Here is a 72089-nt window from a genome sequence, read left to right as displayed (position 1 = left end):
GGCTATTTTGCATTTAGGGCGTTTTATCTTAAAATAATGTGTTTGATATAACAATTTATACTGTGTTCTAACTTGGGTTTTGTTTTGATTTTATTTTTCCTTCCCGAATGGTTGATTTGTAGACCATGGTTTATTACACGCGATCCACTGAGAATCGTAAAGTAAAAGGGGAAGTGACTGATGACAAAGTTATGTGCAAGACTATTGAAAAGAAGTCTTTCAGACGAGTTGGTATCAAGCCTTGAGCAGAAAATAAGAAGTTAGAAGAAGAGGTGTTAAATATGCGCGGGTGGGCCAAGATTCTACTCTCCGCCAATCCAACTTTGGAGATAAACATGGATATGTCACCTTTCGCAGGTCAAGCCACTATCCAAAATAATCCTCCTCCAAATTACTCCACTTCTCAAAGTCAACCAAGCTCCATTCAAATGCCTCCAAAGAACATCCACTTTCCAAATCACACATATCCTCCACAACATCATGCATATGCTCCTAAACCTTAACATCTTACTCCACACCTGCAGAATCCTAATATGCAAACGTCTCGATATGAAATGTCATTGCACCAAGTTTGTTGGCATCATGCACCTCTTATACCATTTTCAATCCTGCATATCAAATGTCTCCATACCAAAGGCATCATCTGCCATATAAATAACCAACATATTCCGTCATAATGCAAAAGTCGTCACTCAACCGCATATTCACAAAAATCTCTTCAAGGTTGAGAGGAAGCCCGATAAAATTTATACTCCTTTGACTGAGCCTATAGGACAACTCTACGAAAAGTTGAGGATTTCTGGTCACATTGCTCATATCAATCAAATAAGGATGATTACGCGTGCATCGTGGATTGAACCCTCTAAGATTTGTGCTTATCATTCAGGAAAAGAAGGACATACCACAGAAGAATGTCGTGATCTGAAAGACGAGATTCAACAACTGATTGATGCTAAAGTCATATGCTTGGAGGACTTCGCAACAAAAAGAGTTCAAATGCGAACGTACCAAAGTTTACTTGAACCAATCTCCGAATATGGCTTGCATCATTTAAGTTCTTATTTTCCACATGCAAACACCCATAATAATATGTGGACAATAAAGTTGGGCGAATTATATCATCTAGTTATTGCTCAAGAAGGTTCTTTTAATGTTTCTCTTATGCCATTTGTAATTTGGAACTACGTCAGACTTGATTCCCATTTAAGAGGGGATACGCAGGCGATCCTATGAGGGTTCAATCTTATCATGATAAAATTCCTTATATTGTGTAATTGAAGCAGAATTTTTGAGAGGGTCTCAACAATCCATCAAAAAAAATTCTCCATGCAAATCTCGATATTGGGGCAGAGTTTTTGAGACCCGCAGAATTTTTGAGAGGGTCTCAAAAATTCTTTCAAAAGCGCATCTTCTCGCAAATCAAGACTAGGCAGAGTTTTTGAGAGGACCTCAATAATTCACAATAGTCAAGCTACAATCCACAAAAGATCAGAATAGCAGAAGTGCTACACTGGGCAGAAAATTTGAGGGGACCTCAAAATTTTCAACAACACTTTTAGGGACCTCTTAATAGACGTCAAAGGAACACACTGTGTCAAATCATGGATACATATCAACCTCCCCCTTAAACTAACTATTTTTCTTTGAATGTAAAAAATACAGGTACATATAAAAAGGCAACTTCAACATCACTTAAAGGATCAACATACCACTTTTTAGCCGAAAAAATAACACTCGACCGTTCTAACAAGGCGAATGTCAAAGTTACTTTATGCCTTAATAAAAAAATCATGCATTGTTCCCGAAGATTGCATGTGCCCGATATTGCATTGTGCCCAAATTGAATGTGCCCGAACTGCATTGTGCCCAAAGATCGCATGTGCCCAATATTGCATTATGCCCGAATTGCATGTGCCCGAAGATTGCATTATCGCATGTGCATGAGAATTGCATTGTGCTTGAGGTTGCATTGTTCCCAAGACTACATTGTCCCTAAAAATTGCATGTGCCCAAAGATTGCATTAGCGTCTATGCCTGAGATTGCATTGTGCTTAAGAATTGCATGCTCCCGAAGATTGCATTATCGCCTGCGCCCGAGATTGCATTGTGCTTGAGAATTGCATATTCCTGAATACATCTGTATAGAGTTACTACTGATTCAAGTCGCAAGATGCTACAATAACATCAAAACAGATATGTTTTCTTTACTCATTACTTATATTCTGAAGGCGTCATCCTCCAACGGCACATCTTTCATGGTCTGCGGACATTATGTCATGGCCTAAGGATTTACTTTATGTTTATCATGTTCCTGAGGAGTCATGAGTCATGGTCTAAAGGCATCATCCTCATGGCCTGCAGACATCATATATGGCCTAAGGATTTAATTTTTGTCTATGATGATCCGAAGGTGTCATAGTCTAAAGGAATCATTTTCATGGCCTGCGGACAACATTTGTATGACCTGAGGATATATTTTTGCGTATCATGGCCCTAGACATCATAGCATATGACATCATTCTCATAGTCTTATGGCAAACATCATGGTCGATATGTGAAATTGCATCATGTTTACCTTTATTGTTTATTTGATATATATGCCCTAATCATATTACAAGTTATAGATTTGCAGATACTATATTGCACAGGCGTAACCATCTCTCTCGGCTACGATTATCATGCTTACATATATATTAAACAGGGACCTTTTAATTCTTTTACTGATATCGCTCCTATTTATCTGAACCTTGCTAAAAGTTGGAATCTCTCTATCATGCTCTTCTCGCTTCTCTATCTCTCTCTTCTCGCTACTCTAATCTTATCCATTCAATTCGATATCCTGCCCTTTCGAATATCTTACCACTCTTTCAATTTTTAAGAGTTTCGTTTGATCTTAAATCTAGAACTACACACGACCTAAATCTCATATAATCAGAGTTATGTAGGCGGCTTAATACAAGATTCTCGATCGTACCCTTTTTCAACTCTACATCGCTTAAATTTGTCACACTGATATCTCTCGTCGATCAGACAAAATATGCTACTAAGTCAACGCTGGTTGCCTGACAATTTATTCTTAATTCCCGGGCAACTAAGGGGCAGTTGTTGATACCCAATTTCGACCGACCTTTAACCATTTTTAGGAATGCTATTAGATTAAATGCATATTTTAAAATTATTTTAAGTTTCTTTATTTTAGTCGATTTTGCATAAAAATTATATATTTAATTATGTTACTTTATAAAATTATTGTAAATATTATTAGAATATTTTGAAATTGTAAATAAATTTTGAAATAATTATTTTATTAAAATGATTTAAAATTTATGTGGTTTTAGTAATATAAAAATGATATAATGTTTGTACCATTTTAATGGGATAGCAAATTCCTTAATTCCCTAAAAATTATTTAAATTCTATCATATTCTATTCTAATTTCTTTCAATTCTAGCCTATCCAATTTCAATTTTATTTCAATTTTTGTAACCATTTCCCTTTCAATTCTAGACAATTTTATTGCAATTTTGCCATTCCATCCCCAATCCAATTCGATTTTAAGACTTCATCATTTAATGTCATCCGTCAATTTAAAAAATCAAATTTTAGATCGAATCCTAACTCTTCATCTTTTACAAAATCAACGATTTTGATTTAAATTTCTAAGCCTTCCTTTAAACCTAGAAAGACCAAAACATCTCTTGTTCATTCTTCTTCCTCCCCTCTCCATGCCAGCCGCCATTCTTTCCCCTCATCCTCTCCTCTCTCCAACCGCCCCCTTTTCTTCTCTCCTTTCCCCTTTTCCTGCGTCCTCTCCATTTTTCCGGCGAGAAGCAGCAACTCCAGCGCCACCTTCTTCTCTCTCCTCTTCTCCGTCATCTTTCCTCTATTCCTTTCTTCTCCGCCTTCTTTTCTCCATCGCTGGCAGCACTCAGGAGAGATGCCAGGCAACAGAGAAGCAGCAACAAGAGAAGCGCATGGCGATGGACACCACCAGCAGGCCAGTCAGGCGAACTCCGGCCAGCAGGCTCCACCGACGACCAGGCAGTGTCACCTTTTCCCTCTCCTCATTTCATATTCCCATCTCTCTTCTCCTTATTCTTCTGTTTTTTCCTCTTCTTCTTTTTGCAAGGACAACAACACCGACGACTCCATTGGCGAGCAGACGAAACTCCAGCAGCCACCAAGCGAGGTTTCCAGGCGACCACAAGCTCATTATCAAGGCCAGCGCCAACAACGCCTACGACGAGCAATCATCAACAACATCGATATCGGGTGAAGATATAATAAGGACGGATCTATTTAGATCCTTCGAGGTACATTTCTTTTAAATTATCATATCGTCATTTAGCTAATCTATTCCTCTCTTCTTAGTTGTAATAAGATTTTGATTTACTGATGTATGTTTACTTTGTATGAAATTTAATAATCATTTTGAATCTCATTTCAAAATTAATATGAAAATCCTATGTTTGCCATGATTCTGTTTGTTATCGCTAGGTTATTTGTTAATATTGATAGAATTCACTAAATAGTTTGTTTCTCTCCCTTAATAGATTCTATTTCTCAGTCTATTTCAAATTAGAAATAAAATTGTGTAAATCAATTAGAGCATAAATGGATTTACTAATTGATATGTTGATTGTTGGAATTGGTACTATGACTTACTTTTAGGCTATTTCAACTAATTAAAATCATTAACTCTAGAATTTGTTGTGATTGATTTGCTGATGAGTATTTTAGGCTGTGAATATTTTGTTTTGGGTGCTTAAATGTATCAACCTATGATTGTGTTAAATTATTTTGTTCCTTGTTTTCTCTATATGGTGTATCTTGAATAATTGATTTTCTTTATCTTAATTAAAAATGGGCATATTTGGCTTGTATATTTGGTAAAATAAAAAATTTAATTTTATCTCTTCTTTATTTAAGGAAAATAATATCACTCTTCCTAGTTATTCTTATTTTGTTTATATTTGGTAATAAAATATTTTAAAATTTTTCAATTTGGTTCTATTTTAAATTAGAAAAATAGTATATTAATTGATTCCTTAAAATATTTCTTTACCTTATTGTCTTCCCCCTCTTTGTTGTATAAATAAGGTCCCCTTCCTTCATTATTTGAACATTCACTCACTCACTTTTTATCACAAGTATTGCTCATTCACTCTCACATTTTCATATTGACTCACAACTCAATACTCACATTCACTCTTACATGCTAATAATTGCTCATATACTCTCTGCTCTCTGAAAGAAAAATTAAGAATTTTCTACAAAATATTCAACTGCTTTCTTTGTTCTGTTGTTGTGGTTTGAAAATTTGTTAATACTTTACTGCTGATAAACTTTTTGCATAATTGGTTAGCCCTCTTTATTATTTAAATTTTGGTTTTGCATAATTATCATTGTTGTGTGTTTGAAACAAATAGGAAGCATCCAAGTTAGTTTCTCTATCCTTTCTCCCAATGTGTGGTAATATGTCTATGCCTATGCTTTGTCCTTTTCATTTCTCATGTGTGTTGAATGTTTATATAAAACTTATTTGTTACTATGAGTATTTTATATCACAATTATTTTTCCATTGTATATATGTTACATTATCCCTTCTAACAGGTTTTGAATTTAGAGTTCAAGATGTTTAAGAGTCGGCTAGAAGAAATTTCGAACGACGCTTCATTCATTTTAATGTTATATATATTTTTATTTGTTCTTTATTTTTGCTTACAATTTTTGTACAACTCTCTAACTCCATATATATATGAAATAAATTTAAGGGGATCATCTAAGGGGAGGGGAATTATGTGCAAACTTATTTGTGCTAGAAAACATGCATATAGGTTTGTAATTTATTTGACAATTCTTATTTGATAAAAGGACTTTAGATCCAACCATAAAATAAAATAAAATAATATAAAACAAATCATCTTTGCTTGATCATCTGGTTAATCTTGTTCAATTAAGGTTTAAACTATTTTTATTCAAATTGACGTGTTAAGTAATGGGTTATGACTAATTTGCTAAAATGTTAAATAAATAATTTGTGTGCATTTTACACAACGTTATTCATTGAATAAATTATGCCTATATAATTTATACGTTTATATGTCATTTGGAGTTAGAAATCATGCCTATAGACGTTATTTAAATGTGTTGACTTCTAAATCACTTCGAAATCCTGTTTATAGGAATCATCAACTAACTTTTAGCATCTTAATAACTGAATTGTTTCTTTTTACGTTGTCACTGCTTTTTTCCAGCATGTCATAATTAAACAAAAAATGAACTAATTTAACTGTTATATGCATAACTAAGAAAAAATCAGCATAGTAATACTTAAGTTGGAACTGTTTTAATGTATGCCCGTTTAAAACGTGCTTCATAATATATGACTTCCTGCATCAATAAATCAGCTACATCTTAATAAACTTCTACATCTAAATAAAGGACTGCCTAAGAAATATTTCTGCATAATCTGCTTTCTAGTTTTTTGCATTGTAATATTTTCTGCCAATTTTTTTTCCCAGCATTAATAACTAATTTGTAAGTATGTCACTGTTCCAATACAATTTTCTGTATTAATAACAAATTTGTTGCTGTTCTTAAAAAGTAATTTTCTACCTTAAATAAGTAAAATTCGTTGTTCTAAATAATTAATTGTCAGAATCCAAAATCACCGAGTCGTGATGAAATCTATGGTCCCAACCAATAGGTAAACCAATCAACATATTTCAACAAACTTAACTAACTAATGAGTTAAAAGACAACAATTAGCAAACTCTCCAACACTGAGTTCCTTATAAGTACGAAAGCGGAAAACTGAAAAAAAATACTACTCAAGAATCGGTGTCATAAGTACAAAAGTTTCTAAAATACGATAAAAGCCTGAAACTAAAATGACAAATCTAACATAAGGGATATCCTGTCTGAATACTGAATAACAGAATAAGTAAAAGATAGAGGAACGTGTGGGCCACGGAACATCCAAGCAGCTCACCACAACTCCAAGACACTCCAAATTCAGACTCAAACTTCTTCTCGAGATGTGCTCCTACTCGAAATCGAATCCGCACCACGAAGAGTGCAACAAGTGTAGTATGAGTACGAAACCGCATGTATCCAGTATTTCTCATTGACCGACAACGAAGAAGTAGTGACGGGAGTTTATATAAGAAAAATAAATTCTTAAATTATACAAGTATATATATTACACTTACTATTCAAGTTTCACCAATAAAGGTAATAAAATATCAAGTACTTTTCAACCACCAAATAAAAACATAATTGTCAAGAATTAATGATGTGATGAAATACGATGCAATATGATACCATGAAATGATATGTCACAGAATACCCAGTACTCACTCAAATCATATACGAAATCGCATGTACCCAGTATTTCTCATTGACCGACAACGAAGAAGTACTGACGGGAGTTTATATAAGAAAAATAAATTCTTAAATTATACAAGTATATATATTACACTTACTATTCAAGTTTCACCAATAAAGGTAGTAAAACATCAAGTACTTTTCAACCACCAAATAAAAACATAATCGTCAAGAATTAATGATGTGATGAAATGCGATGCAATATGATACCATGAAATGATATGTCTCAGAATACCAGTACTCACTCGAATCATATAATATATACCTAATAATTAATTACCTATCTCAATATATCAAAACTAGTATCTTAATTATATATATATATGAATAAAATAAGAATCAACCCCCCCCCCCCCTAAAAAAAAAAACCCAGATGAAACGCTGCTCCAACGTGACCATTTTTTTTTTTAAAAAAATCTTCCTAAAATCAACTTTTGTAGGAAACATGCCAAATTTTCCAAAAGTATCTCTTAAATGCTAATCATTGGCATGAATGTCCAATCATTGGCATGATTGCCCAATGGTTGGCCTAAGATTCAATTCCCCCACCACTTTAATACCAAAATAAATAAATAAAAGAAAATTATAGACTTAACACATTTTTTTTCCAGATCCTGCAACTACGTCTTTCACTACATATAAATATCAACTTTAAAATATTCCTACATATGGCAATCATTAGAAATCATTAGGAAATCATTACTAACTAAACACCCATTCAATTCACCCTGATAATTTTATTAAAATTATATCTCTTTTAATAACAAGTTACGATAAACAATACGATATCAATAGATTCTTCACGACAACAATTTATACCACTAATGCATGATTATTTAGAAAATAGATCGGTTAAGAAAAAATTTTACCTGCAATATTTTATTTCGTTCCTCTTTGTTTTGTAATCTACGCCGCACAAAAAATCAATTTCTACCTCTTTTGTTTTCTACCTTCTAATGTTAATTAAGTATGCATCACCTCTTTGCCACTTGGAAATCAAATAAAATAAAGATCGGTTATGTCAATGATTTCTGGCCACTTTAAAATCAGTTGAACACTAAAATCTGTATCCATGTAATAATTTTTGCCCTCTCATAATTAAATCTCTGTTGTTATAACTTTGTATATTTGTATTTCACACACTTAGCACGAAGACCTTTCACGACTATCTGTTGTTCGCAAGCATGCCTATAATTTAGAGGCCAAACTGAAGCTTATCATAATAAAACAATCGTCTTTTTTGTCTTATTTGTTTGACTTGGTGTTTATGAGAGCCTTATAGTTTATTTTGTCTATAACAACACTATAAAGCCCAATTTTGCCTCTTGGACATTAAATTGAGACTATTAGACACCTTTTAGGTAGGAAATGCGCGGTGACAGGGTAGGGGTAGTTGGCCCTATGAAGATGATGACATCGACTCGGTCTGAGTGATAAACATTGATTTATCCGTCCCTATACAGAAGTTGACCGAAATAAAATTAAAAGTCGAGTGTTTATCTAAAAAGTCACTCATAGAGTCTCTCCTCCCTTTTATCCCTTTATTTCTTTATTTTAATTATGTTTATTTTGGGGTGACTTAAAACAAAAAATATAAAAGTTTTTGCATATTTGATTGTATGATTTGTATCCTCTTGCTTATCTCTTTATTAATTGCTTAGTTTACATTTTATTTTAGGAAAATGCACAAGTACCCCCTCAACCTATGCCCGAAATTCCAGAGACACACTTATACTATACTAATGTCCTATTACCCCCATGAACTTATTTTATAAGTAATTTTCTATCCCTTTTTAGCCTACGTGGCACTAGTTTGAAAAAAAAAAGTCAACCATCGTTGGGCCCATCAGATAGTGCCACGTAGGCTAAAAATGGGCAAAAAATTATTAATAAAATAAGTTCAGGGGGGTAATAGGACCTTAGTATAGTATCAGCGTGTCTCTGAGATTTTGGGCATAGGTTGAGGAGGTACTTGGGCATTATCCCTTTTATTTTTAACAATTATCACTTAGATTCACATGATTAATCTTAATTAAAATAATAAACTGATCTTTATTGTTTAATGTTATCACCTAGTAAGCATATTTAATTAAATAAACTAAACAAATAATTAAGTGACCTTATTTGCTACTTGTAACTCCTCACATAAATTGTATGAGATACGGTCGTGACCCACATTTGTGGACTTCGAGGGATGCCTAACACCTTCCCCTCGAGGTAATGAACCCTTACCCTAATCTCTGGATCGTTGACGTTAGCTAGACTAAGTTAGGTTAGATAGGTTCCCCCACACGCCTTAATCCGTTAGGTGGTAACTCTTCAAACCCGAATTCCAAAAGAGTTGTTAAGTTGTGCACAAAACCCGTTCTTGGCAAAACAAGGAGCGCGATTCTTAACTTCTTGCTCATGATATTGCTACTCTTAAAATAAATTTAAGATTCTGGTAAACATTCAAGTGATTTGTTGGTCGCCTAAGGGGAGGGAGAAATATGCGCTAATCATTTCTCTATTTGCAAACTTACTTGTGCTAGAAAACATGCCTACAGGTTTGTTATTTGTTTGGTAGTTCTTATTTGATAAAATAAATTTAGATCTAACCATAAAATAAAGCAAATCATCTTTGATTAATCATTTGGTTAATATTGTCCAATTAATGTTTGAATCTAATTTTTTTCAAATTGGCGTATTAAGTGTTGCCAATCTGTGTTAAGAAAATCAGAAATTACTGGTTGTAATAAATCATTCAGAAACACGAAGTAACTGTGATTTTTAGAACCAGTAAATAAGATGAACATAAATTTATTTGTAAAAAAATAATTTAATCTGTAAAACTTACCACAATCTTGAATACTTTTTTTTGATAATTTAGGAAGAAAATCAAGTCCACTGAATTCACAGTGTCCCCTTAAGGAAATTATTCCCCTCTAGTATCCGAGGTTTGATTTGGAATATAACCTCTCAGGGTAAAATGATCTTAATCAGTAGAGTATAGATACCAAAAACTCTATTGTCAGCGAATTAATCCACAGCAGGAAAGTACACGAAGAAAAATGTGTTTTTTAGGAAGAAGGAAGATCAGAAAATTCGTAGTAAATATTCTGAAGATTGAATGATATTTATAGGCAAGAATAATATATTCTGAAAGGTTGCAACCCTTTCAGAATTGACACGACTTGGCGGGAATTTTTAAATATAACGGAATTTAAAACGGGTCACGCGCGCGGATTCGAGTCGCGTCGGGTTAACTAAAAAGTTGAAAACATTCGGTTAATTTCTGTTATCAACTGATTAATTGAAAATAATATTTGGCCATTTAATTAATTAAATAAATAATTAAAATAAATTTGTCCAAAAAATTATCTCTCGATCGATCATTTGCCAAAGCCAAAGCCAAAGCCGACGCCAAAGCCGAAGCCGAAGCCGTAGCCGTAGCCGAAGCCGAAGCCGAAGCGAGCGATGACGACGACGGCGCCAGGGGGGTCCCTCTTTCCAACCCTTTTAATAATTAATAGGAGTGTTTATTTATTTAAACTCTCCTATTTTCATTTCCATTACCGATGATGGAATATTGCCTTTTTTATTAAAGCATTAGAGGACTTTTCGAGTTCCCAACCTTTCAAGTTCTAAACTTTTCAAATTCCTCTCCTTCCCTCTATTTCCCATCAATTCTTGCTACATACCCAACAATCCCCCACATTGATGGGGAATAGTTATAACATAGGAATGCACGGACAATTGTGTACTTTACAAGCAAGGATTAATTGCATCTGGATAAGTAGGTTTCCCCTTGGACTTTCCGTAGTGAACATATGTCGGACATACTCGGTCAATCGGTAGATGTGATATCTTTGAACCGTCGAACTTAGGTGTATACCTAGACAACCATATGTCACACAGTTAACCCTTTACTGTTTATGATTCTTACGGTTGTGTTCGTTTCAGCCATGAACACCTCCTGGTTTCATGAGTGTATAGAGAATAGACTTTTGACATAAAATTCTCTTTGAAGCGGCTTCCACTTCACACTCACATAGGTGATTTCTAACCGTGTCATCTCGTAGATACACTATTTGGTCAAATCTACCAAACTTAGAAAATCATTAAAAACTTTAAGCTTTATTACCTCATTAACAAGCCTTAAAGTCTTAACATTTTCCTGAACATTGTCTTCATCATGAGAATGGATTGAGTTAATTGACAATGTCGAACCGTCAGCCACAACTTTGTTTTTCTCCTTGAGTCTAGTTCTTGGGATCTCCAGTCCGCTAGATAGAGTTATCGTCATGCTGACTTGTCCTAAGCCGTAAACCCATTCCCTTAGATGATCTTTCAACTGCCTCCTTCACTAGGACTTTCGTTAGTGGATCTGACACATTATCGCTTGACTTTACATAGTTGATTGTGATAATTCCACTAGAGAGCAGTTGTCTTATGGTGTTATGTCTACGTCGTATATGACGAGACTTCCCGTTGTACATAACGCTCCCTGCCCTACCTATTGCTGCTTGACTATCGCAATGTATGCAAATTGGTCCAACAGGTTTGGGCAAGAATGGAATATCCTCTAGAAAATTCTGGAGCCATTCCGCTTCTTCACCAGCCTTATCCAAAGCAATGAATTCAGATTCCATTGTGGAGCGAGCAATACTTGTCTGTTTGGAAGATTTCCAAGAGACAGCTCCTCCACCAAGTATGAATACATAAACACTCGTGGATTTAACATCATTTGACCCGGTGATCCAATTTGCATCACTATATCCTTCGATCACAGCAGAATATTTATTATAATGCAAAGCATAATGTTGTGTCCATTTTAAATAACTCAACACACATTTCATAGCCATCCAGTGAGTTTGATTCGGATTACTAGTGTACCGACTCAGTTTACTAATAGCACATGCTATATCTAGTCGTGTGCAATTCATAATATACATCAAACTTTCCAACACTCTGGCATATTCCAATTGAGAGTCACTTTGACCTTCATTCTTTTTAAATGTACAACTTAAATCAATTGGAGTTTTGACTACATTGAAATTCAAGTAATTGAACTTATCCAATACTTTTTCAATATAATGAGATTGAGATAATGCTAGTCCCTGGGGAGTTTTGATAATCCTGACCCCTAAGATCAAATCAGCAACTCCTAAGTCTTTCATATCGAACTTGCTGGACAACATGCGCTTAGTAGCATTTATATCGTCAATTTCTTTACTCATTATTAACATGTCATCAACATACAAACAAACAATGACTTCATGATTCATAACGTTTTTATGTAAACACATTTATCACATTCGTTAATCTTGAATCCATTTGCCAACATTATTTGATCAAATTTAGCATGCCATTATTTGGGTGCTTGCTTGAGTCGATAAAGTAACTTCACAAGTCTGCACACTTTCTTTTCTTTACCAGGAACTATGAACCCTTCAGGTTGTTCCATGTAAATTTCTTCCTCTAACTCTCCATTTAAGAAGACTGTCTTTACATCCATTTGGTGGATTTTAAGATCATGCACTGCTGCTAGTGCTATTAACATCCTAATTGATGTTATCTTTGTTACTGGAGAGTATGTGTCAAAGTAGTCCAGACCTTCCTTTTGTCTGTACCCTTTGACTACCAGTCTAGCCTTATATTTGTCAATAGTCCCATCAGGTTTCATTTTCCTTTTAAAGATCCATTTTGATCCTAAAGGTTTATTTCCTGGAGGAAGATCAGTCAATACCCAAGTGTGATTGCTTAAAATTGATTCAATCTCACTATTGACTGCTTCTTTCCAATAAGTTGACTCTGACGAAGACATAGCTGCTTTAAATTTTTGAGGTTCATTTTCAAGCAATAGTGCTACAAAATCTGGTCCGAAAGAAACAGATTTTCGTTGTCCAGTACTTCGCTTAGGTTCCTCACTAGTTAGAATATTTTCCATTGATTCTTCTCGTGGTCGTTTAGGTCTTTCACTTGTTGACTCACTTTCAGTTTTATACGGAGAAATGTTTTCAAAAAACTCTGCATTATCTGATTCAATTATCGTATTAACATGAATCTCAGGATTACCAGATTTGTGAACCAAAAATCGACAGGCTTTACTATTCACAACATACCCAATAAAGACACAATCTATTGTTTTGGGTCCAATTTTAACCCTCTTAGGTAAAGGAACCTCTACCTTGGCTAAACACCCCCATACTTTGAAATATTTCAAGTTGGGTTTTCTTCCTTTCCACAACTCATATGGAATTGATTGTGTTTTTCGATGGGGTACTCTATTGAGTATTTTATTAGCTGTAAGGATGACTTCCCCCCAAAGATTTCGCGGTGAACCAGAATTGATCATTAAGGCATTCATCATTTTCATTAATGTTCTGTTCTTCCATTCTGCCAAACCATTTGACTGTGGTGTATAAGGTGCAGTAGTTTGATGAATAATACCATATTCCAAACATATCTCTGCAAAAGGAGATTCATATTCTCCACCCCTATCACTCTGAATCATTTTTATCTCTAGATTCAATTGGTTTTCCACTTCATTTTTGTATTGCTTAAATGCATCAATTGCTTCATCCTTACGATTAAGCAAATATACATAACAAAATCGAGTGCAGTCATCAGTAAAAGTTATAAAATACTTTTTCCCACCACGAGATGGTGTTGACTTCATATCGCATATATCTGTGTGAATTAAGTCTAAAGTTTTAGAATTTCTTTCAACAGACTTGTAAGGATGTTTAACAAACTTACTTTCCACACAAATTTCACATTTCGACTTATCGCATTTAACCAATTTTCGCAAGGCTTTGTAATTTACATGTCCCAAACGGGCATGCCATAAATCACTTAACTCCAATAAGTAAACAGAAGCAGAATTTTTATAAATACTATCAATAACCATTACATTTAGTTTGAAAAGACCATCATTCAGGGAGCCCTTTCCTATGAACATTTCATTCTTACTTATTACAGCTTTATCACTAACTAGGACACACTTAAACCCGTTCTTAACGAGTAGTGCATCAAAAACTAAATTCTTCCTAATAGTAGGGACATGCAGAACATTGTTTAAAGTCAACACTTTGCCGGATGTCATTTTCAGCATTACTTTCCCAGTTCCTGCAATCCTTGTTGTTGCTGTGTTTCCCATGAATACATCTTCATCGTACTCAGCAAGAGTGTACGTTGCAAAGGCTTCTTTTGCAGAGCAAATATGTCTATTAGCACCTGAGTCGAGAAACCACTCCTTGGGATTTTCAACTAAGTTACACTCTGATATCATTGCACACAAGTCATCTGCATCTTCCATCTTTTCCACGATGTTTGCTTGACTTTTGTCTTTGCCTTTGTTTTTGTCCTTTCTTGGAGCATAACAATCAGAAGATCTATGACCAGCCTTGCCACAATTATAACAGTTGCCTTTGAATTTCTTCTTGGCCTGTTCTGACTTCTGCCCGTTGGACTTCTTTCTCTTTTTGTCTTTGGTAGGATCTTCTTCAACAATATTAACTCTAATGATTGTTGAACTCTTACGCGACTTCTTTTCGGCATTTCTGTTATCTTCCTCAATCTTGAGACGAATCACAAGATCTTCAAGCTTCATTTCTTTACGCTTGTGCTTTAGATAATTCTTGAAATCATTCCACGAAGGAGGCAACTTTTCGATCATTGCAGCCACTTGAAAAGCTTCATTTACTACCATATTTTCAGCAATTAGATCATGGAGAATAAATTGAAGTTCCTGCACTTGTGATCCAACAGTTTTTCTATCTATCATTTTATAGTCTAAAAACTTTGCGATCACAAATTTTTTCAAGCATGCATCTTCTGTCTTATATTTCTTCTCAAGTGCATTCCACAACTCTTTTGAAGTTGTTATTGCACTATAGACATTATATAAGTCATCCTCTAAAGCACTCAAAATGTAACCTTTACATAGGAAGTCTGACTGTTTCCATGCTTCAACAATCATAATTTTTTCCCTGTCTGGCATATCATCAGCAGGTACGGGAGTATCTTCACTTGTAAATTTCTGCAGACCAAGAGTGGTAAGCCAGAAAAATACTCGTTGCTGCCATCCTTTGAAATTCACAGCTGTGAATTTGCCCGATTTCTCTGCTTGTGATACAAGAGTTCGGGTTGGTGCAACAACAGCCACTGTAACACCAGTGTTTTCCATTTCTGATAAACAAAATTGATACAATATAAGTAAGCAATAAATTATAATTGCAGACTTAAAGGAGTATAAAATCACAAAGATTTTTGTCTCCACCAGAAACACAGATTTAAATAATTTTCTTAAGATTGTTGTCAATCTGTGTTAAGAAAATCAGAAATTACTGGTTGTAATAAATCATTCAGAAACACGAAGTAACAGAGATTTTTAGAACCAGTAAATAAGATGAACATAAATTTATTTGTAAAAAAATAATTTATTCTGTAAAACTTACCAAAATCTTGAATACTCTTTTTGATAATTTAGAAAGAAAATCAAGTCCACTGAATTCAAAGTGTCCCCTTAGGAAATTATTCCCCTCTAGTATCCGAGGTTTGATTTGGAATATAACCTCACAGGGTAAAATGATCTTAATTAGTAGAGTATAGATACAAAAAACTCTACTGTCAGCGAATCAATCCACAACAGGAAAGTACACGAAGAAAAATGTGTTTTTTAAGAAGAAGGAAGATCAAAAAATTCGTAGTAAATATTCTGAAGACTAAATGGCATTTCTGAAAGGTTGCAACCCTTTCAGAATTGACACGAACATTAATGAAAGGTTGCAAACTTTCAAATGGTATTGACTGTTGCTGAAAGTTGCAACCTTTCAGAACAGTGGCAGAAATTTTTAAATATAACGGAATTTAAAACGGGTCACGCGCGCGGATCCGAGTCGGGTTGGGTTAATTTCTGTTATCAACTGATTAATTGAAAATAATTTTTGGCCATTTAATTAATTAAATAAATAATTAAAATAAATTCGTCCAAAAAATTATCTCTCGATCGATCAAAGCCAAAGCCGTAGCCGAAGCGAGCGAGTGACGACGGCGGCGCGAGGGGGGTCCCTCTTTCCAACCCTTTTAATAATTAATAGGAGTGTTTATTTATTTAAACTCTCCTATTTTCATTTCCATTACCGATGAGGGACTATTGCCTTTTTTATTAAAGCATTAGATGACTTTTCAAGTTCCCAACCTTTCAAGTTCTAAACTTTTCAAATTCCTCTCCTTCCCTCTATTTCCCATCAATTCTTGCTACATACCCAACAGTAATGGGCTATGATTAATTTGCTAAAATGTTAAATAAATAATTTGTGTGCATTTTGTACAAAGATGTTCATTGAATAAATTATGCCTATAGAATTTATTCATTTATACGTCATTTGGAGTTAAAATTCATGCCTATATGTGTCATTTAAATGTGTTGACTTTTAAATTACTTAGAAATCATATTTATAGGATGTAACTAATAAAACTAATGTTAATTAATTAATTTAAATAAATCAGCGTTGTTCTAAAAACTTAAGCATTTAGTTAGTTAATGAAGTTTTAGTAACATTAATATGTTAGAAACTTTGAAATATTGCTAATTGATTAGAATTCATGTCTATAGGAATTAAATATTTTTCAACGTCCTAAATTGTCTAGACATTATTTTTAGTCCATGATAATCTCAGGCATGTTTAAGAAACAATAATTTGGCAAACTGAAATAGGTATAATCTTTCTTATAATTTTTTCTCCATTATTAGTTAAATATTTACAAAATAATTTATTTTCTGCCACTTAATAATCATTTTCTTGCATATTCTACTAATTAAATTTTGATCATAAATAAATTATGCATCTTATAAACAGCCTGCAACTCGAAATAAGTTTTCTACATTAACAATTTGCTATTGCTTCATTACTAAGTTATTGTCTGCATTAATGTTCTGTCAACTTTTAAATAAAATTTAATGACATGATCATTTGGTTTTGTTAAAGTCACTGTTCAATCTTTTTTCAAACTTTGGGTTGGACATGACATGCTTTTAAAGCTATACAATAAGAATTATCTCCTAACCTATAGTTAACGTGAAAGTCAAAGAAATTACGAGGTCTAATTCAAACTTTAAAATTAAGCCAACGCATCCCTGGGTGTAACACATATCTATGATTTTCAAAAGGGATTATGTGTATTTATATGTAAATGTTATATGCTTATGTGTAAACGAAACCTTTTAATCATATTCAAAATATAAACTGTTATTATTTTTCTAAAACCGACCATCAGAATTGTTTCTATGGTGGAGGAGCACGATTAACAATATTGTGGCATCATCCTTATAAAGAAACAAATATTTTTTAAATAAAATTTTTTCTACTCATAACTTGCTCATTTTTCTAAATTTTATTTTCCGTACATCTTATGCTGTTTTGGGGTGGCTTAAATAAAATCGAACTATTTTCTATGTCCATTTGTATAATTTCTATCCTCTCGCTTATCTCTTTATTAATATTTCTTAGTATATGTCACTTAGGCTCGCATGCTTAAACTATTTAATTAAAACAATAATGTGAGGTAATTGTTTAATTTTTGTTGATCTAATCACCTATTTTTACATGGTTCATTAACTAATAAAAAATAATAAAGTTACTTTAATAGTTTATCTTTTCATCTAGTCTCACATGTTCAATTAATTAAAATAATAAATTGATCTTTATTGTTTAATACTATGTTATCACCTAGGTAGTACTTAAAATTAAATAAATAATTAAGTGACCTTATTTGCTACAAGTAACCCCCACATAAATTGCATGAGATACAGTCGGGACCCTCATTTGTGGACCTCGAGGGGTGTCTAACACCTTCCCCTCGAGGTAATTTGAACCCTTACCCTAATCTCTGGCTCGTTGACCTTAGCTAGACTTAGATAGGTTAGATAGGTGCCTTAACGCGCCTTAATTCGTTAGGTGGCGACTCTTCAGGCTCCCAAATCCCAAAAGAGTTGTTAGGTCGTGCATCCAAACCCATTTTGGTACGTTCGCATTTAACTTTCATTGTTACAAAGTCCTCCAAGCGTATGACTTTAGCATTAATCAGTTGTTGAATCTTATCTTTCAGATCATAAAATTCTTCTATGGTATGTCCTTCCATTCCTGAATGATAAGCACAAACTGCAGCGGGTTCAATCACGATGTATGCGTAATCATACTTATTACATTGATATGAGCGATGTTACTAGAAATCCTCAACTTTTCATAGAGTTGTCCTATAGGCTTAGTCAAAGGAGTATAAATTTTGTCGGGCTTCCTCTCAAACATGAAGAGATTTTTGTGAATATGCGGTTGAGTGAAGAATTTGGCATTATGGACGAAATATGTTGGTTGTTGATATTTCAGATGAGGCCTTTGGTACGAAAAAGTTTGATATGGAAGGATTGAAAAATGTTATAAGAGGCTCATGATGCCAAGGAACTTGGTGAAACGGCGTTTCATATCGAGGCGCTTGAATATTAGGATTCTGCGGGTGTGGAGTAAGATGTAGTGTAGGAGCATATGCATGATGTTGCAGAGGATATGTGTGATTTGGACAGTGGATGTTCTTTGGAGGCATTTGAATGGAGCTTGGTTGACATTGAGAAATGGAATAATTTGGAGGAGGATTATTTTGGAGAGTGGATTGACATGCGAAAGGTGACATATCCATATTTGTCTCCAAAGTAGGATTGGCGGAGAGTAGAAAATTGTCCCGCTCACGCATATCCAACACCTCTTCTTCTAAGTTCTTTATTTTCTTGTCAAGGATTGATACCAACTCGTCTTAAAGAAACTTCTTTTCAATAGTCTTGCACATAACTTTATCATCAGTCACTCTCCATTTTGCTTTGTGATTTTCAGTCTAGAGAGAAGGAAGAGAACCCTTTAATCACGTGTAACAAACCATGATCTACAGGTCAACAATTGGGGAAGGGTAAATAAAATAAATAAAATTAAAACAAAACCGAAGTTAGAACATTGTATAAATTGATATCAAACACATTATTTTAAGATAAAATCCCCTAAATGAAAAGGAGTCTCGTTGAGCCAGAGGTAGGCCTAAGCGATACATAAGTGATGCACAATAATTAATTCAAACCTTATTTGCCAATTGGAGTTTAGATTAGAAGAAAAACAACTTTTATTATTATAAAATTCGAACATTACATCATAATTGAAAAGCAAAAACTGAAATGAACTAAGGGAAAAGGGATAACATAGGGGAAGTCATCCTAAATTTTGAAATCTTGGAGATATCAATTCAAGATCTTGGCGCTAATTGACTTCTTGTATAGGGAGAGACTTCTTGTCTTATGTTCAACACAATCTGTACGGATATGTTTTCTCTTTCATCGACGTGCCCATGGTATCCTTCTCCACTTAATATTGGTTTTCAGACTCTATCAGGATCCATATGCAGTACTCATGTGTGCATAAAGTCTATCTTGCACCCATAGGAATGGTCAACACACGCTCCCATCATCGAAGTATGTTGTGGACTTGTGGTTTATCTTGTCCAAACTCATGCTTAAAACTGCTCCATGTCAGACCAAAGTGGTATGACTTGAGTTTGCCCAAATTGGCGAAGTACTTGAAGAGGCACATATGGTTGAACCCCTTTCAGGCCAATAAGCTCAATGAAGTATCGGTTGTCCCCTCTTACTATGGTATTAGGTGTGGACAACCAATAGAGCTTCTATTGGATTTGGCAGCTCTCGAGCTCTGTCAAGAACATTATCCAGTCCACAAATCCACTAGGGGCGGTGCAACTTCCCATTTTTCTTGAATGGTTATCAATCTTGTCCCCTTGACCAAGAATGATGTCTACCGCATCGGATCGTATGTGGAAGTGTTCGATATCCTATAGTTGAAGTAAAAGGTTGCATCCTTCGAAAAATATTCTACCATCAACACATGCTGACAGACTCCTTATTATCTCCGCCAGGATCATGGGCACTATGGTTTTCCTAGGATCGCCCCCTCTTTGGCTATGTATCGAAACACGTACCTTAAACACATGTCGATTATTCCCCTTGTTATAGTAAAAACTACGGATCCTAATTAGGCAATGGCAAAGGCATCTAAGCGATATTTTTCCCATTCTTCAAAAAAGCACTCAAAGTCATCGCTAAAAGTTTAGTAGCTAATATCTCGACCAAATCTTGAGTATAGAAAGTCTAAATGAGTCCACCCTAGGTCTAATGAAGTCCATATTGGATTAGACTTCATCCCCATACTTTTTAGAAATTCCCTTGATGATGGCTTATATGGTACCATCATTTTCACACTCATCATATGGCAAGTCGATGAAACCACTTATTTCTTCAATTGTTGGTGTGAAGTTACAAATCTGTAAATTTGAAAACCATCCTCATAGGGTCCCAAAATTCTAGTAGGGCCCTAGTCAGATGAGGGTTTGGTGTAATGAAGATAAGAAATGTGAGAACACCAAATAATTGACAAATTTCCCTTTCTCAGTCTCTCTTTATGTCCATCCACCGGCTCTCCTAAGTCTGTGATTCACCTATGTGTCCGTTTGAGGGTTTGGGAATTCGAACTCATCCATGACTATGTAAACAAAACAACAAACAACTTCTAAACTCCATTTTGACAAAGTTGACTTGATGTAAATATTATGATCACGTTGACACATAAATATGCAATTTGTCTAAAGGGTTTTGGGACCTTTCGACGACAGTGTGGCTACTAATTATGTGAAATTACAACAAGGGTCAAACCACTTAGGGCTTATGCGTCATGTATGACCTAACTAGAACCTCTAAGAGTTGGCTTGACATGGACTTGAAATAGATTCTATGCAAGAGGCTCGTGGTAAAACTATCTGTTACATCCATGCATATTCCGACTCTCTACAATGGGTATTTAAAGACAAGAGGAGTAGTTGTGAGAGGTGCAAAGACATGACATCACGAGAACAAAATTTAGAAAAGGAAGAGGGTCCCAATTGGGAGAAGTATGAGTGGAATTTCAGTTATCAAAGCAGTAAACATTTAGCATTTAGATTGGAAAGCGAAAACACATAAGCATTTTATAAATGCGATAAATAAATAAATGAATACATGAATAAGTAAAGGAACTTAAACATATATACATATAAAAAATCATGTAAACAAGTAATGAGGATAAAACATGCAAGGAAACAAATAAGGATAAACATGGTAATAAACAAATAACAAAGGGGGTAAGGGGGAACATAGAAAGAAGATAATAAATAAGGCAACAAAATAATAACTAAACATGGTAATCACCTAACCAATAATGAAATAGCCAAATAAAGCAAACCCACATAAATAAGCACGAAACACATAATGGTAAGAATCTAATGTCCCTAACAGAGTCGTCATTCTGTCGCGCCTCAATTTTCGCAAAGAAACGGGTTTTATGCACGACCTAACAAGTCTTTTGGGATTTGGGTTTGAAGAATCGCCACTTGATGAATTAAGGCGCGTTAGGGCACAACCAAACTAAGTCTAGCTAAAGTCAATGAGACATATATTGGGGTAAGACATCAAATTACTTCGAGGGAAAGATGTTAGGCATCCCTTGAAGTCCACAAATGTGGGTCCTGACCGTATCTCATACAATTTATGTGAGGGGTTACAAATAGCAAATAAGTCACTTAACTATTTATTTATTTAATTTAATTTAATATACTTACTAGGTGATAACAATAAACAATAATGATCAATTATTTTAATTAATATTAATCTTGCGAGCCTAAGTGATAATAATAAATAAAATGTATACTTAGAAATTAATAAAGAGATAAGCAAGAGGATATAAATTGTACAATCATATAGGCAAACAATTTTATATTTTTTGTTTTAAGCTAACCCAAAACAAACATAACGAAAACAAACAAATAAAGGGATAAAAAGGAGGGGAGACTCTAGGAGAGACTTTTTGAATCATCACTCGATTTTTTTTATTTTGGTCAGCTTCTGTATAGGGACGAACAATCAATGTTTGTCATTTAGACCGAGTTGATGTCATCATCTCTATAAGGTCAACTACCCCTACCCCGCCACCGTATGCATTTCGTACCTAAAAGGTGTTTAATCTTCCCAAGTTAATGTCCAAGAGGCAATTGGACTTTATAGGGTTGTTCAGACAAAATAAACTATAAGGCCCTTCTAGGCACCAAGTCAAACAAACAAGATCAACAAGACGATTTTTTAGCATGATAAGCTTCAATTTGGCCTCTAAGTTTTAGACATGCTTGCGAACAATACATAATCGTGAAAGGTCTTCATGCTAAGTGTGTGAATATACAAATAAACAAAGTTATAATAACAAAATTTTAATTATGAGAGGAAAAAATTTATGATATGGATGCAGATTTTAGTGTTCAATTGATTTTAAAGTGGGTAGAAATTAGTGACATAACCGATCTTTATTTTATTTTATTTCCAAGTGGTAAAGAGGTGATGCATATATATATCATAAAATATTAGCAAATTTAGTTATTTAGAACAACAGATTTTACTTATTTAAGGCATAAAATTATTTTTTTAGCAACAACATATCTGTTATTAATACAGAAAATTGTTTTAGAACAGTGACAGACTTGCAAATTAGTTACTAATACTGGAAAAAAATATTTTTAGGCATAAAATATTACAATGCAAAAAAATTAGAAAGCATATTATGCAGTAATATTTCTTAGCCAGTCCTTTATTTAGATGCAAAAATTTATTAAGAGGTAGCTGATTTATTAGATGCAGAAAGTCATATATTATGAAGCAGGTTTTAAATGTGTGTACCTTAAAACAGTTCCAACTTAAGTATTACTATGTTGATTTTTTCTTAGCTATGCATAAAATACTCAAATTAGTCGATTTTATTTAATTATGACATGATGAAGAAAACAGTGACATAGTAGAAAGAAACAATTCAATTATTAACATGCTAAAAGTTAGTTGTTAATTCCTATAAATAGGATTTCTAATTCATTTAAAAGTCAACACATTTAAATAATGCCTATAGGCATGATTTCTAACTCCAAATGACATATAAATGTATAAATTCTACAGGCATAATTTTTTCAATGAATAACTTCGTATAAAATGCACAGAAATTATTTATTTAACATTTAGCGAATTAGTCATAACACATTACTTAATGCGCCTATTTGAATAAAATTAGTTTGAGACCTTAATTGGGCAAGATTAACCAGATGATCAAGCAAAGATGATTTATTTTATTTTATTTTATTGGGATAATGCTCAAGTACCCCTTCAACCTATGCCCGAAATCTCAGAGACACACTTATACTATACTAAGGTCCTATTAACCCACTGAACTTATTTTATTAATAATTTTTTACCCCTTTTTAACTTATGTGGCACTATCTTGTGGGTCCAACAATGGTTGACTTTTTTTTTCAAACTAGTGCCACGTAGGCTAAAAAGGGGTAGAAAATTACTTGTAAAATTAGTTCAGGGGGATAATAGGACCTTAGTATAGTATAAGTGTGTCTCTGGGATTTCGGGCATAGGTTGAGGGGGTACTTGTGCATTATCCCTATTTTATTTTTTTTGTTAGATATACAATCATTTTATCAAATAAGAACTATCAAAACAAATTACAAACATATATGCATGTTTCTAGCACAAATAAATTTGCACATAATTCTCCCTCCCCTTAGACGATCCCCAAAAATTTATTTCATATATATATAGAGTGTTTGAGAGTTCTACAAACATTACAAGCAAATATAAAGAAAAAATTAAAATATATATAACATTAAAATGAATGAAGCTTCATTCGAAATTTCTTCTAGGCCACTCTTCAACATCTTGAACTTTAATTTCAAAACCTGCTAGAAGGGGATAATGTAACACATATACAATGGAAAATTAATTGTAATATAAAATACTCATAATAACAAATTATTTTCATATATACATACATAACAACACATATTAGAAATAAAAAGGACAAATCATAGATATAGACATATTATCACACATAGGGAGAAAGGATAGGGAAACTAACTTGGATGCTTCCTTTTTGTTTCCAACACATAACAATGATAATTATGCAAAATCAAAATTTAAAATAATAAAAAGGGTTAATCAATTACGCAGAAAGTTTATCAGCAATGAAGCAATGACAGATCTTTCAAACCACAACATCAACACAACAAAGAAAGCAGTTGAATATTTTGTAGAAAATTCTTATTTTTTCTTTAAGAGAGAAGAGAGTATATGAGGAAGTATTAACATGTGAGAGTGAATGTGAGTATTGAGTTGTGAGGCAATACCAAGATGTGAGAGCGAATGAGCAATGAGAGAACTTGTATAAAAAGTGAGTGAGTGAGTGTTCAAATAATGAAGGGAATGAGTCTTATTTATATACAAAGAGGGGGAACACAGTAAGGTAAAAAAATATATTTTAAGGAATCAATTAATATACTATTTGTCTTATTTTTAAGAGAGACAAATCAGAAAATTTTAAAATATTTTATTACCAAATATAAACCAAATAAGAAAAAACTTTGAAGAGTAATATTATTTTCCTTAAATAAAGAAGAGCTAAAATTAGATATATTATTTTACCAAATATACAAGCCAAATTTGCCCACTTTTGATCAAGATGAAGAAAATCAATTATTCTAAATACACCATATAGAGCAAACAAGGAATGAAATAATTTAACACAATCATAAATTGATACATTTAAGCAAACAAACAATTATTTAAAATAGGAATAATATTACAACCCAAAACAAAGTATTCACAACCTAAAATACTCATCAGCTAATCAATCACCACAAATTCTAGAGTTAATGATTTCATTTAGTTAAAATAGCCTGAAATTAAGTCATAGTACCGATTCCAACAATCAACATATTAATTAGTAAATCCATTTTTGCTCTAATTGATTTACACAAGTTTATTTCTAATTTGAAATAGACTGAGAAGTAGAATCGATTAAGGGAGAAAAACAAACTATTTAGTGAATTCCATCAATATTAACAAATAACCAAGAGATAACAAACAGATTGATAGGCAAACAAAGGATTTTCATAATAATTTTGGAATGAGATTCACAATGATTATTAAGTTTCATACAAAGTAAACATATATCAGTAAATCAAAATCTTATTACAACTAAGAAGAGAGGAATAGAATAGCTAAATGATGATATCATAATTTTAAAAGAAATGTACGTAGACGAATCTGTCTGAACTTTATCTTCACCAGAGATCGATGTTGCTGTTGGTTGCTTGTCGTAGGCGTTTCTGGCGCTGGCCTCGCTGATGAGCTTCTGGTCGCTTGGAAACCTCGCTTGGTTGTTGCTGGAGTTTCGTCTGCTCGCGGATGGAGTCGCCTGGTGCTGTTGTCTCTACAAAAAGGAGAGGAAAAAATAAGAAGAAGAATGGGAAGAGAGAGGGTAAAAGAAAAGAGGAGACAGAAAAGGTGGCGTTGCATGGTCGCCGGTGGATCCTGCTGGCCACAGTTTGCCTGACTAGAGCTGGTTGTGGTGGCCATCGCCATGCGCTGCTCTTGTTGCTGCTTCTGTGCTGTCTGGCAGCTTTGTGCTGCCAGCGATGGAGAAAAGATGGTGGAAAAGAAAGGAAGAAAGGAGAGATGGACCTAGACGAGGAGAGAGAATAGGATGGCGCCGAAACTGCTGCTTCTCGCCAGAAAAATGGAGAGGACGCAGGGAAAGGGGAAGGCGATAAGAAGAGGGGGGAGGTTGGATAGAGGAGAAGATGAGGGGTGTAACACCCTAAAACTAAGGTGAACTAGAGTTTCGTGAATGTTCATGAGTTAATTTGTGTTAAAATTAGTTATAATATGTTCTTAGGCAGTGTGTAAATTTTAGTTTTGTTTGGAGCTCAAATATCAAAGAACGTCCATGACGTTCGAAAGATGTGCCGTAGATTGTACTTGTGTGTCCTTAGGTGTTTTAGCAATATTTACGTGTTCGTTTTAATTGAAATTTGTGTGGGATGTTCCTAAGACATAAAGAATATGTATAGGGGTTTAACATCCGGGTAGACTCCACCTAGGACCCACTAGGGGCCCTAGAAGAGGATCCAAGACTTAGCAACCAAGCTGCCAAAACTGGGCAGTCGATGCCCTAGTAGCCTACTGGTCGTAGTCAATACAATGCCCCGTCGTGTAGGGGTGTAGGTCAATAATTAGAGTGAATGATAAACCCCTCAATTTCTAGCAGTAGACCAAAATGACGCCCATGCAGCACAGGCCATCATTTAGTCGACGCTCCGTTGCTTCGGTCCATCGATGGGTCCCTGCAAAAGCGCTCACGTGTATTGCTTTGGCTTGGGGTGTTTTGTAAATTCACTCCAAGTCTTTTATGAACCTAGGATGATATTTTTTAGGGTTTTTAAGGTGTATTAAATTAGTTCTAAGTCCTAGACCAAGACAAGACCGCTCATTTCAAATATTCAAACTTTCTCTCTAAAGACAAACTCTCTCAAGTCACCATTGGAGCTAAGACTCAAAGAAGATATATGAGGGATGGTTGAGATCGTTTCTTCATAAAAAATAAGATGTTTTTCTTCTATTTGAGGTATGGTATTCATACTTGAACCCTCTTCAATTCAAGGAGGCATTTCTAAAAGATTTCAAAAAGGGTTTTCAAACTCTATCTTCTCCTAGTTTTGATTCTAAGCATGGGTCTTCACGTAGAAGTGATTTATTGATTAAAATATGTTTTTTCTAGTATTAATTGATGATTTTAATGTCAAAACCCTAATGAAATTGTGCTTATGAATTTCTCCAACTTTTTGCTTAAAAATGTGTTAAATGAACATGTTTGTGTAGAGTATGAACTTTGGTTTCCTCATGTTGTCATTATGGTTTAGCTATTTCCCTAAGGGCCATATTATGATAAAATATTGAAGAATGGGTTATAGGTGGTGAAATCTTGGTTAAATGTTGAGTTAGTTATATTGTATAACTCTTATTATAAAATGTTATTGAGTGGTAAAGTACACCTTCGTGGTGCGATGTTTACGTGATGTATTTGGATATATTTGGTATGTATTGTGATTATGGATTTGAAGGCCTAATGTGTGAATGAAGTGATAGTGATGATGGTTCATGTTGATATGTATTATGAAGCTTGAATTGTATGTCTTTCTTAGATTATGCCTAAATGGAGTATGTGTATATGTTGAGATGCTAGTCTGTGAGAAATGATGAATGAAGGTGTAAGAATGTCTAGAATTCAATGTTAATAAAAATTGTGATTATGTACAAGGTGTGCTCACATGTACACACACTCACACTTGAATGAATGAATAAAGTTAGCAAATGTGATTAAGGGGAGTCTTGGGGTGAACACTCTTCGTGAGTTGAGATAAAGTGTTTAGTAGCAACCTCACTATATTCTAAGAGCTTTCTAAGATAGGTTGGAGGACGGGTGCCCTTCGTGAGTTGAGATGTGGTGCCTACTAGTTGTCCTTAACCTATAGTATTTATTGTTGATATCCCATGGGGGAGTTATGCTTAGCACCGAGAGGATATGAAGAAGGGTTTGTTTCACTCCGTGATTTGAGATGTTTTATTCCACTGTACCTCTTGAGATGAGTACTCCTCGTTAGTAGAGAATGAGTTACTCAGTAGCAATTTCCTTATCCCTTAACTATGAGCCCGCATAGGTGTAACTATTGGAAAAGCCATGTAAAGCTAATAGTATGACCCTACCCTAGGCAAGTGGGGATCCCTCATCCGACAAGAGTAGTATCAAGATTCCATGTCTAGCTCTCATGGCCTATGTCGGTGAATGCTAATTCCCCAAAAGAATGAATGAACTAAGTCTCCTAAAAAGAACTTACTACTTGAGGTAGGTGGTGGGATGGGACGCTATCTATCCATTGTACTAAGTAGACCTTCCGAAAGGGGAGTCTTGGTGTGTTTTGTATGAAGTGTATGAACTAAGTCTCCTAAAAGAATGCACTACTTAGGGTAGGTGGTGGTATGGGACACTATCTATCCATTGCAATGAGTTGACCTTCCGAAAGGGAAGTCTTGGTGTGTTCTATATGAAGTGTATGAATGAGTTATCATGTGTTGTAAATGAAGTTAGATGACTTAAGGTATAATGTTAAGGAAGCAAGTTAAAGTTATGTTTTATGTAATATAGTTATGAATGACTAATGTAGAGTGCTTAATCCAAGGGAATCCTCAAGGAGAACTAAGTGGGAGTAGTAGTATGGGATGCTACTCTCACATTGCAATTTGTGTAACTTACAGGTCCATTTGGAGAAGGCTACTTACATGAAGTCCTTAATGTATGAATGTCCTTCAAATGTCTAACCAAGAGTGTGGAATTGTTTCTCGTGTGATGTATGACTTTGGTTGGTAGTCTGAAGGATCACTTTTGTGTGTCTTGAAGGGAGTGTATGGGCGGTTCCTACTTGTCTTACCTTAACTTAGGGAGTCTTAGGATAACTTGCTTAGGGAAACTTCAAAGGAAATGAGTTCACTATGCTTGGGATGGATGGTTCACTGTAAAGGCACTTGAGTTTACTGTAAAGTTGCATTTTTGCTCTAAAATTATGAGCGTTCTATTTTATGTGATAAATGATTATTCTTATAATATTTTAACTCTATAATGATAAAGGTTACACTTATTTTACATGAAAGCTTATTTTACTAAAATGTCTCTTTTTACATGTTTTTACATATGTCATACTTAGTACATTGTTTTGTACTAACCCCATAATTTTCTATATTTAATAAGTATAGGTTGGAGGCAAGTTAAAGACTAGAAGGTAAATCTTGGGAATCGACTCTCTCAAGACTAAGTTTGTTCTCATATATTCGAGGGCATAGTTCTATTTCTTAGATTCGAGCACTAAGACTTATTATATATTTTTATTTAATGTAAAGGTCCGTGTCCCAAAGATATTTATGTAGTTTCTTTAGGTTGGCTTGTAAAGACGAGATCACTCTTTAGCTTTTATGAAAGATGTTTCCTTTATTATTTTATTCGTGAAAAGTTTTAATTCCGCACTACTTTTCATGTCTTATGTAATGAATGATATCTAAGGCTTGTACAAGACCTCCGAAAGGCCAAGTACGTAATTATTTTGACCTAAGGGTGCTCCCTTCTTCTAGGGGGTAATTTCAGGTTGTTAGAAGGGGAGAGAATGGCGGCTACCAAGGAGAGGGTTGGAAGAAGAATGAACAAGAGAGTTTTGGTCTTTCTAGGTTTGAAGGAAGGTTTAGAAATTCAAATCAGGACCATTGATTTTGTAAGAGATGAAGGGCTAGGATTCGATCTAGAATTTAATTATTAAATGGACGGATGAGATTAAAAGATGAAGTCTTAAAATCGAATTGCATTAGAGATGGAATGGCCAAAATTGCAATAAAATTGGCTAGAATTGAAAGGAAAATGGTTATAATAATTGAAATAAAGTTGGAATTGGATATGCTAGAATTGAAAGAAATTAGAATAGAATAGGCTAGAATTTAAATAATTTTGAGGAAAATTAAGGAGTTTTCTGTCCAATTAAAATGCTACAAACATTTTAAAAATTTTATATTACTAAAACCACATCACTTTTAAATCATTTCAATAAAACAATTATTTTGATATTTATTTACAATATAAAAATATTTCATAATATTTACAATAATTTTATAAAGTACATACTAAAATATAAAAGTTCTTATGCAAAGTCGACTAAAATTTGAAACTTTAAATGAAACTTAAAATACGTATTTAATCGAATAGCATCCTAAAAATGGTTAAAGGTCGATCGAAATTGGCTGTGAAGAGTTGGCTACGCTCCTTAAGGTATGAGCATAAACTGCATGTCACTCCTGGCCCGCAAGAGTATAAACTCTGTACGATCCCCCCCCCCCACCCCCCCCCCCAAAAAAAAAATAAAATAAAATAAATTAAACTCATCATGTCGAACTACAATATGACTTTATCCTCTTCACCGAGGTATGTAGGCGCTTGGAGTAATCACTCTGAGTTCAGTCAAATGAGTAAAAAAAAAAGGGGTTTGATGGCCTTGTGTGATCATCACACTAGCTCTTTAAAAAAAATCATGTAGCTAGAAAATGAGTTCAAATGCGGCGCAAACTTACAAAGTAGAAGATTCTTGAAGCCCTATCCGCAACAAAAGAAGAAACTCGTAAACAAGAACTCCTACATTGAGTCATGGATCTTCAACTATGTCAGTTCAAAGTTCCATATCAAACATGCTAGAGTTGGAGTCAACTTCGGGTATTAATCTAATCATTTCAAAAGAAATTTTTATTTGAATTTTTGATATGCGGCAGGTTGATGAACTCATTGGCATTGGATGAAGTGGCTTGCGATTCTACTTGTGTTTTTGCTTACGGTGTAGATAATTTGGTGTAATTCACTAATGCTTCAATAAGTTACTCCATTAGGGACATCTTTACCTATAACATTAGATCGGAATACCATTCGGATCAAAACTCTATGTTGAAATGGTATAGCCGCAAAAAAAATCATGATCTAAACACTCCAAGTTCAAGAGATAGTCTTTTGTTATTTTCAAGAGCGCAAAACATTAAGGAAATGGCATTCTAGGAATATAGTAACCTTTAAAACTTTATTGTCATCAATTTGGAATGAATTTTGTCGTAAATTCTATAAATAGTGTTTTGCTTGATGCGTTTGTCACAATGAAATAAGAAGCTCACATTTTCACCGCTATTACAATGAATTTTCACACCAATGATGTCCTCGTCACAATGAAATAACAAGCTCATAGTTTCACCACTTTTACAACGAATTTACACACCAAAGATGTGCTCCTCACAATGAAATAATAATCACATAGTTTTAAAATTCAAGCTAAGTTTGAAAATATATCTGTGCTAATATGGAAATCTTTTGGCTGTGATTTTTACATATGTTCTACATCTGTGATATATTATTCCAACAAAACAAGAATCACATTATTTTGAGACTTCTACCCGCGTTATTGATTTTGTCCCAAGGTTGCTCAAAGTTGAAGAGTTTATCGAAGCAGAATTTGAGCTGACTTTGAAACGATATCTGCACTAATCTGGAGATCATTTGGCTGTGATTTTTACATATATTGTACATCTATGAGTTATACTTTAAAAGGAACAAGAATTTCATCATTTCTAGGCTCCTACGTCGAGTTATTGTTTTTCTCCCGAAGTTGCTCAAAGTTGAAGAGTTTAGCGAAGCAAAATTTGAGCTGACTTTGAAAAGATATCTGCGCTAATCTGGAGAACTTTTGGCTGAGATTCTTAAATACATTGCACAACTATGAGTTATGCTTCCAACGGAACAAGAATGACATCATTTTGAATCTCATACGTCGAGTTATTAATTTTCTCCCGAAGTTGCTCAAAGCTGAAGAAAGCTGAAGATTCAAGCACAGAGATTTTGAGCAAATTCGAACACAAATCTGTACTAAACCTTAAATCCAATGTATGTGATCTTACATAGATCGAAGATCTCTAATTTATCTTTCCAAGAAAAAAAGAATCTCATTATTCTGATTCTTCTACTCCACGTTTCTTCCACATATGCGTAAAGCTGAAGAAAGCTGAAAAAGTAATGATTTGTTGCAATCCTCATATGAATGCTTGCTTATGGAGTCTTTTTTCAAATAAAGAAAGAGTGCTCATGGAAAGAAACAATAAAAATTGGAAGTTCAAAACGAGGAGTTTCTTATTGAAATCTAAGTCACTATTTTATTGCTTCAAAAAAAAAAAAGAAGAACCACTACACCTAATGAGTGAATCCGAAAATTCTAAGCGAATAAAAGAAATCTAACTACGGGAAAAGTTTGAAGCTTATGATTTCTTGGCGTCTTTTATCGATCGCCTCTTATAGCTTGGATAATCTCTCAACTTCATCATTAGAAATAACATTAATTGTCTCAATGATATAAATCTCGCCCTCCTTAATGGTGACATTCTCTTGACTTTTGGACAACTTCTCTTGATATTGGTTAATAAGTGTGGTGACCTTCTTTTTCTTGGAAGTTAAGGCTTTTAAGTCTTTCTCCATATCTTCTAGTGTTTTTTTGAAGTTTCTCCATGGATCCATCCAACTTTTCATGTGCCAGCTTTGTACCACCAGGACGGCGTTGCGCATCAGAGATGACATTTTCATGTGATTATTTAATCATCTTTGATGATCTTAAAGTATCATACTTTGCTTCCAACCTGAAGAAATTCTCTACTTGATCCTCCAAAGAAGAGGCACCAAGGGTGGTTCGTCATCAAAGGTGAAAGTACAAAAAAAGAGGCACCAAGTGTGGTTCGTCATCAAAGTTTAAACTATGAAAGAAAAAATGACAAGTGTGGTTTGTGGTCGAAGTCACAACTGCAAAAAAGAAAGAGAAAAGAAGACGATACTTCATGTGCGGTTCTTCATCAAGCCACGATTCTAAAAGAAGCTGAGACACGCCGCAATTGTAGAAGAAGATGTACTAAGTATGGTTCATCGCTAAAGCTTCAATTGCAAAAGAAAGACCACCAAATATGGTTCGTCATCAAAGTAGAAGCTACGAAAGAAGAGATATCAAGTGTGGTTCATCGTCAAAGTCGCAACTGAAAAATAAAAAAAAAAGATGTTTCATGTTTGGTTCATCATCAAAGCCACAACTCTAAAAGAATATGATCCACATATGATTCATCATCAAATCCGCAATTGTAGAAAAAGATGTACGACAAGTGGTTCGTCGCTAAAGTCGTAATTGTAAAAGAAGAGGCACAAAGTGTGGTTCGTCGTCAAAGATGAAACTATAAATGAAGATGGATGAAGTGGTTGCTTACCAATTATGGATTATAGTTCACTTTTTTTGGTATGATATTGAGACTTTCTGCAGTCCATCGTAAACCTTCAAAAAAATAGGAGGGGAGATGATGTGTCTCACAGTGGCAATTGCACAATGTTTCAAATCGGCATGATGAAAATTATGGAATATGCTCTCGCGCTCGTCATGATGAATGACGTGTCTCACGGTCCCAACTGCACAAAGATTTAAATTGGCATGATGAAAATTATGGTCTTTCTGGATTCAACCCATCTTTTCTGGGCCTTGAATATTAAGCCCAATCTGTGGATATGCTCTCACGCTCGTCATGATGAATATGGTCCTATTGGCTTAAGAGTTTGTCTCTCCATGTAGGTGATTAGAAAAATCTCAATCAATATGGAAATCAATATGCGGCTCTTCGATAAAGATGCAGATAAATAAAGTCATGAAGACTTAATAGTATATTTTCTATAGAATCAAGTCTCTCTCCATTGAGCTCTCCTACGCCAAGATACAAACGCTTTAGTGAGACTCCACAAATTTGCAAAACAATAATGACTCAATTGAAGACCAACGTCGAAAACTAATTCTCGTCCATCCATGAAGAGTTTTACCTTGATTTTTGGATATGTTGGACTTTGATGACTAGTTTCTATAGAAAGAAGTCGCTTGTCGTTCGGAATCTTCTACACCAAGATAGAGACGTTTTGGTGGGACTGTATAGCGCTATAAAAAAGGAAGACAGATTTGATAGCAAACATCAAAAATTAATTTCTGCCAATTCAAAAAGGTTTTGATTTTGAATTTCGAATATGTCGTAGCCCTCTGAGTCTACTTTCTGGAACATCAAACGAATCATGATTTTAATGTTTCTACAACAAGTTATGAACTTTTTACCGCAGGCGTGCTGTGCTGAAAAGAAGTGACGAAAATTGAGTTCTATATGCCTCAAATTGACAATCAATCCTTGTAAGAGCATGTGTATTTATAGAAACAAAATATATAAATTGTGTCCCTACAAATTATGAAAAATTATAATGATAGAAAGTTTATTTCCTAAAAAAAATGAAAATTATGGTTAATTTTCATAGGAATCAAATTATGGAAATTTTTCATGGGAATCAAATTATGGAAATACCATAGAAACCAAATTATGGTAAATTTTCATAAGAATTAAATTATGGAAATTTTCCATGGGAATCCAATTATGGAAATTTCATAAAAACCAAATTATGGTATGTTTTCATTAGAATTAAACTATGAAATTTTTTCATGAAAATCAAATTATGAAAATTCCATAAAACCAAATTATGGTAAGTTTTCATATGAATTATATTATGAAAATTTTCCATGGGAATCAAATTATGAAAATTCCTTAGAAACCAAATTATGGTAAAGTTTTCTCAGGAACTACATGAAAAAGTATGCCCGAAGGATAATAGACTCGTATATGAGAATTCAAATTCTTGCGTTCTATTCAAGTGAAAGCCTAAAATTTGCGTCGAAACTACAAGGTCTCTATCACCAAGTCAAGCTTGTGGACGCAATTCCTTGCTCGCTGAATTGGTGGTCATTACGTAGTTGATGACCTAAATAAAATTACCACACTATGAAGAAATGTCATGTGATAAGTCTTCAAGAGCTTGAAATACTTCAAGTCGAAAATGAGTTGATAAACAACCGAAAGTCAAATGACCTCTTACAAATTAGAGAATATTATCATGAAGACTCTGGTAAAGGTTGACCTCTCGGCAAGTCTACACGTTGACAATTCTAAAGAAATACGGAGAATACATTCATGACTACTTCAAGTCATGTCGCCAAACTTCGGCAAGCCTTTACGTCGACAGGCCTCGAAGTAAGGGGCATTTGTAGACACGTAAACTGTATTGGATTAAATTCATACAAAATTTGAATTAAATCCATGTTTTTTTGGGCTGAATAAGTAATTTGGGCATTACAAATAAATAAGTCCCTCTTATTAAATTCAAATCCAAGGTCAATTTCACCTTGAATCCCAAATCCATGCCACGTGTCACAGTGACTAGGCATCCAAGACCAACAAGGTGACGCCACGTGTCCAAATGAGGTGGTAGTCCAGTCAAACGCAAGAACAAATCACAATGCACCAAGTGTCAAAATGACATCATTTGGCCAATCACAAGCAACCTTGTCCACTCCTTACATTTATAAATATGAGACAAACATAACATTCAAGGAATCCAGAAAACTCTTCAACAAGCATTCAACAAATTGGAGAAATCTACAACATCAACATCAATAGTTCTTAAAAGGAGTGATTAATGGAGTTCTTATCGGGGATCGACTTACAACGACGAAGCGCTTACCAACGTCCTGGAGATTGACAACATCTCAAGGAGGTCTATTTCATCCAACAATTTGGGAAATACGCTACTGAAGACCCTCGAATCGTGGAGAAACTTAGGAGAGAGAATCAAGAGAACAACGAAATTGTACTCACAACCATTCATTTATAAAATCGCATTTTTCTTTTATTTATTTTGCTTGCAGTCGATTTTCCACGCTTATGAAAATTTGTTGCGAACAATGTTACAACAAAATTCAAATCCATGCGAAGGCTTATGCAGTGGTACCTGATTGATATGTCATGATTTTCAAAAACATATTATAAGTGCTAAAATTGCAAGTAGAGATTTTAAAGACACATGTATTTATATCGATAATACCGTTATTATCATCAGCAGATGAAAAACTCCCTCTTCCTTTCAGAAGAACACAATTTCCACAACAATTATGTTTTGCTATGACGATAAATAAAGGTCAAGGTCAAACTTTGGATTTTTTCGGTATTTATTTGCGTGAACCTGTTTTTTCGCATGGTCAGCATAGACTTTTTCTCTTTATTGCACGTTGTTATTATTTTACTTGTAGGGCGGGATGACACATGATCCTCTTATTCAACGTTGAGAAAACTATTTTCGGTTGTTTGGGTCAATCTGATAGTTATTGCAGGCTACAATAACTGGTGCTCTTTAAAGGCTGTTCTTCGTATTTGTCTACCTGTTAAAAGGAGCATAAAATTATCTTTCTGCTGTGTTAATTAAATATATAAAATTAAAATGATAGTCTTCCATAAGTTCTTGCCTTCATACTCAAAATTGTGTATATGTTGCGAGTGTTCACGTGTTTTTCTGTAATATTCCGATGGATAGAATGTCCCACAGCTAATGACTTGACTACAATTGGCTTCTTTGTAAGGTATGCAATGCGTTGTCACTTCAGGTGTTGTTTTGCTGATATAGATGGAATGGGGACAACAGAATGAGGGTAATGCACATCTCCTTTTTATCCAAGCTTATATGGAGGAATTATTTCGATTGATCTTGATTTGTTTGCGCGGTTGTTTGAAGCTTTACAGACTTTCACTTCAGGTCCTACTTTTCTTAATTATATGATCAAACTTTCTGAGAAAATATATTCAATGAAGTGACTAACATCTGAATTTCTTAATTACTCTTGTTGCTCCTTGGAAGGAACTCATTTCCAAGTTTACCGTGGAGTTACGGTTCATCTAGTATTGAAGTTTGACAGACACTACCTCTCATATATCATGTTGTCTGATTTTGACAGAAGTTTTGCTTATCCTAAATTCTTAATGTTTAATTCTTGCCCTTTTCTCTTTTGAGTATCCACAATTTTGAAGCGTTATAGTTTTGTTGATAAATCTCCAATGAACAGAACTCATGCGCACAAATTACGCCTACGCCATACAATGGAGATTTGACTAAAGTAAAAAAGATCTCAGTACTACTGAATGTATGAATGAAATAGTTTCATTTTGATATTGACTCAGGCTTTAATGTTTAGTCTGGCAGTAAGTAGCTAAATAGTTTTCATTTTGATAATAAATAGGACCTGTTACCATTTACATTTCACACTTGCTCACTATTTAAATTTATATAACGACAAGTATGTCCACATTGAGTTTCAACTTTGATAGCTCAATTATATTTCCACTTTTGTAACATAACTATTTTAAAGGGGAAAAAAAAAATCCTACTGCCACCTCTAGCTTCAAAACTCAACAACATTGTGGCCATATATTATTTGCTGTCGCGCCATCATTTATTAAACACACCAAGTTATTTTCATTACTTGTTTATTTAAATTTAAAATGAGAATATTCATAATCCAATCAAATTGACGGCTTTCAACAACCAAACAATATATTGTTGTATATATTTTTTTTATGACAAGGGAAACCCGCAGTCGTTGCCCTTTGGGTGCGCACAGGGTAAAAGACCCGCTCCTATGCAATAGCTCGCAAATCACATAGGACAGGTAACCCGCACTAGACAAGCCTTGTGCGACGAGCTAACCCAGAAGGCAAACCCCTTGCTTTCGCTAGCAAGGGGTTTCAAACTTGAGACCTTCAACATAGAAGTCCCAAACTCAAACCAGTGAGTCACCCTGAAGCGTAATTAGTATATTGTTGTATATAACACCATATGTATATATAAACGTATTATTCTTCCTTTTTCCATAGAAATATGATTCTGAGTTCTAGGTAAATATGAGCACTATAGGTACTTGAATTATTCTTACCATATTAAATTACAAATCATTCCACTAGAAATTCATAATTATATTCCTTTATATATACTTCGCAATTCCTCATTAAACACTTATGTAGTTCTCCATGTTAAGATTTCTGATACTAAATCAATAAATTATATTACTGACGAATTTAACTTAATGATTAATTTCCTTTAGACACTATTTAACTATGTGTCAGATTCATACATTCACTTGCAAGATTTGACACTATGAAAACTTATAAATTTCTCAAAAAAGCATATCAATCAATCTCTATAATGAGACATGGATTCCATCAACTAACTTATAAATTCACCAATATATATCATTATCATCCAACTTAACACGCATATTGACTTATCTCATAATCTTACCTTTTAATAAATCAAAATAATAATTAATACATACAGATCATAATAGTTATATCAAGGTTAATAATATAAGTACATTTAATAGTTTAGAGAATATGTTTTTGTCCGTCAGTCTAAAATAAGTATCTCTACTCGGTCCCGTTCAATACATACAAAATGAACCAGTACAAGAAGTTGGAACTATATCGTTCTCACGATCAAGATAAATTACATATAATCTTGTGCTACAATCATACTCGATGACATGTCTAATTTCCATCCTAAATTGTGAACAAAAATCTTTATACTTATAAGAACCGATGATTTAATCCTCTGTTTATAAGCTAAAACTCTACAGACTAAATCATCTACTATACAAGTTTAGACACCATAAACGAATATATGATCTATTAAAATTAAACAAATACTTATTTTCTAATAGATATTATTTCTTAACACATAATTAATAGTATATATCCCAACAATCTCACTCTTGAAAATCAAGTTCATGTGCTTCAAGCTTTAAAAGAGCTCAAATACTCCTGTTACCAACAACCTTGTCAAGTGGGCTGATTTTCTACCCTTCGTGCTTTGGCATCTTTGGCTCAACAAAAGTTAATGTTTTTAATAATAAAACTGCAACTCTCACCCCCTCCCCCCCCAATTCTTAGAGTTGATATAAAATAGAACCATTGAATATGTCCACTCTACTTCTCAGTCGCATAATGCAAACTCCTCTATCCTAATAAGCATCAAATGGTTTCCCCCTCCTAGCGACGTTAGGGACGAAAAATATGCAGGTGTAGTATGAAATCTATCAAAACAAACCTCAAATGACCATTAGTAAGAAGATAAGAGAAAAACATACCAAAAGATAAAAATTTTAACGTGGTTCGTTCGAACGACCTATGTACACAAAATATTTATGAGAATACAAAATATAGAGAGAAATAACCTCTATCAATTCCGTCGAAATACAAGGAGGTTCACTAAACTTTTTCCCACAACCAAAACTCTCAAAACCATAGGACTACAGTTGTGAATGCTCATTAAGTTAGAAAAAAAATCTATATTTAAAGAGTCCTAAACCCTTTCCTACAAGTAAAGGACTAGTCAAAACACTAATACCTTTTTTTAAAAAGAAAAACTTATTTATAATAAGAATTCAGGGCAAATAAATCCCAACAAGAGAGAAGTTCAAATAAATTACAGATGACTCTTTTTAAGTAGAGCACTGAGGAAGGAGGAATTGGCGGGGTGATTCGGATTACAAGGGTTATTTGATTGTAGATTTTATAAGCATACATTCATATTGTGGTGGAAATAGAGGCCCTATTAGAGGGTAAAAGAGGGTCGATTTATTTTTTACCGAACACCACTCTAGGAAGTCTTACAAACGTCTCTAACACTCAACCTACTTTACACCCACGAATTTGACTAAGTATAGAAATACTTAAGCAGCAAAGTTAAACAACAAACAGACTTTACAGGAACTTGTCCCAACCTTTATTAATCTGATAATTAATACAAAGGAAGGCTTCACGAATTAGTCTAAGGCTAAAACACTCTGTCTAAACCTTAGACGAATTTCCACCCTTAATAAAATTTCTGCACATGGCAGTTACATGCGGCAGTTACAAATGACACCTGTCCGACACTTGTCATCACAGGATTCAAACTAAGTTTCCAACAACTATATTTCTAACAGATAGAATATAATTCAAATTACATTCTTATCTACACAATATACTAATATTCTAACACATTGAATATTTCAGGCTACATTCTAACACTTAGAATATTTCAGCTAGCTTCCAAAACGTAGAATATTTTAGCTGTCTTCCAACACTTAGTTTTTCAGCAATTCTCGTGAACTGCCTTTGTTCTTGCCATTGTCAAGTCTTCACAGCCTTGCCTTGCCAAGCCAACACGCTGCCTTGCCGATGTCCCTAGCCCGCACGTTAGTCTTGCATGTTCAAGCTGCCTTGCCAACGTCCAAGCCCCTTGAACCTGCGTTGCACTGTTTTTCCATCATCCATGTCAAGACCAATGCCCAAGTCCTTGACATGTCTGCACGTAATTAGATCAAGTAGTTTGCGGGTCTAATAGACCACTCGCACCACTTGAACTCGATGTCCTCATCGAGACTGTTTTAAGATAGTCCTCGATTTGAGCATCAAAATGCCATAAGTCTTTTGCCTTCTCCCAAACTGCATCAGCTGCACTCTTTCCTTTCCAATGAGCCAAGAATGCGGTCTTAGTATTCTTCTTACTTGTGCCCAAACCCCGGTGATCAAGGATTTTCTCAATTTCAGCATCATACTGTGTAGGTACTGATGGAGGAGTCCTCTTTGACCTATTTCTGTCTGGATCATATGCATCTGCAAAGTAAGGTTTCAAGAAATTCACAAGGAAAATGGGATGAATTTTCAACCTTTCTGGCAACTTTGACCTATAAGCAACTTCGCCCACTCGTTTCACCACTTCGAATGGACCATCATTCTTAGGAATCAAACACCGATGTCTGGTCTTACTTACAATCTGTTTCCAGATTGGTGGGGTAAGTTTCAGTAACACCTTGTCACCCATATTAAACTCAACTGAGCGATGATGTTGATCAACATACTTCTTCATGCGCCGTTGAGCCTTGCGCAAGCTATCTTGTGCCTCAGATAGCATTTCAAGTCTGTCCCTTGCAACCCTGTATGCTGCTGGACATTTTCCCTGATTTTTAGATTTGGCAACATCTAGTGGCGTCATAGGCTGTCTGCCTAAAATGATTTCAAAAGGGCTCCTTTCTGTTGTAGACGACTTGTGCAGATTATAACAAAACTGCGCAGTGTCTAACAATGTTACCTAATTCCGTTGACTTGCTGTCACATAGTGCCTCAAGTATTCTTCTATGAAGTGATTAATTCTTTCCGTCTGTCCATCTGTTTGTGGATGATTTGCAGTAGAAAATTTTAATTCAGTTCCCATCATATTGAACAATGTTGTCCAATGTTTACCGGTGAACCTTGTATCTCTATCACTCACAATGTCAGCCAAAACACCAAAATACTTAACCACATATTTGTCGAACAAATCAGCAGCAACTTCAGATGAACATAGTTCAGGTGTAGGAATAAAAAAAGAATATTTTGAAAACCTATCAACTACTACCATGATAGATGCTTTGCCATCTACTTTAGGGAATCCAGAAATGAAATCCATGCTTACTGATAGCCATGGCTTTTCAGGAACAGGCAAAGGTTGCTGCAAACCTGCTTCCTTCTTACGTTCAGTCTTGTCAACTTGACAAACATGACAAGTCTTGACGTATGCCTCTATATCATCTTCCACTTTTGGCCAAAAATAAACACGAGACAGTAAGACTAACATACTTTCAACACCTGGATGCCCAGCCCAAGCAGAATCATGCGCTTCTTTCATTAAGTCTTTGCGCAATCCGCCCTGATTTGGTACAACGATTCTCCCCTCTTTAAAATAGAGCAGATCGTCCTCGATCCAATACCGTCTCATTGTGCCATCTTACACTTGACTCATCCATTTAACATATAATGAATAATTTGCAGCACACAACCTTATTCTATCATAGAAATTAGTTTCGAGTTTTGAAATTGAATATACTTCAACAAACACTTCTTTTCTACTCAGCGCATCAGCAACCTGGTTGTGTTTTCCTGGTTTATGTTCCCACATGAAATCATATTCTGCTAGGAATTCTTGCCACCGTGCTTGTTTAGGACTCAACTTTTTCTGTGTCTTGAAAAATGTATTTGCTACATTATCAGTTCTTACTACAAATCGAGTACCCAGGAGATAAACTCTCCAAAACTGCAAACAGTGTACCACCGCAACTATTTCTTTTTCATGTTATGCCACCAATTGCCTTGTATGACGCATCAATGTGCACTTCAAATGGTAACTCAAAATCAGGCAATTTGAGTATAGGTTTAGATGCAATAGCATTCTTCAAATTCTGAAATGCTTCATCACATCGTTCAGACCAAACCCACTTTGTATCCTTCGTCAACAAATCTGTCAAAGCCACTGGCCTTTTTGAGTAACCAGCAATGAATTTTCTGTAATAGTTAGCCAAGCCAAGAAACGACCTCAAATCCTTCACATGACGAGTTGCCTGCCAATCAACAATGGCTTGCACTTTCTTAGGATCCATTCGAACTTGGTTTTTACTAACAAGATGCCCCAAGAATTTTATCTCTTGTTGAGCAAACTCACACTTTTCCATCTTGACATAAAGTGTGTATTTTCTCAACTGAGATAGAACCAAACTTAAGTGATTGACATGTTCCTCAAATATTCGACTATAAATGACAATATTATCGAGATAGACAACAACAAAGTCATCAAGATAGTCAAACAATACATTATTCATTTAGTTGCAAAACGTTGTCGGGGCATTAGTCAGTCCAAATGGCATTACAAGGAATTCATATGAACCATATCTAGTTACACATGTTGTTTTTGGTTCATCACCCTCTGCTATCCTAACCTGCCAATAACCCGCCCTGAGATCAAGTTTTGTGAACTAGAATGTCTTACTCAACATGTCCATCAAATCCTGTACCAACGGAACCGGATACTTGTTCTTTATAGTTGCCTTGTTCAGCGCCCTGTAGTCTACACACATTCGCATCGGTCCGTCTTGTTTCTTTTGAAATAAAATAGGAGCACCATGTGGGGCCTTAGATGGCTGAATCAATTCAGCATCCAACAACTTGTTCAATTGTTTGCGTAATTCAACCAATTCCTTAGGAGCCATACAATAAGGAGCCTATGCAGGAGCAACCGTACCAGGAAACAACTCAATTTATGATCAATATCCCTCCTTGGTGGTAATTTCTTTGGTAATTCAGGCGGCATAACATTAGCATACTGTTTTAAGCAATTCGGCAACACAATTAGGCACTTCCATCTTCACATCAGGTTTCACTTCAACAAAGGTAGCAAGTATAGTGTCATCACCTTTCTTCAGCCCTTTGTCGATTGACATAGCAGACAAGAACATTCCTTTGTCTTTCTTCTTTGCAACTTTATTAATGTTCCCAAATGGATGAAATCCTTTAAGAAATCTAGCATTTCTTCCATTCATGACCATCACTCCATCTAAGTGAGGAAATGGAACAAACTGGAATTTTCTTAGAAAATCAATCCCAAGTATGATCTCAAATTCACCAAGCGGCATCACCATCAAATTATGTTTTCCCACCCAACTTCCAATCGACATAGACACACCATAAGCCATTCCCACAATGGCCTGTGCCTTATCATTGACTGTTTTGACGTAGGAAGGGCTTTTACACAACTTCAGCCCCAATTTTGTAGCAATTCTCACGTCTACAAACGTATGAGTGGCCCTTGTATCAACCATTGCCATCACACATTGTTCTTCACTTTCGTTTCTATATGAATTAGAGAAGCATGAAGATTCGAAGTACTAGACATTTCTCCAACATTATTAATCCCTGTAATATGGTTGAAGGACAATCCCAATGGGTTTGACATTGCTGCCACGATTTCCTCACCGTCCTCATTTTTATTCATATTTCCAGAAAGCAAAGCGTTTACCTTTTTCCGGTTTGGACAAGACTTGGCCAAATGAGGACCACCACAAGTCCAACAGCCCTTAGAATTACCATCTTTGTTCTTTGGTTTGTCTTTTCCATCCCTCATTTGTGCCTTTCCTTTGTAATTTGTATCGTCCTTACGACTATCCTTTTTCCATTCCCATTTTTTATCATTCTTTTTTTTTAGTTTTTGAAGTGGAGGTAACATCTGTGAAAGGATGAGTCGTCCGGATTTCAATTAACGAATCTGCAGCAGCAATTGCACCAGGCAGACTTTGAACATTTTGTCTCCGGAGTTCATTTTGAGCCCAACCTTGCATATCCGAAATGAAGTTGTGTAATTTATCCTCATCAGACATATTCTTTATGACTAACATCATAGAGGTAAATTCTTTAATGTATTCCCTCACCGAACCCATCTGCCTTAGCCTTTTCAATTTATCCCTTGCAAGCCAAGATGTGTTTTTAGGAAGAAATTGATCAAGCATTTATATTATTAACTTATCTCATGTATCAATTCTAGGACGTCCAGCACTTACATCATCTGCATTTCGAGTCCTCCACCAAAGTTTAGCATCACTTGTCAAGTACATTGTGGTAATATTTAACTTGTCAGCGTCAGGCAACCTTGCAGCAGTAAAATACTGTTCCATGTCCCAAATAAAGTTTTTTTCAGTTCTTTAGCACTTCTTGCGCCACTAAAGGACTTGGGTTCTGGAATTTTAACCTTAGATGATTCAACACGATTTGAACTCAACGTAGCCACAGCCCGACACAATACAACGAGCTCTGCACGAAGGTTCTCATTTTCCTTCTGCAGTCCCTCAAGTTGTTGCATAGTTGTGGTACGAAAATCTAAGATTTCAGCAATATGATTATCAACATTCTGTCGATATAAAACAATCTCCCCCTGAAATTTCTCAGCGTCTTGTCTCAAATCAATGACTTGTGTAAACAAATCCACAAATGTAGAGTCTCCCAAAATATCATCTGTAAACACAATGAATGCTTCAATTTTTCATGCCAGTTCTTCACCATCGTTCAACCGTGCTCTGAGACCAACTGAAAGAGGGTCGACTTATTTTTACCGAACACCACTCTAGGCAGTCGTACAAACGTCTATAACACTCAGCCTACTTTACACCCACGAATTTGACTAAGTATAGAAATACCTAAGCAACAAAGTTAAACAATAAACAGACTTTACATGAACTTGTCCCAACTTTTATTAATCTGATAATTAATACAAAGGAAGGCTTCACGAATTAGTCTAAGGCTAAAACACTGTCTAAACCTTAGACGAATTTCTACCCTTAATAAAATTTCTGCACAAGGCAGTTACATGCGGCAGTTACAAATGACACCTGTCCGACACTTGTCATCACAAGGTTCAAACTAAGTTTCATACAATTATATTTCTAACAGATAGAATATAATTCAAATTACATTCTTATATACACAAAATACTAATATTGTAACACTTAGAATATTTTAGGCTACATTCCAACACAGAATATTTCAGCCAGCTTCCAACACATACAATATTTTAGCTGTCTTCCAACACTTAGTTTTATTTCAGCAATTCTCGTGAGCTGCCTTTGTTCTTGCCATTGTCAAGTCTTCACATCCTTGCCTTGTCAAGCCAACACGGTGCCTTGCCAATGACCCTAGCCCGCACGTAAGCCTTGGATGTTCAAGCTGCCTTGCCAACACACAAGCATCTTGAACCTGCATTGCACTGTTTTACCATCATCCATGTCAAGACCAATGCCCAAGTCCTTGACATGTCTGCACGTAGTTAGATCAAGTAGTTTGAGGTTCTGACAGAGGGTGTGAAATTAGTCGTACAACTCAAGTTAAATTCCATTAAAATAGAAACCAATTCGATTGAAATATCACAAGCATTAAATCATCCTCACCCTATTTAGTTACAATGATTAATGATTGCGAGTTTCTTATGAAGAGGTCCAATAATCTCCCATAATTTTTGCCAAGCCAAGAAATATAACAGACCTTTAATCTAGGATGAGTGTCAAGCTAACATCGTCCATACAAGACACTAATGTATCAACCTCCAGTCTTGGTCGTAGCTATAGTGCAAGTAGATCAAGTAGGAGCCTCTAGTAGTAAACTAATTTCTAGGACTAATTGTAATAAATTAATCTATTTTGATAACCTATCTGCAATCACTAGTACTTGTGATAATATAGCAACGTAATTATATTATATAAAATATCCCTTTTATATAATTTTTTTGAAATGGCCACCCATTCAAGGTGTTAGAAAAAATCTCGTGGACTGTCTATATATGTGGGCCCAAATCTGTCTTCGATTGTCAGCAACCATAGGAGTTCTTTTTTAAATTTTTTTATTCATTCGTCTATTTTTATTTGTCATGTTACGCTTTTCAAAAGTTAAAAAACTTCATCCATCTACTTTATAGTTTAAATATAAAAAACTAAATTATGACAATAAAAGTGGACAGAGGTATTAATATCTAATAATTCTTCCGTTCATTTTTACTTGTTAGGTATTGCTAAAATAAATTTTTATTTTTACTTGTCACTTTTTATATATTTAAAAATAATAATAATCTTGTCCATATTTATCCTCAACATTAAATACTTATTTTCAAATCATTTTTCAAGATATCATTTGATTGGAAATATTTTGAATTTTATATATATATATATACACACACACACACACACATATCATTCATTATTCATGATTGATATGTCAAGTCAAACTGTGGCGAATAAAAATGAACAGAGGAAATATCGTATACATTTATTGTGGGTTACTACTCCACTCTAATTAACGTGATGATAAAATTATTTTATAGTTTTATTTTTTTTCAAATTTAATAAATATAGAAAAAATCCTTATATTTATATTATAAATGTTATGAAACTATAGAATAAGAAGAAGAAAATAAAGAGAAGAGAAGAAGAAGAAAATAAAGAGAAGAGAAGACTTATTATTTCTCTTGAGGGATGATTTTACAATGAAGAGAAACTCTCTATTTATAGGGGAAATCTAATTTGGTCTCCAAGTAGAGCTCTTAATCATATCCTAAAAGGATTCCACATGATAAACATTCACTTAAATAAAAATACTTTATAACACTCCCCGTGAATGTCTAATTCATAAATGACGTGCCTCGTCAAAAACCTTACTAAAAAACATTAAGAAAAAAAAATATAGTAAAGAAAAGAGTACACATGTCTATTAATATGCATCTAGGCTGCCTCATTAAAAACCTTACAAGAAAAATCCAGTGGGACAAAACTTTATAAGGAAAAAAGAGTACAACGCATATTAACCCCGCCCCCTAATGAGAACATCATTCAAGAGACTTGAATCTTCGCATTCCAAGCTTGTGAACCATCTTTTTGAAAAGTTGCAGCTGGTAGAGACTTTGTGAATATGTCAGCCACATTGTCACTTGAACGAATTTATTGCACATTTATATCACCGTTCTTTGGAGTTCATGTGTATAGAAAAGTTTTAGTGAAATGTGATTTGTTCTATCTCCTTTTATGAATCCTCCCTTAAGTTGTGCTATGCATGCTGCATAATCTTCATATGATGTGGTGGGTACTTTATCACACTCCAAAACATATTTCTCTCGAATGAGATGTATCATAGACCTTGACCACACACATTCTCTACTTACTTCATTAATAGCTATTATTTAAGCATGATTATGCTTTGTAGATCTCTAAGATATGACAGTCCCCCTTATAAATAGACACATAACCTGTTTGGAGTCGAGCTTTGTTTGGATCAGATAAATATCGTGCATCAGCATAACCAACAAGATTGGGTCTACAATTGTTAGAATAAAATAAACTCATATCATATGTCCCTTTAAGATATCGCAAAATGTGCTTGATCCATTCAAATGTCTCCTAGTAGGAGTAGAACTATACCTTACTAACAAATTAACAGCAAAAGTTATATCAGGCCTTGTAGTATTAACAAGATACATTAGTGCACCAATTTCTCTAAGATATGGTAGTTCATAACCAAGAATTTCATCCTTTTCTTGAGTTTGGTGTGAATCCTTATTCACATCAAGCGAAAGAACAACCATCAGAGTACTTAAGGAATGCACTTCATCCATAAAAAATCTTTTCAACACTTTTTCTGTGTAGGCAGATTGATGAACAGAAATACCATTTGTCAAATGATAAATTTGCAAACCAAAACATAATTTTTTCCTTTCCAGATCTTTCATGTCAAATTGTTCTTTAAATAATCAATTGTCTTTTGAAGCTCTATTGGAGTTCCAATAAGATTTATGTCATCAACACAAAGAGCAAGTACAACAAATTTGAATATTGTTTTCTTTATAAAAACACATGGACAAATTGCATCATTTGTATAAAATTCCTTGATTAAATACTCACTAAGACGGTTATATCACATGCGTCCATATTTCTTCAAACCCTATAATGATCTTTGCGATTTAATTGAATTCTTGAGATTTTGAATTATATGATTTAGTCATCGCAAGTTCTTTAGGAATTTTCATGAATATCTCATTATTTACTGATCCATAAAGGTAGGTTGTGACCACATCCACCAAATGCATTTTAAGTTTCTCATGCAGTGTGAAACTAATGAGATAACACAATGTTATTGCATCCATAATGGGTGAATATGTCTCTTCATAATCGACGCCAGACCTTTGAGAAAATCCTTGTCCCACAAGGCGTGCTTCATACCTTTGTATTTTATTTTTCTCATTTATTTTTCGCACAAAAATTCATTTGCAACCAACAGATTTAATATCATTAGGTGTTTGAACTATATGTCAAGAACCTTCATGTTTGACAAGTGAATTCAACTCTGATTGAATTGCTTCTTGCATTTTGGCCAATCATTTCTTTGTCGACATTCTATAACATATTGAGGTTCAAGATCCTCATTATCTTGCATGACATTTGTTGTAACATTATATGCAAAGACATAATCAATCACTATTTCTGACAGATTCTGATTAGTTTCAACATCCGTTATCAGAATTATTCAAATTTTGAACTTTCATATGAGATTCTTTCATAGTGTCATCTTGGCATTTACTCTTTCTTTTTTGAGGATTTTGATCCTTAGAACTCAATGGTCTACCATGCTTTAGGCGTGTTTTTGACTCATTAGCTATGACACTAGTGGATGGTCCTATAGGAACAACAATTTGAATTGGGACATTCTCTGTAGGAATATGTGATTTAGTAATCCTTTTCAAGTTTGTAACTGCATCAGTCATTGATTTGCAACTCTGCAGATGAATAATCTTTTGTACTTCTTGCTCACAAGAAGAAGAATATGGATGAAGATGAGACAGTGATAAATTTTTTCACAAAATATCTCGTTTTATTTCACTGTTCTCTCCCACTAATTTTGGGGAAACTATCTCGACAAATCGACAATCTTCAAATCGAGCAGTAAATATGTCTCCAATCAATGGTTAAAGATAGCAAATAATGGAGGGTGACTCAAACCCAAGATATATTCCTAACCTTCTTTGAGTGCCCATCTTAGTGCGGTTTGGAGGTGCCAAAGACACGTGTACAACACATCCTAAAATTCTTAGATGGGATATATTAGGCTCTTGACCCATAACCAATTGCAATGGAGAAACCTTATGATAATTTATCAGTCTGAAACGAATAAGTGTTGCAGCATGCAAAATTGCATGTCCACATATAAAAGTGGATAACCTAGTTTTCATAAGCAATGATCTTTCTATTAATTGTAGATGTTTAATTAATGATAATGTGAGACCATTCTGAGTATGAACATGAGTAATTGTGTGTTCAACTTTTATCCTAATTTCTAAACAATAATCATTAAATGATTGAGATGAAAACTCTGCAGCATTATCAAGACGAATGAACTTAATCTGATTATTAGGCCAGTGTGCCCTTAACCATATTATTTGTGCCAATAATTTTTCAAATGCCAAGTTACAAGTTGACAAAATGCACACACGAGACCATCTAAAAGAAACATCTATTAGAACCATAAAGTATCTAAATTACCCACTAGGTCGGTGAATAGGTCCACAAATATCCCCATGTATACGTTCTAAGAACGCAGGGGACTTAAATTCAACTTTCGTTGGTGATGGTGTCACAATTAACTTGCCTTGACAACAAGAAGTACAAGAAAATCCACCATTCAAAAGAACTTTTAGGTCCTTCAATGGATATCCATTCGAATTTTATATAATTCGTCTCATCATTATAGACACAGTATGTCCTACACGATCATGCCAAAGTACAAATGTATTGGAATCAGTAAACTTTTTATTTACTAATAAAATATGTCTCAATTGCACTAATTTTTGTCCAATACAAGCCAGAAGATAGTGCAGAGAACTTTTCTATACATGTATGCCCGGAGACATTCTTGGTGATACCAAGATAATAAAGATTTATTTCATTCATTGATTGTATATGATAACCATTATCACGGATTTCCTTAAAACTCAACAAGTAACTCTTAGATTTTGGAGAAAACATAGCATTACTAATGTAAATTTATTTCCCTTTGGCAAAATTACAATGACTCTTCCAAAGTCCTAAATCATATTAGTACTACCGAAAATTGTAGTAACATTTATTTTGCCCATACTTAAATGAGGAAAATATTTTTAATTTTTGAATATCATATGTGTTGTACCATAATCAATCAAGTAAATGTCTTCATATTTTGATAATATGGTTTTGAAATTATCCATATCTTCACATGAAATGAGGTACACAAAATAAATATATATTTAATATTAGTGCTGTCAAAATGATACAATATATTCAATGTAATAAACTAATAATTAAATATTAGAAGTTAAGCCTTAATTTATTGCTTCCTCTAAGTCAATAACGAGTTGTTACGAAAAAATAAGTAAAAATCATTATTAAATCCTAGTTAATAACAGACTGCATGTTGTTAACATTAGATCAAGTGAAAAACCTAATATAATACAACCACATAATAAACTTTATTATTTGACTAACACTATCATATTGGAATCATATAAATAAATCAACGAAAAATATATATTATCTAATTAAGATGGAACAAACTAATGGACTACAAGAATATCACTAAACTAATTTATAATACTAATACTCACGTAAATAACTATCATTAAATGAAATTTATTAATAACTACTACCATAAGACACAAACACAAAAAAATTACTCTTCCATGTTCACAGATTCATTACAAATTAAGTCATCTATCTTTCCTTTAGGATGTGCGAAGAAATCTGCTACATACAAGTGCGTGATGTCAACTTGATTTTCAGAGACAAAATTTTCCTCGGGATTTTTCTCTTTCTTCTTTAGCAATTCTTGATAAAGCTCAGCCAAGTGTTTGGGAGTACGACAATCACGTGCACAATGACCTCTTTCATCACACAAAAACAACCTTCCCTCGTTGTTTCACATTTATCATCCATTCTTTTATCCTTTTGATTGTGTTTTTTATTTAATGGGCGTTTAACAACAGGAAAAAAAGTTACGTTCTTGACCATAATCACGATCACTTCCACGTCCACGTCCACGATTAGATTAGGGTCGTGACCTTTTCTACGCCTAACATGGTGGGCGTACGTGTTATTCACTTCAAGAAGTGGTTCAGTTCCAATAGGCTGATTCTTATAATTTTTCATTAATAAATAAATTTTTTTCTCAACCACAACAAGATGAGAAATTAGTTCAGAATACTTTTGGAAACCTTTCTCTCGATATTGTTGCTGCAAGAGCACATCCGAGGTTTGAAAAGTGGAGAATGTCTTTTCCATCATATCAATCTCACTAATTGTTTCTCCACATAATTTCAATTGAGAAGTTATTCTGAACATGGCAGAATTATACTCATGTATAGACTTAAAGTCTTGTAGCCTTAGATGCATACAATCATATCTTGTCATTGGATGTATGACCATCTTCAAGTGGTAATATCTTTCTTTTAGGTTTTCCCACAAAACAAGTGGATCCTAAACTGTTGAATATTCGATTTTCCGAATCTCGTCAAGATGATGACGTAAGAATATCATTGCCCATGCGTAGTTTTGTGTTGATGCCTTATTTTCTTCTTTGTGGTGTATCCAAGACCCATTGCATCAAGGTGGATTTCAACATTAAACACCCATGAGAGGTAGTTCCTGCCCGAACTTTGAAGGACAATGAACTCTAGTTTCATAAGATTAGCCATTAAAATTAAAAACAAAAGAATGTATAATACCTTATTAATTTTTCAAACCAAACCTTCACTTTTTGAGAAAGTACAGTCTCGTGCTGATAACGTGTTATGAAACTATAAAATAAGAAGAAGACAAATTAATTTAAAAGGGCTTAAACCGAAAATAAAAAGGAAATTTTAAGATTTCGGTTAAGACAAGAAAGGGACAACCTAGTACCTAACCTAGGATGGTCCAAAGAGTTAGTTAAGATCCTAACGACTTAACGGTACTTTAGTAATTACCCTAGGATACTTACTTAATTAATTTAGCAATTTAACTAATTAATTTAAAGGCAAAACCGAAATCATAAAATAATTTACATATTTCGGTTAAAAGAAGAAAAAGACAACCTAGTACCTAACCTAAAGTGGTTCAAAGGATTGGTTATGGTCGTAACAACGTAAGAGTACTTTAGTAATTAACTTATATCACCTTATAAATTAAATTAGAAGTTTAATTAATTGGTGTAAATGATAAAATTGAAATCCTTATGCTAACCTAATACAATTCAAGAAACATCTTAGTACTTAACCTAGGATGGTCCAAAAGGGTTGATTATAGTTCCAATGACTTAGGGGTACTTTAGTACTTATCTTAGGTCATTTAATTAATTAAATTAAGGATTTAATTAATTAATATATATTCAAAATATTGACCAAAACCATAGTCAACACCAAAATTCCAGATTTTGGGTCACGTCAACATTCTCCTATGTTTAGTCAACTTAGGAGGGACTTTTTAGTAATTAGATAATTAATTTATTTAAATAAGTTATTGAAAACTAATTTTAATGATTCAATATCATTTATTAAACCTAAAAATCACGTTTAAACTCATAGACAAAAAGGACGCAAAAACAATAAGCAACGAACGTAAGAAAAAGGTAGAAAATATATCGATTTCTCTAGGGCGATTTCAAGGTTTGTTGAAGGTTTTAGTTCAAGGTGGTATTCATAGATTAAGTTCTACATAAGGTATGGGTTTCTCTCCTGGACTTCTTTATCTAGGAGAACTTTCTTCCGAATGATTCAAAGATCTTAAAAACTAGGGTTATTTCCCGTCTTTCTTGTCGAACTCCTTTCCCTAGTATCCTTGTCACGATTTCAATGTTGAATAGGTTAGAAATCATATTGTTGGTATGTGGTGCTCTCTGATCTTAATGTGTATATTTTTTTATTAAATAATAATTGAATGAACCTATTAATTGGACTTGTTTGATGCTAAGTGTTATCATGTGAATAAAAAGAATGATACTATGTTAAAGATATGTCTGAAAATATTATGTATGAAGATGTTACAGTCTATTGTGCATACTTTCTATTAATATGACATTATGAAAATGTTAAAGTCATCAAATGTTAATATGATTCTATCCATTGAGACTTTAAAACGTTAGTCTAAAGTCAAGAACTAAAATTGGCTTAACAAGGGCTACTATGAAATCATATCTTGAATGAATTGACTATCTGGTTCCAATAAAATTGGCTAAATCTATTTGTCAAAATGAATATATAATAATGGCTATAAACTCATCTAAATTATTAAAAGCTTGGCTAAGGGTTCATACACATGGCAAATTAAATATGAACATACGTAAAATTGGCTTATGCCAATAAGAATGAATTTGCTAGTCTAACATCCCAAATCTTGAGCCAATACTAATCATACGCTAAATCTTGTGTAATTAGGATATCAAATGATAATATAAGCACTTCTAAAGTAATATCAATGAATCCATAACCAAGGGCATGACCCTCATTGGGACAAATCCAACATGCTCTAAAAGAATGACATATGAACTCATGAAAATCATTGAATGAAGTGCTCATTGTCCAGAAACGATGATATGAATCTACTACACTAATGTAAGTAAGTAACGTGAGTTATAACATAATTAGAGGGGTCTAAAGTAAGTAAGTTACCATAATAGGGTGCTAAAGGAAGTGAGACAAGTCTCACTTAAACCTAAGCTGCTATGTTAAAAGAATACTCACACATGAAGGTGTTAGAAGGTGTGAGCCACTATCATTAACACCAAAGGATGATATGTAAGGAAAATTCACATTTCATCAATGTAGAATAAGGATGACCAGTCATCAATACAGTAAGTAAATCTCAATTTAGAAGCAAACCTCTATAATGCTTGAGTCAATATTAGAAGATAAAGAATAAATGAACATTTATATAAAATGGTAAGTAATTATGAAAAGCAATTATGCTAATTTTAATGAATGTGGCCACAACATGATAAGGGGATTATGTGAAAGATGATATCAATCTCAAATTAGCCTAAGTAAATATTACTAAAACGTACTCACCTATGAAAGTGTAAAGCTAAAGATAAGAACAATCTCTATGAATATTCCAACGAAAGTATTGAGATTAATGTATACTTAATAATAATGATGAGATGAGAAATAATCTATTGAGATATGATGTCCTAATACTAGAAGCCAACTTCCATGATGTATGAGTCGAATGCAATGGAAATTTATATTGAGCACCGATAGGCTAGCTTTGAGCGGTGATGCATTCATTCGGGAAGGATAGAGGTTCACGTAACTCTCATGATATGAGACTTTCCTGTATTGCCGGGTATGGGTATCCTTATATCTCCTAGTCTTCGAACCTATACTGCCAATATAGGGATCTGGCGGGGTTCAATGCCCATGTACGCTAGCATGTTTTGGGTCACTTTGGCTGGTGATTCCTCCTCTATTCGGTGTGGAGGAGACACTGGATTTGTGATGCTCACATGATCTATGTCTTAATGTTACATCAACGATTCCAAAGTTTCATGTATACGAAATGTATAATATATAAGACATGAAAGTAATGAAATTACTTGCATGATCAATAGAGAGTTGCTTATTAAAGGTAATGAATATATAGTGTAAAGAATGACTCACTATAAGGTAGGGAAATCATTCCTTAGTCCTTGGATTACTCAATTGATTTAATGTGGGTATGGGACTACAATGTATAATTGCAGTTCTAAGTAAAACATAGGATTAAAAGACTTAATGAACTACACAAGAACAAGAAGAAAAATACTGAAAAATAGAGTAAGGCTTGTGCCAATATTGGAGTATGAATAGATACCTCACTTTGAAGTTGACTTATTCGCTCGGTCAGTCGTCGGAATGTGTACGAGATACTAGCCGAGCTGAACTGGTTAGTGATGGAAGCAATTCCCACGAACTGAGAACAAAAGGATGTACTTGCCCCCTTCCCCAGCCATTACCGCTTATATAAACAGGGTTAATAACCAATTAATGGGCATAGCCAATAAAGATTGTTTTATAAATACATTGATACCCAATATAAAAATGAAATATTATCTTGTAAGTAAGGTAGAAAATAATGGAGCATGGATTATGAATCAACTAAAGAATGGGCATAGCCAATAAATATTGGCATATATATATATATATATATATATATATATATATATATATATATATGTATATATATATATATATATATATATATATATATATATATATATATATATATATATATATATTTGTACCCAAAGGATATAATAATGAAGAATCTAAAGTAGAGTAGCCAAATCATTTCTTTCGTCTTCTGAATTGCTTACTCGATTCATTGTAGGTATGGGACTACGATGACCCATTGCACTTGTAAGTGAAACATAAGATTAAAGGAGGTCATTGAACTATATAACAAGATGAAGAAACATACTGAAAAATAATCCAAGTGTCAAAAATAGGGCTCTTGGGTTTGGACTATCCAACATCGAAATCTTCGCTCCAGTTGTTCTAAAATTATGTAGATGATACTAATTTTTTGTAGTAATATAGAAAATGAGTTGTGTGCTTTGAATGCATTAAAATAAATCATATTCATACTAGAATTTACGTCTAACGATGTAGGAATGTCTAGTCACTAGGCTTTCCAGAAATAGCATACTGTTTAGGAAGAGCTTTCTTTGATCATACATAGCCTTATGTGTATGTGTGCATACAACCATGCTTAATACAAGTGGTGTACTAACATCTACTATTTATTATTTTATAGATGCAGGTTAAGGTACAGATTGATGACTCTTGCAACGACTTGGACATCAATATTTCTCCAGACCATTTGGTAGGTCCTCTTGATTTCGAGGATGCTAAAGTTTTAGTCCAACCTTAGTTTTAGAAAAAGCTAACAGATGTTGTCCCTAGCGTTTCTTTCGTACTTTGATTTCAAAGCTTTTGTATTTCTTTCGTACTTTCATTTCAAAACTTTTGTAACAAGACCGTGTTTGGCAAACATATTTATGATATATTCTTAGTCTAATTCAAATTGATTCTTATGATAGATGGTTGTTATATTTAAGTTGAGCTTAGTATATGATAAATTCATGAAATAACTCTATGAAGTCTATGTATACTTCATACATTTCAAAGTTTTAAATTTTCTGCTAAAAATAACCATATGAATGTGATGCATGCAATATGAGGCTTGTCCGCGACCTCTGAGAGGTCAACGTTGCCGGTTGTGATCCGAATTCTAGAATACGGGTCGTGAGACTTGAAGGCAACAAGGATGTGATGCCGGATGGGATGCCGAACAATCTACCTCCAAGGCGCGAGGTAGATCACAAGATCGAGTTGGTGGTTGGAGAGAAGCCACCCGCACATGCACCTTACCGCATGGCTCCACCCGAGTTAGAGGAGCTAAGGAAGCAGTTGAAGGAGCTCCTCGAGGCTGGTAACATCCATCTATCCAAGGCACCTTATGGCACGCCAGTGCTGTTCCAGAAGAAGAAAGACGGGTTGTTGCTCTTATGCATCGACTATAAGGCACTCAATAAGGTCACAATCAAGAACAAATATCCTATCCCACTAATTGCAGACTTATTTGATCGAGTTGGAAAGGCCAAGTACTTCTCCTAGATGGATATCCCGAAAGGCTACTACCAAGTGCGCATCGCAGAGGGAGATGAGCTGAAGACAGGTGCGTGACTAGATACAGAGCATATGAGTGGTTTGTGTGCCCTTTGTCTTAACCAATGCACCCGCCACCTTATGCACACTGCTGAACAAAATCCTTCAGCCTTACTTGGACCAATTCGTGGTGGTGTACTTGGATGACGTAGTCATCTATAGCAACACCTTAGCGGAAGACGTGGAGCACCCGAGGAAAGTCTTCCAAGTCTTATGAGAAAACTAGCTCTACGTCAAGCGGGAGAAGTGCGATTTTCCCCAGCACGAGGTGCACGTCTTAGTCCATGCCATTAGCCAGGGAAAACTACGGATGGACGAGGCAAAGATCCGAGCGATTCAGGAGTGGGAGGCGGCCACGAAGATGACCGAGTTGCTATCATTTCATGGACTTGCGAACTATTATCGGAGGTCCATCAGTAGCTACTCCGATAAAGCCTCTCCACTGACCGAGTTGTTAAAGAACAATAAGCCGTGGGCTTGGAGCAAGGAGTGCCAAAAAGCGTTCGAAGATCTCAAGGCCGCAATATCGAAGGAGCCGGTATTGAGGCTGCCCGATTTCTCCAAGACCTTAGAAAGACATACGGATGCCTCATAATTTTTCATTGGGGAAGTCTTAATGCAAGATAGACACCCAATAGCATTTGAGAGCCGCAAATTGAACAAGACAGAACGATGGTACACGGTGCAAGAGAAGAGATAATGACCATTATGCACTGCCTACGCAAATGGAGACACTATTTACTAGGCTCCAAGTTTGTCGTCAAGACTGACAACGTTGCCACTAGCTACTTTCAGTCCCAAAAGAATATCACCCCGAAGCAATCTAGATGGCAAGATTTTCTAGAAGAATTTGACTACATCTTGGAGTACAAGCCTGGAAGTGGCAACGTCGTGGCCGATGCACTAAGTAGGAAGGCTGAACTTGCTGGCATCACTACAACCCATTGTGACATTCATGATTCCAACAGGGATGGTATACAACGCGATCCACATGCAAAGAAGCTAATGGAGTTGGCCTCTCAAGGCAAAACAAGGCGCTTTTGGGTAGAAGATGGCTTCTTGCTCACTACCGGTCAGAGGGTCTATGTGCCCAAGTCCGGGGCTTTCAGGCGGCGCATCATTAAGGAAAGCCAAGACACGCCGTAGGCTGGGCATCCGGGGCAACTAGGAACAAGGTCGCTGATTGAGGCTATTTCTTTTTGGCCACACATGCGGAATGACATCGAGTGCTATGTGCAGACTTGTCTTGTGTGCCAACAAGACAAGGTGGAGCAAAGGCAACCGACAGGGTTACTAGAGCCACTACCCGTAGCAGAATGTACATGGGAGAGAGTGACCATGGACTTCATCACATCCTTACCAAATTTCGACGGGTTTGGTACGGTCAGGATCATGGTAGACAGGTTTTCAAAGTATGCTACATTCATGCCTACCGCAACCGGTTGAACCACAAAGGAAGCTGCTCGATTATTCTTCAAGAAAATGTTGAATTATTGGGGTCTGCCGAGACATATCATTAGAGAACGAGATCCTTCTTTACCATGATCTTTTGGAGAGATCTGTTCAAAATACTTGGCACAGAGCTTCACTTCTCCACAAGTTTCCACCCGCAAACCGATGGCCAGACCGAACGCATCAACACCCTATTAGAGTGCTATATAAGGCACTATGCCAGTGCGCATCAAAAGGATTGGGCCATACTTCTAGACATGGCGTAATGTTCTTATAATTTGCAGAGGAGTGAATCCACGGGGCACACACCATTTGAGTTTGCGACAGACCAACATCCCCAAACTTCGCATTCGTTGCCGACTACTTTTGAGGGAAAGAGTTTCGGTGCTTTCCATGTTGCCAAGGGATGGGAGGATCAGCTTGACAGTGTCAAATACTACATGGAAAAGGCAGCCAAGAAGATGAAGTTCGCCGACCGCAAGGGTCTTCTCACAGACTATAAAGAAGGCGACATGGTCTTGGTAAAATTCAATCCAAGACAGTTCAAGGCACTAAGAGGCGTTCATCAAAACTTAGTGCGTAAATATGAGGGTCCATTCAATATCGTTGCTAAGGTGGGAAAGATCTCATACAAGTTGGAGTTTCCTCCACACTTCAAGATCCACCCGGTATTTCATGCGAGCGTCCTCAAGCCATACCATGAGGACAAGGAGGATCCTCATCGGAACCGATCATAATGGGCTCCTGTTATTGTCACTGCTCTGCACGACCGGAATATCGAAGCTATCATGGATTATCAAGCCAAATGGAAGCGAAGTCAACAAGGTAGCGCCATGTTCCTTGTACATTGGAAGGGACAAACTCTTGAAGAGGCCACATTGGAGAAATATGAAGATTTGTGGCAGTTCAAGGACAAAATCTAAGATTTTTTACAGCAATGCGCCGCGGTCGTCGCATCATCAGGTGGGGAGGCGTGTGACGTCCCGCCACAATTTCAGCCTAATTCCGCATTCGGAAAGGGGAAGATTTCTCTAGAGTTGTGCGGAGAACTTTAGAACATTTTAGAACTCTCAACAAGGCTAGAGAAGGTCCCTAAGTAGTGTAGAATTCTCTAGAAAAGGGACCAAAGTGTAATTATTTTAGGGACTTGTAAAGTAAATATTAATTACATTTTAGTTCGTAGGAAGTATTATAAATAGAGGTGCCCCTCATTTGCTAAGGAACAAAGCAACTTGTAAAGAAATTTTCCAATGCAATACAAGCCTTCTTCCAAAGTTCTCTTTTATTCTTTCTAAGTATTTCATTACATTCTCTTAATGTTCCGAGTCATAAAGGCTTACTTGAGCTTACAAGATCGTGAAAGTTTCATGAGTAAGTTGTCAAGTGCCGCACGGAGTCTTAGCAAATACTCTAAGTCTGTGATAATGCACAACTACCCCCTCAACCTATGCTCGAAATCCTAGAGGCACATTTATACAATACTAAGGTCCTATTACCCCCCGAACTTATTTTATATGTAATTTTCTACTCCTTTTCGACCTACGTGGCACTAGTTTTTTAAAAAAGTCAACTAGCATTGGGGCCATAAGATAGTTCCACGTAGGCCGAAAAGGGGTAGAAAATTATTAATAAAATAAGTTCAGAGGGGTACAGGGCCTTACTATTGTATAAGTGTGTCTCTGAGATTTCGGGCATAGGTTGAGGGGGTACTTTTTCACTATACCCCCTTTAAGATAACATTAACATGTTTAAAATCCAATAATTCCAGACTCATTTTACTAATATGATAAGAGAGTACTTCACAATTTAGTTGGAGGTAGATTGTTGTGCTTATTGAAGGTGTGCGCTGCACTGAATCTTCGCTTAGTAAAACAATAACCCTTACTTCATAGACAATAAAGGTCTCAGACTTGAATTATGACTGCTTAAGGGAAATAAAGTAGCAATGCTTATACACAATAATCAATATCTTGACATAAGCTTTCTTAGCCAACACATTACGACCTTCTGCTATCTCAATTCTCATGAGTTTTTTTAGAACAAGATCATTCTTATAGAAACAACCTATTTTGACACTCGCATATGTTAAATCTATCAATGGTTCTCCTCTAATTTGACACCCCACTCATACAAGATACAAACTTTCATTTGGAGTTTCAAAAATCGACCGAGTAATTTTATTCAATTTAACTTTTTGCCTAAATGTCAACAAGTTACGTAACTTGTTCCAACAAAGAAGTAAGGAAAGTAACATAATATTTTTATGTGGAAAACACCCGATTTAGAAGGTGTAAAAAACTACGACTAGTACCCTACATGATTTTACTTCAACTTCACTAAATCACTGAGGCTCCACATTAAATTGATTACAAACTTTGCAACCTACGGAACTAACTCTAATTCCTTAACTTCAAGTTATGGAGTTATATTGCAAGTCTTTTAATCCAAGGAACTAACTCTAATCCGTAACCTTCAACACAAACCTCCAAGGTATGTGTTCCTAACTCTTCAAGCTATTATAATCTTTAGACAACACTCCTAATTTAGTTTATAACTCACTAAACTAAGATTATATCAACACTTAATCATAAAGAAAAACTCCTAACACATAAACATTGTAGAAGGATCATGTTCTTCGATGTGTTACATTCAATGTATTCTTTCAGTTCGTCGGTAGCATTTGCGAAGTCAATTTCTCTTTTTGATCTATTAGTGTACACATACTCTAGACAATTTCACTTCTATTTAAGCACAATTCTTCATAGATTTATTTTTCACTTCAAATTCTTTATTGACTTGAACTCTCTTGACTTAGAATCTACTTCAAGCAAGACTCTTTCTCTAATTCAAACTCCTAGCTTCTTTGGACTTCTTCTTCAAATTACATTCATTGGTTCTTTTGTATTATAGTCGAACTGCAACACTTCAATTTAGTTTTAACTTGAAGAGTTCTACTTTAAGTGACACTCCTTCTTCAACTAAAACTCATTACCTCTTTAGACTCCTTCTTCAAATCATACTCATTGATTCGTTCTATTCAATTCATCAAATGTTCATTTCTTTGGGTTTCTCACGAAATTAACATTATCTATTTCTTCATTTTTACACTCTTGTCTTTATTCATTCTAAAGGCTTTGTCGAATTCAACTACTTCAAATCTCTTTTCTTTGTGCATTCAATTTTTTTGTAGACACTGAAGCATGAAATACTAGCATGAAACAAGTTAGTCAATGAGTTTTAAACACTACACAACTATTATCTTTCCCCTTTTGGAATCATTGAAAAGCTATGTCAATCCTATAATATAAGAGCTAGATTGATCAGTTAAACTATTTATGTCCACTTGCTATCACCAAGATAATCAAATAACGACTTTATGCAACATAATAATATACTTTAGAGAGTAAGAACACAAGTCATTAAAACAATATATAATCATTCCATTAAACTGCCAGATAATGTCATATATAAGATCGAAGTCATACTAACTGAAGAAAAAATATTGAGCATTAATAGAAAACAAATACTTGACATGAGTTCAATAAATCCTGAGACATTATCATTGAATAGTGAAGAGAAGAATGCAACAGTGACAATAATTGTGTCAATCAACGAATATTCCAGCATTTTCAAACTTGTCTTCGTGAAGAATAGCATGTAAAGCTTAAATTATTATTCAAAGGGCATTTTTTACATAAGCTACATGAGTATGCTCCAATTCTGCAATTTTATCAATGAAATTATTACTTCCACCTTTTCTTTTAAGTATCAATTTTCCTCATGAGACATGTAGATTAACATGGTTCATCTATTGAGTAACCTCTTTTTCTTTTTTTAATTTGGAAAGTCCATGCCTAAATTGAAATGGCTGAACCCATCAGAAGCCATCTAAAGTTGAGATCAATTTTCACTTAGACATCTTAAGTAGGTTTTTTCATTTTAGATCTCTTATATTAGGTTGTACATTGTCATTTTGACACTTCTTACTGATGTGACAAATTGAGTGTAACACACTCATTAATAGTGCGTGAGAGTCTTATTTAGCCTATTTTTTAATCTCTTTTCCCCCATTTCGAGCCTTTACATCTACCCATATTTTACAAAACTTAAAATCATTCAATGGACGTAAATTTTTTTATTCAAGTTTTTTCTTTAGTTGCAATAGTCCAATTAAAAGAAGATGGAATCATTTTAAAGTTAAAAATATAATTACATATCAATGTTCCAAGATATCTTAACTTCTTTTTTAAAGAATGAAGAACAAAATTAAGTGAAAACATTAAACAGTATGCAATTATGACTTTGTTTTATCCCGCCATTATAACTTTTAAAATTTCATATTTCGACTTTTAAACAATAAATAAAATCAAGAAACGGATGCAGCGAAGAAGACGATAAAATAGGAGTGGATTTGTGATAACGACCATGAAAATTGAGGAACGAACAAGATTGTGTGGTGGTGGAGATGATGAAAGAGTCAATGGAAAGGGAGAAATTTCATGGAGAAGATAACCTGGGGGGCGGGGGGAGTTGGGGCTGGAAGGGTATCAATATTCTTCGAACTAAAATTTTAATTCATTTTGACCTTTAATTTATTTATGTGTATAATGAAGTGGCTTTAAAATGAGTTATCATGATACAATATGTCATTTAATCCATCTGGACTCGTTTGTTCAACACACACATAGAGTGAATAGGAGATTGCGAAAAAGTGTCAAAATGACACATCAAGCTCTGACATAAGGTGTTTAAAATGAACAAAATTTAATTTAAGTGTCTACGTGAAAATTGATGTCAACATTAAGTGGCCACCGATGGGTTCAACAAATTGAAATTGAGTATTCCTCAAAAATCACTATGGGAATCATGTAATTTTTTTTTTCATACTAGCTCTAAGATCTTTACTAATGGCATCTTCTTGACACTTGTGATTTCTAAATGGGATTTTAAGGTGAACTAGAAAAAAAGGATGAATTTTTGGAGTTGGTTCTTCCTCATGAATTGAAAATGAGGATCTAAATTCACCTCCTCAAATGAGAATTATATATGTACTAAGTTACGAGCAATTTTAAGAGGACATCATCACAAATATCAAAATCCGTACTTAGGTAAATATTTGATTTAAACTTGAAAAAATATCAAGAGGGCTAAGTGAAAGAGAACAATTTGAAAGAATAAGACTTTTTAGATTTGCCGATTATTTATTATGTATTAGAATAATTAATACATGAAACATGAGTGCTCAACTATTTCACTTTAAACAATATTAACCTCTATCAACATATAACATAACTGATAAAAATATTTTTGTGATCATCATTGCTTGTTTTCACCATTTTTCTGTATAATCTAATACAAAATTAGGTTAAAACAAGTAAAGGATCTGACATTGGGACACAAAACTAAATGTGTAAGACTGAATTGAATAACATTTTAGCTCATAAAAATAAGAACAATTATCATAGCTAATCAATGAGGGGAGTTCATGCAATCTTAATCATCCCCAAGTCTAACTTATTCTTTTAATAATACTCCCTACTTAGTGTCACAATCCATCAGTTGCTGTTTGACAAAGAACCGCGTGATCCAATAACCACATACTTTTGTGGATAAATCGGTTTTAAGATTCATCATTTCCCTTATCAATATGCCTTTCTTATGTTCAACAAATGAAACATGTGATGCAATGTGTTCAATGCACGCTCATTAGTTTCACTTTAATCTTCTTCTTTTTCCCCTTACATATGCATTAGGTTCACTTTTTTAAAAAACCACATTCCCCCATTTTGTGAAGTGAGCAAAAGGATATTTAGTTTGTATTCGTTGATATGTCTTAATCAAGCAATATCAATGAATTAAATTACATGTTTTCTTTCAGCTTCACCTGTCAAAAGTTTAAGGGTTAGTATTAGGAAATCAGACAAGCTTGGGTCTTTCCTTATGATCAAAAGGGTGAATCAAATTTCTTTTCACCCATATAGGTAACATGTTACTACACTTGTTTTTGCCAACGGGTATAAATATGTTTCCATTTGTGAATTTATTATTTTTTTTGTAAAATCAATAGCAACTGGACACTTACAAATTGGATTACCACTTTTACCATAAACATATATCACAAATCTTCAGAGATAATACCTTCTTTATAGAATCCTATACCAACCTTCTCATTGTGCACCCTATCACTCAATTTCTTCACAATTATGGAGGAATTCATCCATCTATATTAGACTTTTCAAGATCCATTTTTATTCAACTGGAAATTTCTAGGTTCAGTTTTTTCACCTTATCTTTTTCACAGAAAAAAAATTATTTTGCATTCTTTTAGACCATGTTTTGATTTCTTCTTAGTATAAATTATTTTCCTCTTTTGAATAATGAACAACTTAAGAATTTCAGATTTCAAACTCAAGTGATGACTCAAATTTATCAACCTGTTTCTTTATAGAACAATTTTCTTCTTCAATTACTGTTTTGAAGCTTTGAGATCCATGCACTCAATTTTTTGATGTTCAATATCTTTAAATAATTGATCTCTTTCACAAGTTATTTTTTACAAAATCATCCATTCAACTACTTATCATGCTAATTAGGTCACTTTTAGACTAAAAAATGCATATTTTCTTGCAAGTCAAGGATACTTACCTCATATTTTGCTTCTTCATCTTCCATGTCTGAATCTCCAATAACCATGACAACGAGCTCATCAACCTTTCCATCATGAGTATGTTTTAATCCTATTTCTTTGTGTGCGTCATGAGAGTATCCCATTTTTTTTATAGTTATGTTTTAATCCTATTTCTTTGTGTGCGTCATTTGGTCCAAGGCCACAAATAAGAATAAACTTAGCATTGACATTCTTTACAAGAACATTGAAGTTTGCCTCTTCGTATTCACTCTTTTCTTGTTGTATGTCATTATTTTCAGCATTCTTCTTAGTTGGGTATTCTTGTCCATCAATAACTATATTTCAAAATTTATAATCCTCAGCTTGAATAAAAGTTTCCATCATTGCTTTACACTATGAGTAATATTGACTATTGAATAACAGAGGTTGTTGATATGTTGTCCTTCATAGTATTTGAGTGGAGGTGTAGAATTCATATTAATCTATTCTGAAGTGGTTATAATTTTGACAAGAAAACCTATTTTGATACCAATTGTTAGTCTGCGCGACCTAGTAATTTATTAGTTTTAACTTTTTGCCTAAGTGTTAAACAGATTATCTAACGTGTTCCAGCAAAGGTATAAGGACAATAAGTAAAAAAATAATATTTGTACGTGTAAAATTCCCGACTTAAAAAGTGTAAAAAACCACGACATGTACCTTACAAGATTTAACGTCAACTTCTCTAAATCACTAAGCCTCTACAGTAAATAAATTACAAACTTTGAAACCTACGAAACTAACTCTAATTCCTTAAATCCAAATTATGGATTTAGATTAAAACTCTTGTAATCCTAGAACTAACTCTAATTCTTAATCTTCAAAATAAACCTCCCAAGGTATGTGTTCCTTTTCGATGTGCTTCAAACTCTTTATCTCGCCGAGGCCTTAGTTTGTAAATATGCAAGATTGTCACAAATTTTAACACAATTAATATTGATGGTATATCACTAATAAATATGATCTCACATTATTGTGTTTTATCCCCGTGTGTCAATTTACCGTTATATAAATAATTTATACTGTACCAACAATAATATGGTTCTATCACAATTAATTAAAAATAGAAAAAAAAGTTTCTCCAAATAAAGTGTTTGATATATAAAAATCAATTCACTTTTTCACTTGTTGAAGTTTAATTATTTTATTTATTTAACTTCCACAGTACACAAGAAAACAATGTAATTTGTGTTTCTCAATTCCAATAAATACACCAATTTTCTCATTTTATTCTCTTGTTCGTGCTAAGTAATTTTTCTGCAAACATAATATCAAGTTATAGTGAGTCACATAGCTCATATTTTTCTTAGGCTAGAAAACTCCATTTTTATTGTCCTAACTCATCGGTACCCCTTAAAGTTGACACAATATTTCACTTAGACAACTTGACTGGATGATGTTCATTTTAGACACTTTCCGTAAGATTTCGTTGTGTTATTTTGACACTTTTTTCTTACATGACATAATGATTGTGATACACTCATAGCCAGTGTGTGAATCGTTCTTTAGTTAATTTTTTTATTTTTTTCATCGTTTTCCCCATTTTGCAGCCACAATTTTACCCATGTTAAATTTCATCAATTGTGAATGAAGGTTTCAGCAAAATAATGAAGTAAATTTCTCCAAACTAAGATAAATAAATTCTTTAAACCAACCAAGATCTCCCATTATCTATCAACCTATTTATCAAAGAAAGAAAACGAAGAAGAACAAGAGAAAGCAGAGTAAACAATGGTGCACAACTTTAATATGTGGGGGGAGGGATTTTGTGTGCGTGCAGATGTTTAGGCATTTAAAGAATATGGGGGTGGGTATGGGGTTTGGGGGTTGGGGGGGTTTCTGCAAAAGGAATAGAATTGTAGGAGTATATTTGGAGACTTGTTATTTCGAGAAGACAATCATGGGGGTTGGGGGTGAGGGTGAGGGTGGGTTTTTTTTATATTGATTTAAATTTTATTCCATTTTGTTATTATTTAGGTCACGTGTCAATAATTTATTGGTTATTCGCACAAATGACAAATGCCATTTTTTTATTACACACTTTACACATTATTCGTGAGTGTGATACACACATATTATATATATTTTTGCTAAAATTAAAAAAAAGTGTCAAAATGACACAACAAAACCTTACATGAGGTATTTAAAGTGAACATAGTCTAATTAAGGTGTCTAAGTGAAATATTGTGCCAATTTCAGAGGGCCACTGATGGGTTAGGCCTTTTCTATTTGTCACAAATTTCTCACATAACTACATCAAATAATATTGCAATCCACATTTTTAGCTATTATGTGATTTGACAAGGAAAATTTTATCACATGTTTATGATATTTTTCTCACCCAAAACATTTCATGTTAAATGACTACTTAACATATTTTTCCTAATTTATGTATAGCTCTCATATTCAAGCCAAAATTCATCTCATTAAAACTAATAACAACATGTTATTTATTCCACAATAAATATTATGCACTTGTAATACCCTTTTTAGAGAATTTCTCAAAGATGTATTTTTTTGACAATGACTCTCTTCTTATTTCGTGTGCCCTCACTATTTTAAGAATTTAAATATCATTTTACATCAAAAGTAGTATCACTTTATTCATGAAAATACTAGGTAATTTTTTTCCTTTACTTTTTTTTCACCCAAATTGGGTAAGTAGAACCATACACCTCTTCTCTTCCATCTCTTGAAGAAATTGACGTTGAACAAAACAATGTTGAGATACATATCTTCATATTCACACTTTTTAAAATTGTAACAAGTACATGATTCTCCTTAAAATTTTTAGTGCAATATACCACAATAATCAAAATAATACAGTTGAAAAGAAAATAAAAAAATGAACAAAATAAATCTTTAGGGTGAGACGTGGATATCTCGCTCTATTAAGGAGATTCAAACCCATTGCGGCATAATCTATACCCGTCCAACATTATCACTCTAAACTTTTTCCCTCCACTATAGAACAACCCAACAACGATGTACAACTCAAACAACTCTGGTTTAGTTAATGAGTCCAATGCTCCATAAACAGAATATCTTCTTTCTATATATAATTACCGACCTCTTCTTTAAGTAAATATAGTTGAATTATTCTTCGTCTCAACTCTCTCTTTCACTATACTAACTCATTATATACACAATACAATACTTCTCTTATTTTGTAACACTCTATCTCATATCCAAAATAGAAAGTAAGACCACAGTATTTATAGTGAGAAATTCTTCCTTAAAATAAATAGGAAGATAATGAGGGTAGTAAATTGGATAAATGAATAACCCAAAAATTACATAAGTTACAACCATAATGAGATAAAATAAGGGTGAATAATTAGTTAGAGGTTACAAGATTTATAGGAAATTATAGCCACATTTTTACATTAACTCATGTGAGAAATGGTTTTATATTGCCATAAAAGACAACTCAAATGTTGCACATAATATGCTATAATCGTATATTAGACATTTGACATTTCTCATTGTAGAATTATACATTGTTGCTTATGTAACGATCCAGACAATCATAATTCACAACCACACTAACCCTATGATGGGACAACCATTAATACAAACTAGCTAACCAACTTACTCAAAATACTAAAGCTTTTAAAGTTACAAAAGAAAATTTAAATGCCATGGAAAAGAAATAGAGTTTCAATAAACTCTAAAAATCTAACAAAACAATGCGGAAAGTACACCTAGAACCTGAAAGTCAATGTTCCAAAACTCTAACAATATATAAAATTCTAACAAGATGGGTTATAACCCCGAAGATAATGTACTAATAACTAACCGAGAAAATTTAAGTGAGAAATGTGGACATAGGCAAAAAGAGAACTCATGGCAGCCTAGAACAATGGACTCACCCTTGAATTTGAACGACAATTGATCTTCTAAGCGAGGCCTGTCAATAGCAGTCTGAAGATACTTTGCACTTACAAAACAAAGAGCAAGTGCAGTATCATTACACAACCACGATGTACTAGTAGGATCACACAACTACTCCCACTAAATGTAACATACATATGTCAATACAACATAATCATAACACACATACACAAAATATATACAATATAATCATCATTTATGAAACAACATAAAACTTCACAATTTCAAGATTTACACATTTACGGTAAGTCAACGGTCCTCTCATGGAACCCAAACAATTATCATACTAGAGCATGGTACCCGATCCAATGTTTATGCCGAAACATGGAAACTGATTCCATGTTTATGTTTGAATGTGGCAACCAATCCAAGTAAATGTGTGTAACGACCCTAAAAAATGAACAAGTGAAACAAGAGCCTAACATGGGTGTGCTTGAGTTTGGTGTGAGGTTGGATGGTGTATCATGTTGTTTTGAGCTTTGGTTGAGGTGTTTAGGGGATTACTCGATCTTAATTATGTGTAACCTATTTTTCACAATCTTACTTGCAATCTTAATTCAACATTCTGATTGTGTTTTTTCACCATGCAGATGTTCTCAAGGAATATTAGAGTTCTCTATGTGTAGACCTAAATTAAGACAAAGGGAACAAATACTTCAACGACACCAATTAAATAAGGAACATAATTATTATATCATAGCTAAATGCAAAGCTTCATGCTATTGTTCTCTATAGTTTGTATCTATGTAACAACTTATGAAGACTAATTCATTCAATCAAAATGCAAAGCTTCATGCTATTGTTCTCTATAGTTTCAATTTCTCTATGTGAGCTTAGAATTCACCAATGGAGTTTTTCAGCTTTTCTTGCTTATTTTATCATGGTATCAGAGTACAAAGATTGCTCACAAGTTCTTTTCCATATCTAATCCAATTCGTGAGATTTCCTTTTGTTTGTTGATTCTGTCATTTTTTATCTTTATTTGATCCTCTTCTCTCTATTACCTGGGGGATTCATCTTTCTCTTGTTCGATTGTCACGATTGGATTTGCAATTGTTTTGTGTTGTTATTGATTGATTGTTCAAGTGATTGAATTTCTTCGCGATCCTCAAAATGGTTGATCTCCAAGTTGAAACTACTTCGAGTTCCTCTAATATTCATGTTGATCCCACAATAGTTCGATTAGATTTCGCCAGTCATTTTTACTTACATCCATCAGAATGTGTTGGATCTTCTCTATTGCTTTGGTTGATCTTGGTTTTGTGCAGTGGGAAAGATGTGATGACATGGTAACTTTATGGATACTGAATTCATTGTCTTTTGATCTACGTGACAGTCTGTAGTATGTGAACAATGCTCATGAACTTTGGGTAGAGTTGGAAGAAAGGTATGATCAAACCAATAGGTGCAAATTATCTCAGTTACAAGAGATAAATGACCTTGTCTAAGGTACTATAGACATTACTTCTATTATACAAGAATGAGGAAGTTGTAGAAAGAAATCAGTACTATAGATGTCAATCTCAATGTAAATATGTGTGCACTTGTGGTGGTAAGACCAAGTTGCAGAAAGGTAAACATGACATAAGACTCATACACTTATTGATGGGTTTAAACGAAATGTATGCATCTATCAGAGGCAATATCCTTATGATCAGTACACTTCCAAGTATGACACATACTTTTCTATCTTATCCCAAGAATATAAGCAAGGGGAAATGAAGCCTAACAATTCAACAGTCCTTAAATCTACCTCATTAATTCCTATGTCCAATCTAGAAATGGGGCAGTTCCCTAAGATTTCAAGACCAACAATAGTTCCAATAGAGGAGGTGGAAACAACTCTGGGAACTTCAATAATAACAATGTGTTTAGGGGCAGTTCTAGCACTACCATGTCCTCTTTGTTTTTTGTGATTACTGCAAGAGATCAAGACACACAAAGGACATGTGTTGCAAAATTAATTGCTACCCATCTAACTCAAGGTAAGGGAACATGTTCAATAGGAAATGTGTTTTATTTGGATATGCAGAATGAGGAGGATCCTGCAATGAAGAAACAAATGACATTGAACTTATATAAAGTCAAATATGAAACCACTACTAAATATTGGATCTTGTAGGTATGCTAAACTAAGTGCTGCATCTTGGATCATAGTTTCCAGTGCATCACATCATATTAAAAACATTAGAACACTACCTTGCTCTTTCTTGATTACATTACCAAATGAATACAAAGTTCAAGTAATTGAAACTGGAGATGTTTGTTTAAATCCAGCTTTAACCATATGCAATGTACTTTTTATACCTAGGTTATTCAATTTAATATTTGTTCATTGTTTGACCCAAAAACTTAAAGGAAGAGTCAGTTTTAACACCTTCTCTTGTTCACTGCAGGGCGCTTCTCTGAAGAGCCCTTTGGAGCTTGGTAGAGACAAAAATGTCCATACTTTCTATGTCTCAGGTGCCATAGTTGTCATCACCTGTTAGTAATGTGTCATCTCATATTTGAACTTGTCCTTCTCATTGTACAACTCAAGCTTCCCTTTCCCAATCTCCTTTTGTAAAATACTCATAAAAGATCAATAATGAAGCTTGTTCGATTGTTGATTGTCCTGATAACCATGTTTTTCCTTCTGCTAATTTTTTACCTACATCTCATACTCATGACAATGAACTCTTGTGGTATGCTAGAATAGGTTATATTCCTTCTATAAAAATGAAGAGTATCTCTACCATACAAGTAAATGTTTCTGCAAGACAACCTTTTACATGTTATATATGCCCTATGGCAAGACAAACTAGAATGCATTTCCAGGAAAGCTCTACCACAACTAAAGAGCATTTTACGCTTTTACACATTGATCTATGGGGGTATTATCATGTACCCACACATGACGGCTACAACTATTTGTTGACAATGGTATATGATCATAATAGATCAACTTGGACATAGTTGATAGTAATGCACTACAAGTTGGGAAAACTTTTGTATCTCTTATAGAAAACCAATTTCAAACCCAGTTGAAAACCATTAGGTCTGGTAATGATCTAGAATTCACAAGTGGTGAGGCAACCAATTTAATTCATGAAAAATCGACAAAACACCAAAGATTATGTCCTTATACCCCTCAACAAAATGATGTAGTA

The 72089-nt window shown here is 34.3% G+C and overlaps 2 protein-coding genes across 2 annotated transcripts; one reads left to right on the top strand and one right to left on the bottom strand.

Moving 5' to 3' along the window:
* Positions 1 to 40202: 40202 nt before the first annotated feature.
* Positions 40203 to 40877, bottom strand: LOC104645661 (uncharacterized). The gene has a single exon (XM_010317536.2). The coding sequence runs from the start codon at positions 40875 to 40877 to the stop codon at positions 40203 to 40205; it is 675 nt and encodes a 224-aa protein (XP_010315838.2).
* Positions 40878 to 56876: 15999 nt separating this feature from the next.
* On the top strand, positions 56877 to 57522 carry LOC138341656 (uncharacterized mitochondrial protein AtMg00860-like). The gene is made up of 2 exons (XM_069293170.1): positions 56877 to 56937; positions 57209 to 57522. Exons 1-2 carry the CDS (start codon positions 56877 to 56879, stop codon positions 57520 to 57522), a joined length of 375 nt encoding a protein of 124 aa, XP_069149271.1.
* Positions 57523 to 72089: the final 14567 nt, after the last annotated feature.

Source organism: Solanum lycopersicum, chromosome 2 (genome assembly GCF_036512215.1).
Source record: "Solanum lycopersicum chromosome 2, SLM_r2.1".
NCBI classification, from domain to species: Eukaryota; Viridiplantae; Streptophyta; class Magnoliopsida; order Solanales; family Solanaceae; genus Solanum; species Solanum lycopersicum.
This window is presented reverse-complemented; position numbering and strand designations above follow the sequence as displayed.

Bases quoted from the DNA above. Each gene is read 5' to 3' on its own strand.
- LOC104645661 (XM_010317536.2), bottom strand. From the start codon at position 40,877: ATGACGCCACTAGATGTTGCCAAATCTAAAAATCAGGGAAAATGTCCA.
- LOC138341656 (XM_069293170.1), top strand. From the start codon at position 56,877: ATGGATATCCCGAAAGGCTACTACCAAGTGCGCATCGCAGAGGGAGAT. The intron at 56,938-57,208 runs GTGCGTGACTAG...TGCACGTCTTAG, and splicing joins GGGAGATGAGCTGAAGACAG to TCCATGCCATTAGCCAGGGA.